Here is a 60948-nt window from a genome sequence, read left to right as displayed (position 1 = left end):
GAGTTTTTGTGGCAGCTGTGGTGTGCTTTGGCTTGTGATGGTGGCCATTCATGGACTATCCCAGGTACGATAAAGGAACATTCTAAAAGTTAGACAGGGATAACAATGAGAAAGAATTATAGGAAGAAGTGGTGGATAGGTTTCTTTGCTATTGTTTGAAATATCTGGTGGAAAAGAAATCAAAAGACCTTTCAGAATAAGGCGTTCGAAGTTGCTGATGTTGTTCAACATTCATTTAAAAGCTACAGAGAATAGAGTTGTGTTAATTCTTTTAAGGGTTAAGTACTGAAATCGTCCCTAAGGTTTGGGGTGAAAATCAAAATTGTCCCCAACCTTTTTTTGTTATTAAAATCATCATCAACGTTACAAAACGTTATAAAATCGTTCTTTTCCACTTCAATTTTATTTTTTTACCATATTACCCTTCCTTATTAATAAAAATAATTAAAAATAATATTAAAAAATTAAAACAAACTCACCCCCACCCCCCAAACCCCTCTCAACCCTCACCCCTCCCCCCTCTCGTAACTCCCTCACTCACCGTCCCGTAACCCCCTCACCCCACTCCGGTAACCCCCAATCCCCTTCCTGATGCCCCTCTCTTCAAAATCCCAACCCCAATTTCAACTTCAATTTTTCTTCTCGCTGCTGCCGCCACCCTACTTATTCATTTTTAGGGTTCGCCGCCGCCGCGCGTGGTCATCGGGAGGGGACCCCGTCGGCGCTGCTTCTTCTTCTGTGATTGCCTCTACTTCTTCTTCTGCTCTGCTTGAACTTCTGCTTCTTTTTGAACTTTTGCTTCTGCTTGAGTTTATGCTTCTTCTTCTGTGATTTTTTATTTTTTTTTTAATTTCTGGTATTTTGCTATTTTTGGATTTGAAAACTGAAATTGTAGTTGATGATTATTGAATTATTGTTTATTAAAATTGCTGTAATTATTGAAATTGTTATGCTTCTTTTACCTCTGATTTTATTGTTGATTTATTTTGCTTTGTGAATGTTGCTGTTAATTTGTTTTGTTATGAGTGATGAATGGTTATGGTGGCAGTGGTAATGGTGGTGAGAAAAGGGAGAGAGAGTGGGGTGAGGGGGTGAGGGAGTTATGGGAGTCGGGAGTGGGGTGAGGGATGAGGGATGAGGGGTGGGGGGGGGGGGTGAGGGAGTGGGTTGAGGGGGTTACGGGAGAGTGAGTGAGGGAGTTACGGGAGGACGAAAGGGGTGAGGGTTGAGAGGGGTTTTGGGAGGTGGGGGGAGAGTTTGTTTTAATTTTTTTAATATTATTTTTAATTAGTTTTATTAATAATAAAGGGTAATATGATAAAAAAATAAAATTAAAGTAAAAAAGAACGATTTTATAACGTTTTGTAATATTGAAGATGATTTTAATAACAAAAAAAGGTTGGAGACGATTTTAATTTTCACCTCAGACCTTAGGAACGATTTTAGTACTTAACCCTTCTTTTAAGGGTAAAGTATACTTTTTGTCCTTGAAGTTTGACAAAAGTTTCAAAATATCCCTAAGTTTTATTTTATTTCAATTTTGTCCCAAAAATTTTCGATTTGCATCAAATATACCCATGACAGCTAATTTTTCAAAAAATTTAAGACCAATTCAACAACAATTTTATAAGAACAACCCTCAATACAAGCAAATTAAGCCTAATTTTCATGCATTATTGTTAAATTTGTCTTAAATATTTTAAAAATTTAGCCATCGAAGATATATTTGATGTAAATCGAAAACTTATGGGACAAAATTGAAATAAAATAAAACTTAGGGATATTTTTAAAACTTTTACCAAACTTTAGGGACAAAAAATATTCTTTACTCCTTCTTTTAATTATTAATGACAATGTCAGAAATGACAAAAAAATAAAAATTATTAACAGATTTTTATTCTAATTTTTTTTACTCTATCTTATTATGTTGAGTTTTATGTTTCAAAAAAAAAACTATGATACAGACACTTCTCAAATGCTCGTTAAATTACGATTACTTTTACCGAGCCAAGTAGCAAATAGACTAAATTCTTCTATAGAAAATTTATATAGAAAATGTGTCTCTCATCCCTACTTTAATGTATTGTGAATTTGTGATGCCCAAATTAATCAGCTCATTGTTAGATAAGTAGTCAAATTTAAAACGTTCCAAATCTAAAAATTTTGAATCTCTGTCTTGTCTTAACGTGTCGTTGTTATGGACTTATGAGTCATCATCTATGGCCACCTACAAAGGCCAAAATAGAAGAAATATCTAATTTTGTAAAAGAAACAAGAATATTGGTAACCATTTATCTTTTCCAAAAATGTATTTGATTTTTTTTTTTCAAATTATTAGCAAAATTACAATGTAAAAATGCTTTTGGGTGAGTATAAATCTGCTATATTATTTTTAGTACGAAAGTAGTGGATGACGGATGGGGCCGACTATTTTTATCATACATATATATAAATTCAAAATTACTCTTTAGATTGTATGTAAGAAATTAGGGTTTTTTTTTTAACTTTTAAAACGTTTAGTTTTGTAAAAACATAATTAAAAATGCGTTTGCCGGGAGTCGAACCCGGGTCTATTGCTTGGAAGGCAATTATCCTAACCGTTGGACTACAAACGCTTCTTGTTGGTGGCTTTTCCACTAATATTTATTTTAATAATTAACCACTATTTGCTTTATTGAAACCCGCTGGTCCACACTGCAATTCCTGTGTGTGGGGTGAAGCCATCAGCCATGGTGGGTAATCCGTTATGTTTTGAGGCACCGAGGTTAAGATGCGATTTAGTATCATCATAGTTAGTTTTTGATATTAAAATTTCAGTTTTAATATACAAAATTTCAATTTTTTTAATATTTTTTAAAACATAAAACAAAATTAAAATTTTTTAAAATGGATATTGAAATTTAAATAACACTTTTTATCTAAAATACTTTCGTTCTAATTAATTAATTTTAATCTTTTTTTTTTACAAATCAAATTAGGTCTCAATTTTTATTTTCTGCTCATCTTCTCGTACCTTGTAGCAATATCAAAAAAAATCTAATTGCAGCCACTGCTCCATCACCATTGCTAGTACTACAACCTTATTGTTGTCGTCATAGCCGCCATGAGGTAGACGAGTCGTCGTCGCACAGCAATTGCGTTCTCATATTTTCAGACACAGGATCTTGAAGACACCAGCTGCATCTTCTGCGGCTAGAAACACAACATCATCTTCATTGTCGTAGCTACGGTGAGCTAGGTAAGTCGCCATTATGCGTGCATCTTCGTAGCCACTAGTGTTCTCATCTTTTCATCTTTTCACACACAAGACCAACATCGAAGACTTCAGCTACAGCCTCTTTCGTCTCGCCATTGCTAGGACAACCAACTCCTCGTCGTCGTTAGCTTTCCACCATGATATAGGTTAGTTGCCTTGTTCTAAATGTGTCTCTTGATGTGCCTATTTTTTATTGCACAATCTAATTTATGTTGTGATTGCATAATATATGACTTATTTGTTTTCAGTACTTATTATAACATATTTTTAGTCATTGAAAGTGGTTCGGGCTCTTAAAAAAATTAGGAGGGTTGGGAGTGCGAGATGTTATGATTCGCAATACAGTTCTTCTATTTAAGTGGTGGTGGCGATTCTCTAAAGAAAAATGTCTGTTGTGGAAGAATGTGGTCTGATCATGTAATAAATTCAATTCAAATGAGCTTTTATCCTCTCAAGAATTACTTAATCGAAGAGTCTGTAGAAGGATATTTGTCAGTTACAGTTCAAGAATCAAGAAGTTAAGCAGAAGATGATTACTGGATTGTCTATGGAAGTGGGTGATGGGAGGTAAACTCGTTTTTGAGAGAATGTTTGGATCCAGGGAGGTTCTTTGAAAGATCATTTTTCAAGACTCTTCTCAGTCTCAAACCAAAGAGGATCAGTGATAGGAGATTGTAGGTTTTGGAATGAGATAGTTTGGATATGGAACTTTCAATGGAGGCATGAACTATTCCAATGGAAGTTGGATCTGGTCAACCAACTTCACCATACCTTGAGGATAGTCAAACTTGCATATGGCAGAGAGGATAGGATTGTGTGGAAGTATGATAAACAAGGTGTTTTTTCTACTAACTTATTTGTGCAGGTGTTGCAAACGGAAATAGTTTCGAAGGATATATCAAACTACAGCTTTACTAGGACAATTTGAAAAGGGCTTGTTCCACCTAGGGTGGAGTTGTTTGTATGGTTTGTATTGTCTGACAGGGTCAATACGAAGGAGAGGCTGTGTCGGTTTGGAGTTATTTACCAAGAAGATTCTTTATGTGTGTTATGTAATAGAGGTAGCGTCGAATATGGTCACCATTAGTTTCTTGGGTGTAGCTTTTCTTAGCAGGTATGGTGTTCTTGGATCTCATATGTTGGAATGCAAAGGGTTTGTCCGGATACGGTGAAAGAGCATTTCCAAAGTTGGACTGATATATCAAATAGGAAGGAGAAATACAAGAGATGGATGGTGTGTTATTGTGCGATCATTTGGAACATATGGTTGGAATGAAATCGGATGATCTTTTAGAATAAAGGAAAAGGGTTTGAGGAGATTATCAACTTATCTTTTCTGAGCTATAAGGAATAGTTAGGTGCGAATCCCTTTTGTTGTTGATGGCATTGCCGGAGATGATAAGAGTTATTTACGTTTATTTCGCTTGTTGTTCATTTGGTTGTTTGGTTTTCTAAATTGTTGACATCTGTGCTTCACTTTTGTGTTGAACTTTTCTTAAAATAAAAAAAAAAACTTTGTATGATACTAATTTTTTATTGATTTGTGCTATATCAATACCAATTTTTGAATTTGATAACTTTGAGTATCATACTAACTTTGTCCTGATTTGTGCTCTTTTAATATTAATTTTTAAGTTTGAAAACTTTGAGTGAGAGTTATATTACAATTTCATACTCTTTTGAACATCCTTACTTGCCCTAATCTTCTCTAAGACTATTGATTTAATATTTCCAGATTTGGGTATCACCGTTTTATTTTACTCAAATCAATTATCTGTTCGATTCGCTAATTATCATTTAACCTTGCTATATTGAATGGAGGAATGATTGTCTACAACATGGTTTTGAAATGATCCAATAATGCTTTTGGTTTATTTTGTTACTTGAAAATTATTGTAGTATTTTTTATTGAAAGGATCCAATAATGATCATTTAGCATATGAGCATATCATCTTTGAATAATAGTGTATTTTGTAGACATGTAGATTTGAGGAAAAGGTTTTATTGTAGTATCACAATTTGAAAATTTAAAGATTATTTTTTGTTTAATGTGTGTCTTACATTCTAATTTTAATTTAATTTCATGAAAATTATTTGATAAAAAAACTGTTACGAAAGTTTAAATTCATTTTGATGTAGATTTAATTGAATTTCTCTCTTAGATAAATTTTTATTTGTTGACGAACAAATTAATGGATATAGTTAAAAATACGAATGAATAGACCCAATGGCGTGACAACATTACAATTGATATATACGAAGAGTGACGAGCTAGTCCTACAAAATAGGATTAGCTTATAAGTCTTGTTTGAATCTTATTGTTTTTTTTTGGCATGGCCAATTGTGATGTAATATTTATCTAATTTGTGTTTGTAAGACTCTCTGTTAAACTCATTATTATTAAGATTTATAAATAGTTATTGTAAGAGTTGTTTGTAAAACTTTTTAAAGTGTTGTAAAATTTGTTTGTAAGACTTTTTGAAATTGTCAATATGAATTACTATTGTATGTTTGATGTTTTTGGTTGTCTTCTATTGGGAGACTTTTTAAAGAAACAATTTGAGATTAACCATACGATGAGAACATTGATTTAGGTTCTATTAACTTGGTAATTAATGTTGTGCAAGCATGAAATTTTTAAAACAGCCAATTTATTACATTCAACTTAGACCAAATTTTGCATAAACATATGCTTGTTTATTTTTTTAGCAAATTAGTCAATATATCATTCACTAAACCCATAACAATATTTATTTACAAATAAAGATGTTTCAAGAATTCAACGTTAGCAAATTAGCCAATTTAATTTTATTTATATATTTGCTTTCACAATATATTCACAAATACAAAGAAATGCTCCTATTATAATTTAAAAAACAACTCTATAACTTAATTTATAGTTTCTTTAGCTTCCAAGGATTTCTGTGATATACATATATAAACGGTACTTGTAAATCTTTAGTTTTCTTGGCTTTTTAATTATCTCATTTCACAAGAACCGAAAACTTTCAATATATGAGTTTTCATGGCTTGAACAATGCCAAATTGTCCTAACTCAACAATCCTACATTGTCGGTTACAAAAAGATTATATTTTTCATTGCTGGAGTCTGCAATTTATTAAAAGAGTGAATATCTCATTCGATCTTTGATAATTATTTCGAAAGGATTACGAGGTGTTTGACAAAAAAAATATCTAATCCGACCCCTGATTTTTTTTTAGGACTGATTAGTCCCTATGTCAAAAAAAATAAATAATAATATTTACTTTTTTTGGCGGTTAATCATTCCCATAAAAATAAAGCTCAGAAGTCGAATTGAGTATTTTTTTATCAAGAATTTCGTTGTCTTTAGAGATAATTATTAAAGACTGTTTAAAATTTTTTATCTTATTAAAATAATAAACGGATAATTGAATTTTCATTGCAGAGCGATGAATTTGAACAGAATCATATGCAGCAATCTCCTAAAGTTGGAGAGATATTAAAATCCCATATAATATAAAATTTATCAAGCACGAGTTCATCTAAACTCAAATTCTGGGTAAATCAGACTCAAACTCGTTCTAGGGATCTAAACTCGTAAAAATGTATACCCAAGAGTTTGATAACCTTGCCAAATCATAAGTAAATTGCACTAGAAAATTACAAAAAAATGATCACTTGGTATATACATTATGCCAGATTGGTGACTTTATGCAAATTGTGAGCATATATACGGCTAACCACAATAATTCTAACTACTCATATTTATTAAGTCGATCATTGTTATGAACCTCAAAATCTCTCACAGTCGAAAACAACTATTCAAAAATAGTGACTATATGCAAATCTAACCATAATACTTTTAACTACTTAAGATAAGTGTCATCATCAAATCATCCAAAATTTTATGTCAAATATTTCATTATCATCAAGTTGCATATCTTATTTTTAGGATAGTTTCTGTTTCTAGCATCAATAGCAACTAATTTGTTTTTCTCTAGAGTAGTCCTTAAAACCAAGCACACAAACAAATTCAAGAAGCCATCATAGAACAACAAAGACTTAAAAAAAGAGACGAAAATAAAAAAGAGATAGGTAGTGATAGATCCAAAAATGTTAAGTTGTAGAGACAAACATATAGCACATAAAAATAACAAAAAAAAAATAGTATAAACATATCAAAATATATAAAAATAAATAACATAAAAATATTGAATATTAAATAATTTTTTATTTATTCATTATCAATATTGATATATTAATAAGTAATAACTAATAACGTAGTTATTAATTCAATTTTTTATAAATTACATATAGAATAATATTAACAAAAATAAAAATAAACTTGAGTAAAAGAAAACTTGAAGATATAAACTTTAACTAAATAAATTCATTAATTTATAATGCTACAGTGATGTTTTGTTTTTTATTAACTTAATTTAATATATTTGTTATCTTATACTTTTTAGATATAATTAGAGTTTAATTTTGACGTATTGATAGTGTAAAATATTTTATACAATTATTTAATTACATTTATTTTTTTAGATGATCATTCACACGATCAATATAAAAAATAGTTATTTTTTATGACATAATATTACGTAATTAGATGTACGTAAAAATTTATTTTATATTAATAATGTATCAAAATTTAATTCTAAAAATTAAAAAATATATATATAATAAAAAAATTAGTTAACTTATACTCTAAAAGAATATGTTAAGAATATAATAATAAAAAAAATTAAATTTTTAATATATTTAATAATTGAAAATATAAAAAAATAATTTTTTGTCAAAATTTTTTATAGTGTTTTTAAAATATACCCTTATGTTATATGTTAACAAATTTTTTGAAATATTTCAATACAAAATTTAATAAATAATTTTTTAAATATAAAAACAAATATAATTTTTTAATAAAAATAAATATATACTTATACATATATTTTTTAAAATATTAAAAAGATATTTATTTTCACAAATTAATAAATAAATCTGTCCTTAAAAATCATCATAGTGAGATAGATAAAAAGATAGAGGCAGAGATAGAGAGCATAAAAAAAAAGGAAAAAAGGGATGGGAGAGGAGGGTTAGGATTTTTTTTGTATTTATTTTAAATTAAATAAAATACTAAAATATAATTTAATTATGTATATTATATTAAATATAATATTGAGATTTAATTAAATCTCGATTTTTAGATTTAAATATTTCGATCTCTATCTTTTGGTTTCAAATTCTCTTTTAAACGCAAAATTATTTACATGTCATTCTCTTTTTTTTATATATTTTTTTAGAGTATATATCTATTTTAGTCCTAACAACTCTAATAGGGGACAAAATGGTCTCTGATTTTCTATTCGAAAATGACATTGTTCTCTTCTAATTTTTATCATATCTCGCATAACATTAACAATCTAATATTGTAACTTCAAGGTACACAATGCACACTCTATAAATTTAATGTTGACAAGAAAAAAATCTTCAACTTATTCTCAACAAATTCATACTCAGGAAACTAATAACTATGTTTCTCAACTACTTGTCGTCTTCGATGGATCCCATCAATATAGATAGCAAGTCTGATTTGTTAAGACCCGCCGTCGTCGTTGCCATCTCCCTTCTCCTCTGCCCTATCATCTCCATGACCACATTGTCCACCACTCCAATCACTTCCTTCAGCTTCTTCTCTGAATCAATGTTCAGTAATCACTTCGATTTCCATATGAGCTGCAACGATGACATTGCTCGTTATACTGATAGCTTGGATGCGAGGTCGAAGCTGTCTGCCAATTTGAATTCCGGAAAAGAAGGAATGAAGCACTTGGTGTCTATTTCAAATGAGAATTTGAATATGATGTCATAGGAGAATTTTTCTCACGATATCCTAATGTCCAACAATCTATATTGCTTGCGGGAGAGTGGAGAAAGGCGTGCCCTTAGAATAGTTGTGGAACTTGGTCTTGAGGATGTCGTGGACGTTATCGAGGTTGGAGGTGATGTTATCGAAGACGTGGAAGTTGATGCTTCTGGTGGGTGAAGTATAGAGGAGGTAGATGTATCAGTCACAAGGAAAGTATGAATATTAGAGTTATGTGAGATATGATAAAAATTGGGAAAGAATAGTGTCGTTTTTGAATAAAGGGATCAATGATCATTTTGTCTCTTGTTAGAGTTGTTAGAGATTATTTTGTCCTCTATTCGAGTTGTCAGAGACTATTTTATCTTCCGTTAGAATTAACAGAGCCAAGGACTAAGTTAATTTTAGTTGAAAACTAAAATGTCTGATATAAAATTTTTTAAAGACCAAAATAAGTATATATTCTATTTCTTAAATTTTGTTGACTATTCTATTTCTTAAATTTTGTTGACTTTTCTCTATACTGCTTCATGTTCATGCGGGCACGTGGTACGCGAGGTCCCTATTGAATATTGATTGATAATGACGGTAGGAAAATTGAATCTACGAAATTCCACCTACAAAAAGAATGAAAAGAAAGAAAAGAAAAAATTTCGTTCAAATCGGATCATGAGGTCCAAGCTGAACAATAACGAACACTTGAACAAAGCCACGGGGCGGGGTCAGATCCGATCCATAATCGAAGAAGAAAGACTATAATATCCCTGAGTCCGAACTACCGGAGTGTACACGTCATCACCCTGACGGAACACCTTTAAAAACGAAGAACCAAGGCAACACAAAGTGAACAAACTTCTTCTGGTACAGTACTACTTAGTACTTACTAATTACTATTACTATACCACTAAAGCTCTGACACTTATTTTAAAAGTGCGTTTGCCGGGAGTCGAACCCGGGTCTATTGCTTGGAAGGCAATTATCCTAACCGTTGGACTACAAACGCTTCTTGTTGATGATTTTTCCACACTCTATTAATTTTAACATTGAGCACTAGTTGCTTTATTGAACCCTGCGTGTCCACGCTGCCATTCCTGTGTGTTCATTTTGTGTGTGGGGTGAAGCCATCAACCATGGAGGGTATTCCTTTGAGGACTACGATGCCTTCAACGTCAACTCCTCACGCTCACAATCATGCTTTCGCAATCAAAACAAGATCAACATCAACCCTCCATCTTAGAAGAATTCGCCCTCTACGCTTTGCTATTAGGGCTAAAATATCTGAAACTGAATTCCAAGGTATGCTAACTTGACACATCCTCAGAAGAAAAAGAGTAAAAGTTTTAACTTTGATGGTTGTATTGTTTTCGATTCTATAAAGTCGTACACTTGATAAAGTTTAGGGTTTGGGGTTTTGGAAGTTTTTAATTGGTTGGTTCCAATCCAATAGCCCAGGATTGTATTTTGTTGGAATTTGGCTTCTAATTGTCAAGGTTGATACTTGATAACAAACTTCAATCACATAACAACCTATTTTCCTAGGTGCTGCAAGTAGCTAATTAAATAGGGTTATTGTGGTGTGTCCTAAAACATTATTCATTGGTGCAATTGATATAATTGGTTGCTTTTTAGTCCAAATGGGTGGTGTCGTCTGGTTTTTGTGTCCAAGTGCCCGAAAGCTAGTTCTAAATGTTTTGTTTGCAATGATTAGTTGCATAGGATTATTTAACTATCCAATTTTCTGATCGATCAAGGTCTATTTTTGGCTAAAGATTTAATTTATGTTTCGGTATCTAAATGGTTTGCACGGCAGATTTTCAGCGATATGCGAAACCATTAAATCTTTTACCAGCATCGGAAGTGAAAGTATGCACAGATACCTCAATACAAAAAGTTTCTTCATCTCTGAAGGATGATAAGTCCAAATCATTATTCAGGGTCAAGTTAGGTACCAGCAATGCATATGGTTCAAGTTTAAGCGATCCCAGTGCTGGAATTCTTCTGTGCTTGATAGACGAACATGGAAATTCCATATTGCAGAGAATACCTGCATGTTCGTCCATGGACCATTCTATGGAGTCAGGTGATACAAATAATACTGACATGCTTCACTTCCAAAGAGGTTCTGTTAATGAATACATCTTTGAGGGTCCAAAAATTGCAAAACTTGAAGCTCTTTGGGTTAGTGTTGAATCAGGTATGTCATCATTGTTGATTTTTATTCAAAAGAAAATTACCTATATTCCCTTAGTTGTCTCAATATTATACTTTTTTTTTTGTTTCCTACGGTATCCCCCAACCCGACAAGGCAAGGACTAATCCGTGGCGGTACTGAGCTCCAATTATACTTTAAAATATCGTAGTTGTCAAACTTTTCAAATGGTTTTTGGCAGCGACATGTTTGCTCCACCATCGATCCATTTAAACAAAGTGTTTCTAACAACACTTTTCTTCTCTATCTAAGGTCAGGTCAGTGGCGTTTAGGAAGTGTCTCCTTATCGGTTATTAGTTGTGAAGCGCAATCGTCACTGCCAGAAGATGGGACACAGCGGTACTTTGGATTCCAGTACGACTTTCAGATTGACAATGTGTTGCTCGGTGAGGGAAGTGATCTCCCCATGTTGGAGCTAAGGCCAAGCCTTGTGACTGAATTGGAAGGGACTGATCCCACCAGCTTCTTCAGCAATGGGCTTTATGACTTATCCTCGCCTTCAAGTTCTAACGTCACAAATGAAGAGAGCATGAGGGAGTATGCAGATTTGAAGTTCTCATTGCTGTTTTACGATGCGATGCTGACAGCTTTTGGCGCGTCGGTCGCTTCAGTCTTGGCTGGAGAAAATGCTGGAATTGCTTTCTTGATTGGCGGGGTTGGCGGCTTCTTGTATCTGCTACTATTGCAGAGATCAGTGGATGAGTTACCTGCTTCAGAGTTGATCTCAAGCAACAAGGCAGGAACAAATTCGCCATTCAAAGGAATAAGGGGTCCAATAGCAAGCGTGGCATTAGCATTTATATTTGCTGTGTTTGCAGCGAGGTATAGCTCAGGAGATGTTCAACTCATGCTGACACCAAAGGATCTCATAGTTGGAATGATGGGATTTCTTGCGTGTAAAATATCCGTGGTGTTATCTGCATTTAAGCCTATCAGACCAGGTCTGAAGTTGCCAAGTGATATGTAATATAATACTTACAAATTACCAATACCATAGTCATTACTGTGTAAATGCTCACACCTTTTTGCTTCTTTTAGGATACATACAATATAATGTTTTAACCCAAAAGCCTAATGTTTTAATTTTAAGAAGTGCACCTTAGCCAAACCCAAATTAAAATATTGTTTGGTTGCTCCCAGCCTCGTAAGTCCCAAGTTTTCAACTATGATCACCAATACAATTTGATGAACCCAATATATTTAATAACACTTCCATGTAAAACCAAATATACATGGAGCCACAAACATAAAATAGTGATTGCAAATTTTCAAGAAACAGCTTTAATTGATATAAAATTTGAAGAGAAAATTCGCATTCAGAGTTAATGGAAGACAAACTACCTAACTAGAACATATTCTCACAAGACAGGAAAACGATAAAAAAAATAAATGTATAAAAAAAATAAAGCACCCTTTAGACGATATGTTAAAGTATCATCCATCTACAGAAACCCATCGCTTTGACAATAGCCCTAAATCGAGGAGTGAAAGGTCAAGATAATGGTAAATAAATAGAAAAAGAAAAAATGGAGAAAACATTAAATTGATACATTGCATGCTGAAATCGTGTACACATGCCCACAAGTATCGCCTGCTCCTCAGCTTTCTCTTGGAAAGATTCAATTTAAAAATTCATTCAAGTAAAATAACACATCCAGCCAGGCCTAACTTTGAAAATGTACGAGTATCAAATTTGATGCAATGGCTCTGATTTCGACGCAGAGATGAGCTTTGCACACTAATGCAGGGCACTGGTTTCTGACTACAGCAGCAACTCAACCAAAGTTCTATCATAGGAAGTAATCAGGTGTTCTCCTGGTTACGTCCGGCTCTCCCCTCCTTGGAGCTGGCTCGAACTGCGATTGAGAAAAATATTGATTAAAGTAACAAACTTTAATACATGGATGCAAGAGTATTTGGTTTCGATCCATGTAACATAGACTCGTTTGGTTGGGAAGAGAGACAAAATACTAGTTCAAAATAGTGGGGGGGGGGGGGGGGTGGACAGTGATGAAGGAGCTTGAAATGGAAAAATATGCATCTCACTGTCCTGTCAGACCACTGCCACTGGTGACATTTCCAGCATGGTTCTCAGTGGTCTGGCAAGGGGGTAATAGTGTTCATTTATTATATTTTTCTTGTCCTAAACTACTCCCAACAGGATACACAATCCAAATACTAGCCTAAAGTGCTAAGAAATGCAGATCAACTTTATGATTATTTGGGTAATGAAAATAGGGAGCTCAACCTGAATGAATGTGTGTCCTTTGCAATCATCAACTTCAAGGATGGATGCCATGTTACCACAGCGATAGCAATAATTAGGTGCACTAAATATGGTAACCACTTTTTGCTCCTGAAAACAAGACACCATATATCAGCCATTACCACAACAAACGAAAAATGAAAAAAAAAAAACAACAAAAAAAAAAGCAAGATGAAGAACTTACATGTCCCCAGGTATACCCTTCCATAACCAGCTGGTGAGCTCTAGCAATCAGCTTCAAGTTATTGGTATGGTTAAATTGCTCAGATATGTCCTATAAAAGCAACATAAAAATATCAACAAAAATTAGTGACAGACGTATGAGAACAGGCAAGCTTGATGCAGTGTACCACATTACCTGGCCGAAGGTATATCCAGCACCTCTAGGAGAGATGCCCCAACCACAGCGATCATCTGGATCAGACCATAAAAGATCACACATGGGACCCTCATGAGGAACTTCTTGCACACGATCATATTTACGAATGTTATCAAGCGTTTCAATAGAAGGGGACAACCCTCCATGAAGGCAGAATATTTCAGATTCAACCTTCAAAGAGAAAAACTTATCAGTTAAGCAACAATACACTTCAAAAAGCTAGGAAATCTAATAAATATATGAACCGCAATTGGTTGGCCCACATTTTATCTGAAGCTAAGAGCAAATTGATAAGAGCTCAAATCAAAAGTTAAAAGCAAATTGCTAAGAGTGTGGTATGAAGATCTAAATCACAATATTGAGTTGAGCAGCATGAAAACCCAAGTATCGTGAAGTTTTCTAATAACAAGAATTTGAGACAAATAAAAATTATTTCCAGGTTTATATAATATTATACTAACCAATGCTGTCAACGGAAAGTAGTCAAACAAATCAGTGAAGGTCTTCCAGACATTAGCACTACCATACCTGCAAATCAAATGAGAATATTCACATGCACAGTTTTGCAAACTTAAGAAAATTATGTTTTTGCAAAGGAAACCCACAAAAATAAACTCCAGAACAGCTTCAATCAAAATATTAATTTAAAATATTTTATACGGGATGCAAACCAGATGCAGATTTCAGTTGTTTACTAAATAAATTAGAATTGTAAAGTTATCTGCAACCTGTGTCTTGGGCCAAGGTATTGTTAAAATATGCAGATAAAAATTCAGAAAACAAACAACCTGCTCGGACAACAGTATAATAATTAATAAACGACAACGTAAATTTGTGTAAGCCAGTCACGAAATCAAGAAGCTCTAGTATGTCCCATTTTTATTTTGGTGGGTTAAGATGCAGGTCTTGGTAATTTGTTGGCTAGTGCAACTTAATGAAAGAATGCCAGGTTGCTTGAAAAATCCATAAACCTTACTAATATGATGCGGCATCTCTTTTCCACTGATAGCGGATTAAGCTAAAATTTAGGGTGCGTTTGGTTTGCATTTTTATTTTCTGTTTTAATTTTCAATGTTTTTCGTTTTCTGGATTTTGTGAAGGAAAACGTGAAAACAATAAAATCCTATTTTCTCCTCTTGGTTTCACTTTTTCCTTCATAAAATCCAGAAAATAGAAAACATTGAAAATGAAAACAGAAAATAATAATGCAAACCAAACACGCACTTATATCTTCTTATCTTCTATTAATAAAAAATAACAAATATCTCCATATTGTATGAAAAATGATAATTAAGGACACTAGCAAGAGAACTGTACTCTTAAGCTCACATCAAGGAAAGAAACCAAGTATACACTTAAGTGATAGTGACAATAAAGAATACAGACTAAGCAATTAGATGGGAAAAAATTTGAATTCAAGAGAGAGATGATCATATAACAGAAGTTATATTGCACAAAGGCAAACCAGAATTAGTGAATTTAGCATGTACTTACTTCCGAAGGCACTCATCATAAAACCCATAAACTTGTGTAATCTGCAGCAGAAAGCTAAGAACAACAATTACCATTGGCCCAAAACATATAAAAACAACTATAGTAAAAGGTAACAAGTTCATTTACTTAATCAAATTCAATAGTATCTACTTAAAGACAAGGTATATCTTGGTCCTCCAATACATCAAGGACCAATGGTGTCCTAGGCAGTATATGGTTTGTTTCATCAGCACATCTGTGGAAGCAGTCAATTGAAGGCAGTCTATGGGAACCTTTGGGTAGTAGATTGATGGAAAAAAAAAAACCCCGAGAACCCAATTGATATAGACCATGTCATTAAGGACCAAAATATGAATTCGGTCTGATCTTCAGTTAACTACTGAGAAAAAGGCCAGATAACACAAAAAATAGAACAAACCTGACGACTTTCGTGATTTCCCCTGAGAATGGTGATGCGCTGACGATAACGAACTTTAAGGGCAACCAAAAGCTGCATTACATATTAATTATTATAAAAAACGTAACTAATAAAAGATATAAAATAAGAAATCAAAATCAGCTACCCTCAAGATATGCAGTTAAAAAAAGAACACAATTAATGGTTCTCTGAATGTAACAAAGCAACATTGAATGTCATGCATCACATTTTGGCATGTAAATGTAAATTTCCGTGCAGGTGTTTTGCTCAGAATAGACAAGAAACTGAGCACAATCATATTCTTGGTTTTCTTGCAAAAGAATTGCAATAACCACAAATGAAATAAACATTATAAATATTTCTTATGGCACAAACAGATTTGTCAGACTTGATACAAATATGATTGAAGCTCAGTTGCACTAGAGCTATCAGATGTCAGTAAAACAACATACACCAATAACCACAACATGAAGATGGAAAATTTAACAATGACCAAAATACTTCAATTCAAACTACCATAAAAGAAATGTATAGCATGAGAATGCACACTTACCGTTACCGTTTCAACAGAGTAGTAGCCACGGTCAACATAATCTCCCATAAACAAGTAATTTGTATCTGGACACTACCAACAAAAAGTTGTAACTGAAATTAGTAATAACCCATCATGTTTCAAATTTCAAATACACTCAAGAATGCATAATTAATGGCTCTACTAGGGAGCAATTCTAAGATGAAAAATAGCATATACACGCTCAAAGTTGAAATACAATAGTATGTTACTATCTTAGTTGCAATCAACTGACACCACTTACACTAACTATTTAGAAGAGATTGAAACAGCTAGCATTGGGAGGACTACACTGTCATGAAATTTCAAACATTGAAGGCCCTTCCAATGTGAAAATAAGATAATAAAACAAATGTAGTTATTTAATGTGTCAAGAACATGAGCGTGATTTACTGACTTTAAAAACATTATTCTGCATATACACAATAATATGCAATCTTCTCTTCACAACTTCAATAAAGAAATGATGAATACAAAATCTACTATCGGGAAAACAGAAAAATACCTTTCCTCCAATACGAAAAAGCTCTGCAAGGTCATGGAATTGCCCATGAATATCACCACAAATTGTAACAGGACTACTCACAGGCTGCAATTATTGGACAAGAAAGAATATTCTTAGCTTTTTCAGCAATACAAAATCAATATAATGCATAGTGAAGGCACACTAAATTCATCAAATATATAGAACATACAGACATATACATAAACATCAGAGAAAGATAATATACCTGAACATTACTCTCTTCCATCAAAATCTCCTTTGCCTTCTCACACAAGACCCTTACCTGCATATAAAAGTACAACTGTGGGAATCAGCGCTGGAGCACCGAAAGTATAGAAACACAAAGTTTGAATAGAGAATGGGTTGTCAATAATTATAACAAAATCTGTCATTACAGGGTAAGCAAAGATTAAGTGTGACATATCAAGCTTTATTATGCTTTAAGTTTTCTTTTCATGAGGCACGTCTATTTGGTTGGTTTCTGCTTTTCATTAACGAAAGCCAACCAAAACTTTAGACGCATCATGCATGTGACTATGTGCGCTAACACCATCGAGATTTTTAGCATATTGGATGCTAATTGGGAGGAAAGGGAAAAACTGAAGGTAGATCTCAACTTGTTTTTATCAATTAACGTGTTTGGCCAAAAGCGAATTGAACCAAACAAAATGAACAGATTGGGCCAAGTTTAGTTAGCTCTGGTTCAGTTGTCCAATCAGAAGCAACCCAAAAAGTTCCCAAACATAAGAAAACTGATCCGATTTACCATTTTCTCCTAAGAACAAATTAACAAAAAAGATTAACAAAGGAAGCAAAAACAGAAACATTTTGGTTGACTACTATTGATGCTTAGAGATAATCAGTTAAAGAATGAAGCTATGATCTTACACCAGCTGGTTTTGATATTTTATTTTAGCTTTGCTGGCAGCTTCCATGTTCAAAAGGCAAAAAAATAGATTCCACAACAAAATGCCAGTGATTCCGAAAGCATCACAAAGAAGGAAAGTAACAAAGATCATGCAATGGCGACAACGATGTGGCCATAGCCCCGGCGTAGGAAATATACACTGAACAAACTCAACTCTCCTTTCTACAATGAAGAGAATATCAATGACATATGCATCTTAATATCTTATACACTTATACTTCTTGGGGGCTCAACACCTAGCCATATCAAGACATGCAGAGTTAACATGATACATGAAACATTCATTCCCAGTGAGCCAGCTTGGAGCTTATACGTCATGAAATCTTCTAATTTTTATTTATTATTATTTCTTTTGTGTGTATCTTGGAAAAATCTCTCTCTCTTGGCAGCACGAAACACGCATGTACAGGAAAAATTCACCATTTCAATAATAACAATCAAAATAAACATACAAGTAGTCCTTAAATGCAAATATGACAAAAATAATCATGACAAATTTACAAGCCTCTGAAAGAGACAAGCCTCCACCTACCAAAATGACCTCGCACGCTGAAAAGTATAATTCAAATCCCGTAATAACTAGAACGAATCAAACAAATCCAACGGAGTATTCAATCAACACATAAATCCCTCCATTCCATTTCAATAAACAAGCCAGAATTCAGAGAAAACCAGAAAAGGATTCAATTTCGCTACAAGCAACAGATCGACGCAAAAGAACTCATTCCAGCTGAACCAAAAACGCAGATTAAAAATCATCGAAAGATTTTGCCGATCCGGAAGGAATGAAAAAGAAAAGGAAGAAAAGGTTCAGAAGGAAATGGAAAAGATTACCTCTTGTTCAGACAAGGGCTTGCACTGCATGAGCTGAGCAATCTGCTCATCGAGGTTTCCATGTGAATTCGAAGGCACCGAATCCATGCTCACGATTGCTGCTCCTCCTCCACCACTTCGGAATCTTGTTCTTCTTCGTTGTTGGATCAATGTCCTCTCTGCGGATTCGAGGAAACCCTAGATCTCACTGGGAGAACACTTTTTCTTCGCTGTTGTTTCGGTGGTGGTGTTTTGTTGTTGTTCTTCTTTTCTGCCTCCGAGAGAGAGAGAGAGAGAGAGAGAGAGAAATGGAAAGAAAGAGAAAGAAAGGGTTGGGGGTGGTGGAGAAACCAAAGCGTTGTAGTAGGCTTTGCTTCGCTGGGCTCGTTTTGTTCTATAATAACCACTCCTTTTTTTGGAGAACGAAAGATTATTATTATTATAATTATAATTATTACATTTATAATTAAAATATGAATAAAAAGTATTAACAATAAATAATAAGTTAATAACTAATGATTGATTTATTGTTTATAAAAAAATTTAATTATTTAATGTCGGAAAGAAAAATTTGAATCTTTCTAATGTGTGTCGTCGGACTTGGGAGGTTAGAATACTTATGACCAAAAGGTGGTAATATAATTTGTAAGTTGGAGTCATAGAGATATATAAATCAATACAAATGTACCCAAAAATAATCGATATTGCTGTCCAAATATTTGAGAACATCAAAAAAGAAAAAGGAAAAAAGTTTAGTAATTTAGTTCTGTTAACATGCATTTAAATTTGCTCCAAATTATTTATTATTATATTTATCAAAATTTAAAACATTATTTATATTATTCACTTAAGAAAAAAGTTTAAAAATTAGTAGAATTTATTATTTATTAGAGTAAAACAATTAGATTTTCAAAGATTTCGACCTTGAATTAATTAGTCTTTGAATTAAAAAAAACTAATGAGATTCTTTATGATAATAAATGGTGGACATATATATCATTCTATCAAAAAAAATGCGAGACAAAACAAAATTATCCATATATTTTGTTATCTACAGTATATATTCTATTGCTGTCACTTAAACACAAAAATAATATAATTTTAGACAAAAATATTTATTATCTTTCAAATTTTTATATAATATTTATCGACTGTTTTATATTTATCATATTAAAACCTAAACCCTAAACCCTAAACGCCTATAAATTAATAAAAGGACATCAAGTATATCATAGAGGACTAAATTGATTTTTTTTTCCTTCAAAAACTAATTAGTTCAAGTTTAAAATTTTTAAAAGACTAACTGACTCTAATTTTTGTCAGCATTTTTAGTTATAAGTCCGATTCTTTTAATTTAATAAACTAAAAATATATTTTTAATTTATAATTTTAAATATTGATGATTAATGGTTAAGTAACAATAATAAATTGTGCCGTGAACGTATTTCTCTTGGCTTAATTAATAATACTAGAGAGAAAAAAAAATATAATTAATACTAATTGACTAAATAAGACAATTAATAAAAACTAAATAAGACCAATTTTAACCGATTTTGATTAAATTTTTTTGATTATCAAATATTTCCTTACAATTATATGGACGCCTGTTGGCCAAATGATTTGTCAAACAGAAGTTTCATATCAACTATCAGCTATACAATGTATAGTTTGCAAAGAACATGTTACGTGGATTTGGCAAATAATGTTGATAGAGATCTATCACCTTTTCTCTTTCTAAAATTATTTTGACAAATCATTTATTTGAATTTAAAGAGAAAAAAATTCCTAAAACAATTAGTAGACGAAGCATGGAGAGTATAGTTCATGCAATTTCAAGAATTTACATGGTCTTCACTTTGCATGGCACTTTATGTGAATTTTAATTTTAGAAGGAAAAAAAAAGTTATGAAATGTAAAACAGACCAAATATTATTTTTTATTTTCTATTGGAAGTTTTAAGAAGGAAATCATTATAAGTCATTTCATTATTCGGGCGTTTATAAATTAGAGACAAATACTTGGATTTAAAAGTTATGAACAAGCGAATGAAATAAAAATGTGTATAAATTATCTATTTTAATTTATAGCGTGTTTTCTTCGTATAATTGAAGATTAAAATATGGTGAAAATTCAAATGTAATCAACTTTACGTGAAGTTGATAGTTAAGACCCGTTAAATGATTTGATTGATTTGACTAAATTTTTATTTAAATAGTCTCAATTATCAACTTTACGTAAAATTGACTGCACCTGAATTTCTACTTTAAAATATTAGCAATAAAATTACAGAATAATATAATGTCAAAATAATATAATGTCATACCCTTCATACGTGATGAATTATGGTCACATATTTGGCATTTGAAGTCAAGCTTGAAGCCCACCCCACATACATATGAGAGAGACATTGATGCTATAGTTGGCTAGCAAACGCACCATTAATTTATTTTCTACTTTCTAGAGATCATGGCTATTATTTCTTAGCTTTGTTAGAGTATATATACATGTCATTATCAGGATTTGATTTAGTTATTTTCCAAGTCCATGATCCTTATCAGAAATTAAGTGATACTCGTGATTAGGTCATTTTGACAAATATCATATGTTATTTAGAGACATTTTTTTGCTTCTTTTTCTTTTTCTAGTTTTTCTTTTTTTTTTTTTTGAGCGATAAAATCTTTAAATATTTGCTTTAGTAGTAAAGTAACCTATTGTAGAATAAGGATATAATTTTATCAGAATAACACGTAGTGATTTTAATTATTAGTTGCAAATTTTGGGAGCCTAACTTGAAAGCTTTTTTTTTTATGAAGGTGGGAATTTTATTTTAATATTAAACCTCCATAATTGCCTCTCATATTCACGATAACTTAGCAAGTTAAGAATTAATCCACTACAATACTGAATTCCATTGAAGAGTTTGTTGTTGATTAATGAGTTGTTGCATGCACAATACAGGATTCGATCGTTAACACTTGATTAAGCGAATTAGTGAACTAACCACTCGTAATGTGCCAAGATATTGTCATTGGTAGTTACTCCAAACAAACAAAAAAAATGTCACTTGTACAGGCTTACCTGCTTAGTTGCTTACAGTGAGTCAGTCAACTTAAGAAATTTTTGTTTGGTTACTAAGTTCTAGAGTACTGTAATACTCGAGCATTTGCCATGTGATATGTTTTGTATTTTATTTCAATTTCATTTTCGAAAACACCCATCTCAATGAAGTTCTTGCTTATCAATGATAAAAAGAACGAAAACTAAATAAAATTTAAAAAGTTAGTGTTTGTTTCAATGTCATTAAATTGTTAGAAACAAAAATTTTCAGTAAATTTTTGTTAGTATGTTTGTCAAAATTTTAATAGTAAAAATAAAATATTAAAAAAATAAAAACATCCTTTTTAGAATTTACAATTTGTATATTTAAAAAAAATTAACTTAAAAAAATATTTTTAATATGATAAATAAATAAATAAAACTTTTTTTATTATTATATCAAAAAATAATTATTAAATAAAAAAATATTTTTATTTGAGATATCTAAATGTAAAATTACTTTTTCTTTTCTAAACATCTTTTAAAAAAAAATCATTTGAAAAAAAAAAGGATCTTTTTAGTTAACAAAATGCTGAAACTTTCGGCACCAGTGTCCAAAAAGTTACTATATTAAATTATACAGTTGTACGTCAAACCTATCAATCGATTACATTTAAGTTCTCCATGACAAGAAAGGAGTGCAATTTTCTAATATATAGAAACTACTAAAGAAAATCACAAGGATAATAATGTCTTCTGCTACCTGAATCCTCATCCATTCCTAATAGTGCTGAAGAGCTTGGTTAGACAAAATTCCAATTTCTTCGTGGATATGATTATGGTATTTTTGGTGAGATATATGAATAAGTTCTCTATAGAAAGCTTGAAGTGTTATTGTTATCATCACCAATGCTATTCAATCCAGCTGAAACTCATGATACACCTGCATAACAAGATAGTTGTGTGGCTCATCCAATATTCGATGCATAACATGGTGAACAAAAAATATTAAACATAAAAAATGGCAAAAAAGAAACGGGTGAAGCAATCAACACTCAACATCATCTTGCAAAGAGAAAACAATGTGCTTAAACATACAACTGATGGTGCACCTTTGGTTATGAAGCTTCTGTTTAGTGTTCTGTTGTTTTGTCATATTTATTATGCAGTTTGGTTCAGTTTTTAAGGTTGATTATTGTTCAGATTTCTTGCTTTGATTGAAGTACCTACTCATGGTGAAGAGTTGATGAGCATAACCATCCAAGCTCAGTTGAATTGAATATAATAATCTCAAGATATAGTGACAATACTGCTCTATGACTATGAGTCTATGACAGCTAGTCTTTGAGGAAGGCAAAAAGACATTGTGTTTGCTATTCTGATGTATGCTGGCTGCAAAGACAACATATCATGCTCGTTTTTTATTTATGTTTCTGCTCCTCCCTTACTTTGTGAGTCAAGCTTTTATATAAATTATTAAAAAATTGTCTAAAAAAAGAGTGCTCAAAGCTAAAAAGTATTGTAAAAAGTTTTTTCAATGTTCTCAAATAATGTTCTCAAAGCTCAAATAATGCTTTGCAACAGAAAACAGATTGTCCATTGAACAATCTCCTTGGCAAGTACTGAACAGGATGCAATTATTTATAGGAAAAGTATAAGGAACCAAAAGCTTATCAGCCAAAAACTAAACAAAACTATATTAATTTATATCAATAATTAATTAATTCTAAATTTTTTAAATTCAAAATTTAAAAAATTTTAAATTGATTAAGTAAACCTAATTAAAACCTATAAAAACCTTCTTCTTTTTTCTCACATTAATCTATCCACTTCTAACAATCACAAATTCGAAAAATATATAAAAGAATATCCATTTAATATGAAAAAGAAACATTCTAATACTTAGTAGAAGAAACATCCATATATATTAACTCGTAAAAATTTTGAATTCATCCAAAGGTATTTGGCTGGGTTTTGGCTGATATGCTTTTGGTTCCCTAGCTTTACTCTTATTTATATGAGTAAAGTATCGATTTTGTCTCCAACATTTGGAATAAGTTCCAAAGTTGTCCCTAACATTTAAATCATTCTATTTACGTCCCTAACGTTTTAAAATCATCTCATTGTCCTTCCATAAGTGACCACCTGTTAACAGAATTGACGGTGAGACAAAATTGAGACGATTTGGAAACCTTAAAGTTTAAGGACTTAAATAAGACAAAAACGTTGGAACAAAATCAATACATTATTTTTATAAGAATTACCAAATCAAATAAAATGAAAGTAAATTTTAACGGAATGAATAGTATTACGAATTCAATATTTTTACTCATCATAAAATACTTGTGGAATGACTAATAAATAAACTTTTAGAAAAAGAAAAAAAATGAGTATGATCTATATATAATAAAGTATAAATTATACTTTTTTATCTTCAATGTACTTATCTTCTTTGATGTTTAATTTAAATAAACTTTATTTTTAACTTTAAAATAAATTTTTATTTTTATCTTTCGATATTATCAATTTGTTACGGTACCTAGTTATTCAATTATTTTTTAATCACATATAAATAAATTACACTTAATTACATTACTTTCATTTTAAGTAAATTTTTTTTTTTTTAAATTTTACTTTTAAAAATTTTTTACTCATCATAAAATATTTGTAGAATGACTAGTACATAAACTTGTGAAAAAGAAAAAACAAAAGAGCTAGTTGATATACAATAAAGTATAATATACCAAATTTTTTTAATGTTCAATTTAAACTTAATTTTTTATTTTGAAATAAATTTTAATTTTATCCTTCAATAATATTAATTTTTTATGATAGATAATTATTTCATTATTTTTTTTGTTGCATCTAAATAAATTATTCTTAATCACATTATTTTTATTTTAAATAAATTTATTTTTTTAAAATTTTACTTTAGTCTCATTACTTTCATTATAAGAAAATTTATTATTGATTAAGAGCAAAATTAAAAAATATAGAATAATTATCTTTTGTAAAAAATTTGAAATTATTGAAAAAAAATATTTAAAAGTTAAAAATAAAATTTAATTTAATTAAATATTAAAGATTTTTGGTATATTAAAGACAAAAAAATATATTTTATACTTTATTATTTATATACCATACTCTTTTTTTTTCTTCGAAAATTTATATACTAGCCATTCTACAAGTACGAGTAAAAATCTTGAATTCATAATACAATTTATTACGTTAAAATTCACTATCATTTTATTTGATTTGATAATTCTTCTAAAAGTAGCGTATTGTTTTTGCCCCAAATGTTTTCGTCCTATTTAAGTCCCTAACGTTTCAAAGTCGTCTCAATTTTGTCCCACCGTTAAATTCTGTTAACAGTTCGCTAACAGCAAGATAATATTGAGACAATTTTGAAATGTTGGAGTCTTAAATATGACGATTCAAACGTTAGGAATAATTTGGGACTTACCCCAAATATTGGGAACAAAAACAATACTTTATTCTATTTATATTCTTTCATTTTTCGTTAACCAATACAGCCATATTATGAGATAGTCATAAACTGTAAAGAGCTATCATCAGAAACAAGAGCCCCTTTTTCTGTCACAATAGGATACTATCCAATTCTTCAGGGAAAAAAAAGATCTAAATTTGGAAGGCAATAAACATTTGTTGCAATGACTTTACTTAGGCCTTTGCTCATTCGCAGCTCATAGAAGTGAAAACCAACAAGCTAACTCAAAAAAAATAAAAACTATAATAGAATACTGATATATTAGCAATTCATCAGCATGAGTTAGATATGATAAAGTGAGCTAATGGGAGAGATTATGAGAGTAGTAGTACAGTTTAAGGGATAGTGTGCCAGCTAGGATAGGACAGCTGTAACTACCTTACAGGTGTCATAACTAGGATAGTTTAAGCTAGCTTGCACAACAAGCTACAACTCTGTTGTATATATAAAGCACAACATAATAATCTCAAATTCATAATGTCAATAACAGCTTCAGCTACACTCCTCTCACTCACTCACTCACTCGCACTCTCATTCTCTCTTCTCAAATCATGACAAGACAAATATCTGCCAGACATTCCTTTGATTTCAACCACAACCGGGCCTAAGTTTTTTGTAATGTGAACTTGTGAAGAAACACAGTTAAATCTTTCAGTAGCTACTACTTCTGTATTATTATGTCCATCTCCCACCGGACAACTGAACAACCGGGATTTTAAAGCCAACGCCTATCACTTTTAAAGTTTAAGCACTATAAAAAACAAACCATACAATATTGCAAATCACACGGGAACTGGAAGCAGCAACTGTATGATTTATTGCATGTAAATTGAGCTTAGTCAGCAATATAAAACTTGCTTGCACAAATTGCAGCCACTATAGTTTTAATATATTAACCTAACGAATGAATAATAAAGAGGGATTATCAATAACAAAAAAGGGTTGAAGTACCTAAGTTCATGTTGTTCACCAATAATCACGGCAAGAGCATAGCCCGTCTTTAAAATGATGGAACCTTTTAGCATCTCTAATGATGAGTTCTCTTCCAACAATCTTAGAAATAATCTTCAGTGCAGTATGACAATCCCCACAAACTCGAAGGTTCTTAATTACCCTGATAGGAGAGCGAGCAGAGCTGCTAAGGAGACCATAAGCAACAGCAAGTCTCTCACTATGGGCAAGAAGAGCTTCTTCTTTGCCTTCTTGGTCTATGTCATGCAACACAAACTTTGTCTCTGGAATATAGCCAGCTTCTTTCATCTGTGACTTCATACCTCTAAGCAAGGCATATATTTTATCATTTTCAGGATGAGAAGTATCTCCGGCTCTATATTCATGGACTCGGCTCCTTACTTCCAGTACATTTTTGCTTGCTACTTTCTTGTCTTTCTCTTTTGTCAAGTCTGAGGCTTTGACAGGTACAAGGCCAGCCGTGGATTGCTCACTTAAGCACGAAGGATCCAGTTGCTCAACTAACTCAGCACAACGATACCCCAGCTCAGTGTTTCCGTGAGCTCTACAGAGATTCATCATAGTCTCCCATACATCAACACTTGGCTCCATTGGCATCTTTTCAATGAATTCAAAGGCTTCATCCAGATGCCCATTACTACCAATCATGTCTACTACACTGACAAAATGAGCCATAGACGGCACAATACCAAAATCCTTGCTCATGGATTCAAAGTGAAGCATTCCTTCATCAATATCTCCCAGCATACTGCATGTCAAAAACACCCCGATGAACATCTGACCATCAGGTTTCAGTCCCTTTTCTTTAAATTGAGTGAATAGATCAATGGAATCTTCTGCAAACCCATTCTTAGCAAGTTGTGTTATCATAGTATCCCATGTAGTCAAATTGCGCTCTGGCATATTATTGAACACATTGAGTGCGTCATCCACAGAACCACATTCAAAATACATCTCCAGTATCTTATTATAAGTGCTGACTTGGAGAGGTGACAGATATTGCAAAGCATTTCTGTGTACAATTTTTGCCTCTTCAAGAGACTTAGCCTCTCCACAATGGTGCATTAATTGTAAATATCGCGGAAAATCCACAGGAATATGCAATTTTGCCAACAATTCCAACACTTCAACTGCTTCCTTCACTTTACCGTCCATGCAGAAACCATCCAGTTCCTCAAGTGTGCCTCTATATGGACTATCATGAGATGCTTCAGCTGATACGCCATCAGGTTTTGCGGAAGCAAATGTTGATCCCTGTACAGTATTCCAGTTTGGAGAATACTGACCATTTTTCGGAGTTTGCTGAAATTGTTCAGTACCCAAGTATCGCTGACTAAACTCATTACTCCCCGAGTAATGATCATTTGGTGGCGGATTACGAATATTTGTAGGAAGATTCCCTAGAAGATTTCCTGGAGACTCCGAAAGCCTAGGCGAGCTATGAGCATTTGGATACTGCATCCTTCCTCTGGGTTCTTGTGTCCAATTCTTGTTCCCAGTAACTGCATTTTGATGCATCCCAATTCCCTTTGAATCACCGACCCCAACTTGCTTCTCTTGCATCCTTGTATTGCTTTGACCATAGTACCCATTGACCCCTCCATTATGTCCAAAGGAATTGTTCTGAACTGAATTCCTAGAGATGCTTATATGATTTTCATTTGCAACCTGACCAGCTCCATAAGAAATTCTACCGGAACCGCCATGATTATTTCCATACGAACCACTAAAATTTCCACCACGAGCAGCTAAATTATTCCCATATTCATTTCGAATTACCTCTGTATGACCCCAGTTCTGGTTTATGTTCTGCCGATTTCCCACCGAAGTTCCTCCGGTAGAACCATTTGCATTTGCTTTAGCAGAATAATCTGGACTGCGCCTACTCACTAGCTGGTTCTGATGTGAAACTGGGTTACTTTGGGTTTCTCCGTAAAACCCAGCATTGTTTTGCATCCGATAACCTAAAGAATCATCTGTTTGGTTACTGCCAGAAACCTGAAACTCTGATCTTTCTGCAGCAGTACTAATAGTCCTCAACAAGTTAAGAGTTTTAATAAAATCTGCAGAGTCACCCATACAAGAACCATTCCGGAACTTCAGAAGAGAACTAAATTTAAGTAGTGAGGTTCTATTAGAAGACATTGATGGCATGAGGCTGAAAAGAAAATCCAGCTAGTTTGCCAAAAGTGGTGTGTGCTATTAGTAATTTGAAAACCTGAGGAAAGAATAAGTAAAATAAAATGAAAATATATCTTATATATATAATCAGTTCATAGAAGATATAACTAAAAAAAAGCAATAATTGTTTATTGATGCAGTAAAGAAATAAAATGATGCAAACTCAATCTTCATCCTTTGCATAACGGAAACTTACAGTAGAGAGCATAGTTATCAAAACCGAACCGATAATTGACCCGGTCATACGACCACTGGGTCATTGGTTCAATCAGTGGGGTCACTAATTCACCCGGTTGACCCGGTCATAATTAAGTAAAAATAAATTAACATCAAAAGTTAAAACTTAAAATACATGTCATCACAAATAAATTAACAGCAATCAAGTATTAATTCTTAGACATAACTAATGATGCAAAAAGAGATAATAAACTAGTCACGGGTACAAAATACTTTCTCAATTTAAATGAACAAGAGAGAACAAAAAATAACAAATCAAATCCGAGGAATGATCTGAAAATGGGTATCTATATCTACAACACAATCAGCATTTCCTTCATTTTGATTTGGATCTATATCTACATTTGTGTAGGTTTCACAAATCAATACCAAGAATAATTCATAATAATACAAACAGAACAATTTAACTAAACAATTTTATTCTGATTTGCAAAAAAACAAAAAACATGAACTTCATTTTCAACTACAATAATTTTCAGCAGCAAAAGATTTAGCTCAAAAGATTATTTACAGGTTAACAGCAACAAAAAATTTAGCTAAGTGATTATTTCAGCAAGACAACAATAGCTTCAATCTTCAGTGATGATGATCAATAACAAATATAAATTATTTTTAGCAATAAAAGAATTTAACTAAGTGATTATTCAGCAAGACATCAACAAACTCAACATTCAATCAGTAACAAATTCATTCAGCAATGAACAAATTTAAGTTAAGTGACATGACATTCAGCAACACATTCAATTTTCAGCAACAAATTCAACTTTCAGCCAAAAAAAAAAAATCAGAAATGCAGTGATGAATTACAGCAACAAAATTGAAACCGAAAGAAAGGGGAAATTTGCTGGAGAACTCACCAAATCCGTTGCGTAAAGGAAGATGACGGCGAGGCTCGAAGCAAGAAGACAAACGAAGACCAGCCCAGCAGGACCTGATGCCTCTGCTGCCGGCGACAAGGAGCGCACGGAAGGCGTGCGTCTGAGTGTGAGACGGTGACGAGACAGAGAGCCACGACGACCGACCCCGGGACCTGCTGCTTCTGCCGCGGCGACGACAATCGCGTGGAAGGCTCGCTAGTTGGGTGCGAGACGGTGACGGTGAGGAAGCTGGTTCCGTTTGGTTCTGCCGCGGCGAAGCGAGCTCAGAAAGGCGGCGACTGCGCTTGAGACTGTGAGGACACAGAGCGCGACGAGTGGCTGAGTCCGAAACGGTGAGTGCGTGACCGAGACAGAAAACTTGGGCAAAAGTTGCAGAGAGGAGTGTCGCATTTTGAGAGAGTTCCTGATATTGTGATTCCTAGTATTCAAGATGATGAGGAGCTGTTATTTTTTTTTTGTTTTTTTTTTTGTTTAGTAGATTGTACAATTCTTAATCTTAAATAGATCTTTTAAAATAAAAAAAAGAGAGATATACATGTGAACTAAAATTTATTGACAATGACGAAGGGCTTTAGACCCCATTGTTGATTTAAAAAGATAAATAAATATACTGACATTTTTAAATATTTTTAAGATTCAATCTACTAAAAATTTATTTAAAATTATTATTAATTTAAATATTGGAATCCTTTCCAAGTATTAACCTACGTCCAATTTTAGGTAAGATAACCCTGGTAACAGTAATATTATTATTGTAATTGGATATATGATTTGGATAGAAGAAAAGAGAAATTTACTAAAATAGAAATGTCACATATGATATAGCATCATCACAACTCATTTTGAATTTTGAGAAAAATACATTTTATATCCTGGATCCTTATGACTTATGTACCGTGATTGACTGACCCCTGGATTAAACAACAGGTAAATTAACCCAACATAACCACCAATCGACCATTAAGTCATTTTCACAAGCACAAGATACTCATTCACTGATCCAACACCAGTTCTGTTATTTGCAATGCCCTGGGGGAGCACTTGGGCACATCCTGGAACTGATCGGCGGGGAGCTCCTCCGACAACGCTCCCACGAAGAATTCAAGCGTGCCGGAATCGCGGTGGACCTTTATTCCGGTTACGGGGAGCCAAAAGAAAAGCTTCTTGGCCTGGATTCCAGAAACACCGGAGACGGAACCTTCGGTGAGCTTGCCGGTGACGTCAACGTCGTAAAATACGAGGTGCCCGGCGATGTTGACGTAGCAGGGAGCGCGGAGCTTGAGGCGGAAGAGGCCATCGGGGGAGAGTGAGTAGGATGCGACGTCGTCGGGGAGGATTCCCTTTGGGAGGCCGTACTTAGGGAGGAGATCGTGGATGTCGGTGTTGGGCGACGGTGATGATTGCGATGTTGAGAAGAAGACGGAGAAGAAGAAGATGATGAAAATCGTTGAAATTTGGGGAGACATGGCGGCGGATGATGATGATTATGGTTTTGAAGGTTTAGGGATCGGATCGGATCGATTTGAGATTTGGCGAGTGAGGGTGCTACTGTTACATACATGTATACGTGACCTGGCAACCTCCCATTATATATGTTTCATTATTGGATAAGTAAAGCGAAAAAAAAATCGATAAAAATTAAAAAAAAATTAACAAGTAGCAAATGATTTCTTTTTATTTAACAAATTTTTTGTATATGTAATCTGAAATTTTGTGGGGTATTTTTATTAAGTATATACCAAGACTGAGCCACTAAATTAATCACTCTATAAAACTCAGCCACTAAAACTTTTTTATGAATATATATTTAAGGATGATATATTATTATCATATTTTAAAAATACCTTTTTTGTTAATAAATTTTGAAGAAATTTTTGTAAGCTATTTAATATTTTGAAATAAATTTTGGTCATTTACTTTTATTGGAATTTTAATTTTGATAATTGAATTATGCAATTATTTTTATCGTATTTATTTTATTGTACATCGGTAATGATATCTATACTACTATTTCATTCTGTATTATGTATTATTAGATTATTTAAAAAATTCTAGTTGAAACATAAACATCAAAATAAATTAATCAATCATTACTTATATTATTTTAAAAGATTTCCTTAATTCGATTAGTTTTACAAATATACACCTAAATTGGGATTTGTTGTGGTAGGGCTTTTTTGGAAAAAAAAATATAACTAAAAAAATATATTCTTGTGTTATGAAATTTAGATGTTTGGGTGATTTAATTTGTTTCTCTAAATCACTAAATCTGATGCATTATATAATTTGAAGTATTAGATTAGATTGTTAAATATAAATTATTAAAAATTACAATAAAAAATAACAAGTTTTTAATATTTTAAAATTAGCCCTATATAAAATTTAAGAAACAAGCTTTTGTTTTAGATGCTTGTTGCCGCTTCTTCTCCTTCGTGAGGACCTCTTCCTCACCAAATGCGATAGTAAAAATTGGAAATTAAAGACTAATAAAACATCAATAATCTTTTTAAAAGTGAATTTATAATCTTTGCAGTAGAGATATTGCTTTATATTTATAAAGTACTAAAGAAAATCAGACTTTATCTTGTTCTTTTGTTATTAGATTCTTTAGTTATCAATATCTCAACTTATCTCCGTGTCTTCTTTGCCTTTACGGATCTTCATTGGATATATTCAGTTTCTTCTTGTGCTTGCATTGTTAGAAAATTTACTGATGAGTAGTACTAATACGCAGAGCTGAAGTTATGGATTACAAAAGAACACAATATGTGTTGTAAGATCAAAGCATATTGTGCTTTTACTAAAGTTTTGTTATTGAAATTCTTTTTGCAGAAAATGTTTATGCCTACTATCAAAGGATTAGGCACTGAACAACAGCAGAAATGATTGCCTTTGGTTTATAAGATGCAAATAATTGGTTGCTATGCACAAACAGAACTTGGTTGTCGTGAATCCAATGTTCAAGGGCTTGAGACAACTGCAATTTTTTATCCCAAGACTGACGAATATTATTTTTCATAAATATTTTGGATGAAAAAAATATCTTGTGATGGCTCTTGGCATGCTTCATAGACTTTGAAAGTTATACATAGGGATAAGTACTTTTTTCGTCCCCAAGGTCTGGGGTGAAAATCAAAATCGTCCCCGACCTTTTTTTCTTATTAAAATCATCCTCAACGTTACAAAACGTTATAAAATCGTCATTTTCTACTTCAATTTTATTTTTTTTACTAAATTACCCTTCATTATTAAAAATTTATAAAATAAATAAAAAAAGAAGAAAAGGGGGTGGGGACTGGGGACTGGGGACTGGGGAGAGAAAGAAAAGGGGGAGGCCGAGAGAAAAAGAAAGGGGGGAGGAGGGGGAGAGAAGGAAATCGGAGGGGAAGGGGCCGCGCTCCATGCCGTTCGGTCGCACCCCGTCGTGCCATGCTCAGCCCTATGCGTGCCCCGCCGCACCTCGCCGCCAGATCTGCGCGAAGGACAAAGGTCTGAGAGAGCAGAGAGGTAGAGGGAGAGAAGTTTGGCGCCGCCGTACATCTTGCCGCGCCTCCTGTCACTACCGCCCCCACTGATCCACCGAACCCGTCACGCCTTGCCGCCAGCTGCACCTCACACCGTTACCCATGGAGCCACGAGCTGCGCCAGTCGCCGCCACTTTGCAGCCGCTTTGCCGTCCTGCCGCACCGCACCACCGCACCACTGCCCTGCCGTCCTGCAGCACCGCACTGCATCACTCCACCACCGCTTCTTCTTCTTCTGTTTCTTCTTCTTCTGTGAACTAGATTTTCTGTGAAATTTCAGAATTTTTTATGAAATTTGTTGTGGAATATTATTGTTGCTGAAATTTGAATTTGGAATATTGTTGTTGCTGAATTTATTGATTATTGTTCAAAGTGCATCTTGCTTGAATTTTCTGTTGATGATGATGATGATGACCATGAAGAGAGGGCATGAGAAAGGGGGTGGGGGTTACGGTGAGGGGTGAGGGGGTGAGGGGGTGAGGGGGTTGGGGGTTACGGTGAGGGGGGTGAGGGAGTGGGGGGTTATCGGAGTGGGGTGAGGGAGTGGTGTTTGTGTTGGTGTTGGTGGTGATGGTGGTGGTGGTGTTGGTGTTGGTGTTGATGGTGGTTGTGGTGGTAATGTTGGTGGCAGTGGAGGTGGTGGGGTGAGGAAAATGAAGAGGAGAATTATGATGATTAGGGTATTTTGGTCCAAAAATTTAGGAAAGAATGATTTTAAAGCGTTTTTGGACGTTGAGGATGATTTTAATAAGAAAAAAAGGCCGGGGACGATTTTGATTTTGACCCCAGACCTTGGGGACGAAAAAAGTACTTATCCCTAGAAAGCAAATTTTGATTAACACAACAAGTGCATTATTTTAGAAAGCAAATTTTGATTTAAATTTTTCAGAAGTACACAATTTTATTGTGCAAAATTACACTGCACAATTAAAATTCAACTGTACTTAAGTGCAAAAAATTCACAATATAATTAAAATTCACCTGATGGATAACTTAGTTGCATAATAGCAGAAAATCAACAGAGAAAAGAGTTGCAATGTAGTAAGTGCACTTTACTTGTATAGTATAACAAAATAAAAAAAAACATAACACTGAGAAGTCTAATAAATTTATCAAAAGACCTAATAAGTTTACTAACATACCTTAATAAGTTAACAACTAAGACCAACTACACCAACAATAGCTAAAAGTTCTCCATAATATCTCTTGCAAATGCGCCTTTTCCTCGTCTAAACTCCAAAAGGTTTCCTTCAATTCTGGATTCTGCACAAATTTTTTTGCAATTTGCACGATCTCCATTGTGTCGAAATCAAGACTCTTCAACGTTCGGCCAAGACTTACTTGCTCATTAACCACAAACATTGCATTGGCTAGTACTTGCACATGCTTTCCTTAATCCTGAACAGCAGCCTTAAAAGTTTCAACTAAGTTTGATAGGATTGTAGCATCGTTGTTTTTTCTTTGTTGCAGTTTGACGTCCTTGATTTCTCTCACTTAATGAAGCAAAAGAGGTCAAAAAGGTATTGGATAATTCGCTCTCAGCAGCTGCTAAATTCTCCATGTCAACATCCTCTCTGTCAAAACCCAAGCCACCAGCTGTGGCTGCAGCAAATGTATAGCCCGGAGTGACATATTCTACAGCATCTTTTTCACTGCATGCTTCAAGACCGGTAGCTCTATCCTTGTCGAAAATATTTCCCAGATGTTCAAACCATAGTTGAAAAAACCGGACCGGACCGATCGAAAAATCGGTGAACTGGATTCCTGGCCGGTCCGATTGATCAATATGACCGGATAAGGAATAGAACTGGAGAGATTAGAGAACTGGATTGAACCATTCAGTTCTGTTGAAAACCGGAGAACCGACAGTTTTTGTTCACCTGGCTGGTTCAAAAGCTTTTTTTTAAATTTACTTGCCAAAACAACGTCGTTTTGGTCTTACAAAAAAAAAAAAAGAAACACTCAAACCAAAGCAATACCCCCAACCTTAATCCCCTAAAGGCCTAAACAACGGCTAACCCTCCCCCCCACCTCACTCTGTCACTCACTGCGCCACCACCGCCTGCTGGTCTGTGTCGTCTTTTTCATCTCACCTCACCTCACCTCACCGCGACACCTATTCTCAACTCTCAAGTCTCCAACGATGTCACCTCACCTCATCGCGGCTCCGTCATCCTCTTCATCGCTTCTTTTTGCTCCGCTTTATCGTCACCGTCATCACGCTATCCTCGTCGTCTGCTCTCTCGGATAGGTTGGCGGTCTCCGTCGTCTTCGTTCTCTGTTCTGTCAAATCGGTTGGTGCTCTTCTTCTAATGCTCTTGTTCTGTTTTGTTTGGTTGTGAACAATGAAGCTGTTCTGTTCTTCTAATCCTCTGTCGGACAGATTTTTCTTCTAATGCTCTTGTTCTGTTCTAATGCTATTGTGTTGTTCTGTTCTATTTGGTAGGGGTGAACGCGGATCGGATCGGATCAGATATGGCCAAAATCTCGATATGATCCGCACTAAAATTATCGAATCGGATCGGATCTAATATCCGCAATTTTTGAGCTTAGATCCGATCTGATCCGATCCGCACATTTGCGGATCAGATCGAATCTCGGATATATCCACAAAATATATAAATAATTTAAAAAGCTTATTTTTATTTAAAAAATATCAATAAAATACTATTTTTATACTCTTTTAAACATGTTTACTCTTAAAATATTATTAAACATACTTTTCTTAAATAATAAAATAAAATAATACAACATATATGATAATTATTAGTTGAAATAAAATATAAAATGAATATTTAGTTATTTATTTATTTATTTTTGTGGATACCTACATGAAATCCGCAATCCGATCTGATAACATTGCGAATCGGATCCGATCTGATCCGATTTTACGGATTGGATCGGTATCCGCATATTTTGGATCGGATTCAAATAAATACTACGAATATACGGATCGGATCCGATCCATGAATACCCCTACTATTTGGTGCTTGAATCTGCTTGTTGAAAATTGAAATGATGAATATGTTCTGTTCTGTTTGGTTTTTGTTCTGCTTAAATATGCTTGTTGAAATTATGATTTTTTTAGTATGAATCTACTCGTTGAAATAGGTTATGTTGAATAGGGAATTTAAAGTTGTTGAATCTGCTTGAAGCTGTTTGTTGAAATTTTAGTATGAATCTACTTGTTAAAATATGTGATGTTGAAGTAATTTGTTTAGTATGAATTTGCTTGTTCTGTGAATTTAAGGTTGCTGAATAAGAAATAGGGAATAGAAAATTTAAGGTTGCTGTTGTTTTATACTTTCGCTACTTCATATTGTTTTAGAATGGCTTCCTCGAATACACCCTCAGAAACACCATCTTCGCAAAAACACGGATCAACTCCTGATGCATCAATTGGAACCCAAAAAAACAATAATGTTGGTGAAGAACTGAAAATATGTATTTTGAATTTTTTAAGTTTATGACTATTTTATATTTTTATTTACGTGGAACCGGTTTTACCGGTTCAACCAGTAATTTATCTACATAAAAATAGTAAATTGATTGAGGAGACCAGGCTCAAAGATCCTTTCTTACTTTTTTGGGACATCCTTGAATTGTTGGGCCTAACACCAAGCCTACAAATAACCTTCTTTTTCTTATTCCTTTTGTCCCTCCTTACTATCCCATTAAAGTTACCTTCATAAACCCATGTAACTATATTTTCAGAATTAGCTTCATAATTAATATAATCACATCCCACACAATCCGTTCTCCCTTCATTTTATTCATAAATTGGTTGATATGTTATCGTTTTTACCTGATTTTATTTTGAATGATCATTAATCCACTCATTCAAAATAATTTTAGGAATTACCAACCTGCCCTTATCTTCTCCATCTTCCCTCAGCTCTCCATCACCACATCGGCTGCCTAGTCGTTGAAAACCGTCGATTTTGTAGCCCATGCACTCCTTAAGCTCGTATCCGCAACTTTTTTTCGTTGTTCACAGATATAGTCACATTCTCCATTAATTTCTTCATAACAATTCAAACCAAAAGCCTCCCGTTCCACTTCTTTCACTAGCACATCGAATCCACTGATACCTATTGTGATATGGACCCATTCATTAATCATATCCATGACACAAGTATCAATTTGCACTCGTCCAACACTAAAAGACATGCACGATTCTATCATTTTGTCACAACCGATTACTTCCCCCCATTGAGCTCCTAACATATTAAAGGTATCTGCTGACCACGCGTGTAACGGAACTCCATAATATTCTAACCACACTCTTCGAGTTTCACATTGCTCCGTCTCATCCCATCTCCATATACTATGGAAGAATTGTAAGAGACTATGCATTTTAAACGTATATGCTTCTTCTGCATTCAATACAAAATCAAAAGTCAAAAGAATTTTATATGCTCCTAGTTTCCGTATTTGGATAACTTGAGACAGTTTTTTTCTAATCATTTTCTTCAAGGAACTAAAATTAATTGCCTTCATCGTACCGCCGATCAAACTTTTCTGTAAACAATCCAGATTCTTTTTTACCGCCGATACTTTCACTTTCTTCGTCCACCCATTTTCATGCAAGTCTGATTTTTTTTGGTATCTTATTAATTTCTCTACTTATTTTTGGTTATCTTCTCCCCGAAATTAAGAATTTGTCTTATTTCGTCTATCATCTCCTATATCCAAACTTAATTGGAAATTAAACCCAACAGCAACATTTAAAAGACATCATCATGCGCCATTTGAGCTAGCCTCAAGGCTCAAGCTGATGCTTTTTTATTTATATATTGGGACTGAAATAGTGTTTTTACTGTTATTGGGATTCGATTCTGTGTGTAATCTTCGGATATTTTTGTTAAATTTTTTTAATATAAATAAAAAAATAATTATATTGTAGATTTAATGTAATTTATAGTAAATAGATTGTAGTTATTAACATATATTGTGGTATTAACATATATTGTCCGTTGATAATTATTAGTTTAGTCACGTGTATATATATATAACGTTAGTTAGTTTATTTGTTTACGTTAATAATAATCTGTAGGTGAAGAAGAAAAATTAGTAGAATATTTGTTATTATATGATTAGATTTGTTTTATAAGTTTATTAATTGTATTTGTTAGAGTAAAATAGTAATTAGAATTTAGTTTAATGGGTAATTTTATTGATGACAATTGTTGCTGAAATTTTGGTAGTTTTTATTTAGTGTTAATGACATAATAATTTAATTAAGCACTATTAATAATCAAAATTAATAGAGTTTAATTTCTGCATAATTATATTAATTACTTTAGATTGTAGGAGAATATAAATTAGAATTCTTAAATTTATTTTACAATTTAGTAATTATATTTGTTAGTAGAACGGTAATTAAAATTTAGTGGAATGATTAAAATTATTGATATCATCTTATTAGATTTATTTTATAGATTTATTAATTGTATTTGTTAGTAGAATGGTAATTAAAATTTAGTAGAATGATTAAGATTATTGATATCACCTGAATTTGGAATTTTTGATAGTTTTTATATAGTGTATGTTATCTCCATAATGAATTAATTAAGAAATGTTAATAATTATATTAATGGAGTGTAGTTTGTGAATAATTTGATAAATTTATTTGAATTGTATGAGAATATAAATTAGTATTTTTAATTTAATATATAAACTATACTTGTAACAAAATAGATAGCAATTTGAACTAATTATTGTCATAATTTAAATAATTAAGTTATTGAAGATAATTATTAATTAGGTTTTGTGTTAAAATAGAAATAATGATGGTCATTTTGTTGATAAGAAGCTTAGTGATAACGATAACTAAGTAGAGAGGTTAATTTATTTTTTGTTCAGGTATATATTTAATGTTAATTATAAGTTTTTGTACTCATGTATGATTAATTACCATAAGATAACTTGAGTTAATTATTGTCTATATTTTGTAGGGCACAAAAATTTTGAGGTGTATCTACGTAAATCTACCGAAATTATACAATTCGATTGTTGAGTTTTTTGTGCAGGCCATTGAATTTTAATTACGTATTTTAAGTTTGAGTGATTCAAGGTCAGTCAACTTTGATAACAGTTCTAATAGAGAGATGACATCTAGATACTCATACTTTCCATCTTTCGACTGGTGAGTGCACTGTTATATTGGAGGATATGACTCTAATATTAGGTATTCCGATAAATGGTCTTTCCGTGATAGAACAATCATGACTAATCAGGAGGCCATAAAAACTGAATACTTACATTAATTTGGAGTTGCACCGAGAACCAGTAATTACAGAGGAAATTGCATCATGATGACTTGGATTATAAATGTGAAAGAAGGATTAATTTTGAATGATCAAGTTGTCATGAAAAAGTACGTAAAATGCCATACATTGTTATTATTTGGGTCAATCTTGTTTGCTCATAAGTCTGGGTCAGCGGTTTACTGAAAATTTATCCTATTATTTCGTGACTTCTCACGGATATACGAAATTAGTTGGGGATCGACATCCCTAACACACTTATATAGAATATTGTGTAGAGCATCTCGCTTTGACTGTAAAGAGATTGATAGCCCACTGACATTATTACATATCTGGACTTAGATTCGTATGCCTTTTTTGCCCCAATTTGTGGAACCCCGCAGTTCTTTCCATTAATTGTTATATGATATTGAATAATATGTACATTAGCAAAAAATGTTTGGAATTCTGATTCATACACACAGTAATCTATGTCTTTTCGGATAGCATAATCTTTAACTGCCGCAATCATAGACTCGCGAAAAATAAATTCCACTTCCACGATAAATTTATCATCTGTCACAACCGAAGACTCTGCTACAACAATATTATGACATAAGTTCACAACAATACATATACAAGTATATATAAATACATAAAATTTCATTAAACAAATTATAAGTATATAAATTATAATAAAATATTAATATAAAATATATTAATATATCCATCCACGTAAATATATAATTTTTATGTTGACAAAAGAATATAAATTATATTATTCAATAACAGTATAATATAATATAAGAATGTTATATACGGTTATATAATAATATCAACATATTATCTAAATTTAAATAAATATATACATAGATTTTAAATTTTGAATACTTGGTCAAAATATATAATAGATATGCATAAATAAATATATAAATATTTATAATATAAATATATAATTCTTAAATACAATTTAACTTTAGTATATATATATATACTATAAATAATTTAAATATATACAATTTATACATCAGGTTAATAATAATCATACTAATTGTCTTCAATAATAATATATAATAGTGCAATTTATATTTTAACTCTACAAATATAGTTACACATCACTAATTGCATACAAAATCTAATAATAATAATCATACTGTTTAACGTTAAATTTAATTATTTATATTATAAAACTTCTATATAGTTATCTAAACTACATACCTGCATTAAAATATTTAGGATATTTTAGTGTATGCACAACGTCCAGATCTGATGCGCGCATAAAAGATGACTCTTTAAACGGATGCTAGTAAATTTGTCATTTCTGCCACATCTGTCCCCATGATGTCATCAGCTTCATCATTGTCTTCATTTAGCTCAATAACTTCATAGTTGTTTTCGAACTCATCCTCGCTGTCACTATTGTAATCTCTCCATTTGATATTTCGATCGGTTTTAGATTATTGGAACTCAATGTACAACTCGATAAATGACACTCGTGATCGACTTTTGTATTAGACTGAAAACATCTCTTGTATGCTCTCTTCATCCGTGATATACTTTGTTTGAAAATGAACGAACCCACAAAACACTGATACAGGATACCGGTATAAAATACTCGATATCATCTTCGGTATATGCGGATCTATTCTTTCATAAATAACACCCTTTAGTTTTTCAAATGGTATTGTAAAAGGAACAATAACATCACATGGATTCTCGCATATAAATCTTACTCTCTCAGGTGTTTGTAATAATATCTGACCATGATAATATAATTTTAACATAACTCTATCCTCTATTTTTTTTAAAGGGTTAAGTACTGAAATCGTCCCTAAGGTTTGGGGTGAAAATCAAAATCGTCCCTGACCTTTTTTTATTATTAAAATCATCCCCAACATTACAAAACGTTATAAAATCGTCCTTTTTTATCTTAATTTTATATTTTGACCAAATTACCCTTAACTATAAATAAAAAATAAAAAATAAAAACAAAAACAAAAAAAAACTCCTCCCCCCACCCCCACCCCACCCACATCCCCACCTCCGATGTCTCTTCCCAGTGAAAAAACCCAGCTTCTTCCTATTCTTGTTCAACTTCAACACCACCATCCTCCTCCGCCCTCCTCTCGCGCTCTCTCTCCTCTACTCCTTCGTCACCAGCAACTCCATTCTTGACCCCTTAACGCCTCTCACTTCTTCCACTCCTTCCTCCGCCACACTCACTGGCCTTAGATCTTGATACCTCTTCCTTCTGCTCCTTGCAAACTTTCCCTTCCTTTCCCTCTCCCACCCAAAAAGTTCCAAGTCTTCTTCTCTCCTTCAGCAACAGCAACAAGTAAATCTAGCAACAACAATTTTTTTCTCTTCTTCACCAGCAACAACAATAAATTCAGCAAATTGAACAATAACAAATTCAGCAAAATAAATCACTAACAAATTTAAATTTGACAACAGTTCAACAATCATCAATTGCACTTCAAATCCAAAATCAACAACCACAGAAATTAAAAAGAATTAAAAAAAGATGTTCATGTTCTTAAATCTTAGCATGTCGAACACCGAAGCCGAGCACCGCGAAGAAGAGGAGGCTCCTACTAGCGAGGACGAGGACACCAGAGCTCAGGTAGCTCCGATCTTCAGACTCGAAGAGGTCGTTGTCTCCGGTGGAGAATAGCATCTTCGTTTTCTTTGCCAATGAAAAAAGTTCAAGCAGAAGGAGAAGGAGAAACAGAGGCAGTCAATCACAGAAGAAGAAACAGCGCCGGCAGAGTCCCCCTCCCGATGACGACACGACGGCGTGGTCTCCCGATGACGACGCGACGGCGACGGCGACGGCGAACCCTAGAAACGAATAAATAGGGCGGCAGCGACGAGAAGAAAAATTGAAGTTGACATTGGGGTTGGGAATTTGAAGAGAGGGGCATGAGGAAGGGGATGGAGGGTTACGGGAGTGGGGTGACAGGAGTGGAGTGAGGCGGTTACGGGAGGGTGAGGGGGTGAAGGGGGTAAGGGGTGAGGGATGAGGGATGAGGGGTTTGGGAGTCAGGAGTGGGGTGAGGGATGAGGGGTGGAGGGTGAGGGAGTGGGTTGAGGGGGTTATGGGAGGGTGAGTGAGGGAGTCAGGGAGGGTGAGTGAGGGAGTGGGGTGAGAGAGTCAGGAGGGAGTTACGGGAGGGGGGAGAGGTTTTGGGGGGTGGGTTTGTTTAAATTTTTTTAATATTATTTTTAATTATTTTTATTAATAATGAAGGGTAATATAATAAAAAAATAAAATTGAAGTGGAAAAGGACGATTTTATAACGTTTTGTAACATTAAGGATGATTTTAATAACAAAAAAAGGTTGGAACGATTTTGATTTTCACCCAGACCTTAGGGACGATTTTAGTACTTAACCCTTTTTAAAACAATGTCTCTCCTCTCAGCATTAGTTTAAAGTTGAAAAAATGAAAAAGAAACAAAGTGAACACGGTCTAAGAACTAAAAAGAAGATAAATTGAAGAAGACGAAGTTTTGTGTAACACCCCACCATACTTAATTTTATGCTTAAGTCATAAGACTGAGATAGTAAGATATTACGACCTCTAAAAATAAAAATGTATATGTATATATATATTCTCCGGCCAGCCTTGGTTTCGCGGGCTGTGTCGGGAGCTTGTTATTGTGTATTATTGACCCTCTACTCGTGTTATTATTCCACCCACTAGCACGATATTGTCTGCTTTGATACACAAGGCCTCACGGTTTTACCTTTGACGATAGAGACGATAGTCAAAATCCCTCCCACTCACTCGTCAAAACGCGTCATGATAAGGAGAGGTATCCACACCCTTATAAGGCATGTTTCGTTCTCCTCCCCAACCGATATGACCTTATATTTTGCACAAGTGAAATGCAAAATATATATATTACAAATCTGACTGTCAGTTTTCAATTTTAATGAATTAATTTTTTTTAAATTTAAAAAATTGATCCACAGATTTCAATTTTGCATTTTATAAAAAAATTTTTAATCCAAAACTTATCCTCTGATTTACTCCTTCTAAAAAAATCTGATTCCACATAAATCAGAGACACCGATATATCTACTTCCTAATTTAAATTTTATATTACTGAAATCTGACCTTAAATTTTCTAATTCCCGATAAAACTGAGGCTCCAATTTATAATTTTCAATTTTAAAAAAAATTAACTCCATACTCTTTAAAAATACACCAATTTTTTATATCCAAACATAACATATACACCTATTCCAAATTGATAACTAAATAAATGAGCCTTAAGCTGACTATTCTTCAATGTATTGATTTACCAAAGAGGATCTTTTTTTTTTTTCCTTATTCAACAGGCCAGGGCCATAGACCGAAAACAAGTATTTAATTTAAAATAAGAGCCTGAATGCCTGATTAAATATAAAATTAGATTCTCCATAATCTTATCTGTTGTTGAATATTGAATATTGATCCTCTAAAATCTAAACTATGTAGTCTAAAGTGAATGGAACACCGTCCAACAAAAAGAAAATGAACAGAACACCGTCCCTGCACGTTAATTAGGCAAAAGAAACAATTTTATCGGTCAATTTGGACAAACAACTCTACAGTTAAAATAAAGACAGCAGAAGATAAACTTGTAAGTTGATTTTTATATCCTATATTTTACATTATTAAAAAATAACATAAAAACAAGTATTAAATTTAGAGTTCATATAGAATAAAACATTTTTATAAAATTTAGTGTTAATTAAGTTTTGAAATTTCAGACAAACCATAGCACTTATCGAAATGCTTATAAATTAGTTAAAAATATATAGATATTAGAGGATTTAAATTAAAATTGATCCAAATTAAATTATTCATCTAATTAATTAAAATAAAAAATTAATCAAAACAGTATGAATTTGAATTTGGCTGGATTTTATTTTTAACAATCGGTATGGGTTGGATTCAGTTTCGAATATATTTCTTAAATTTTTTTGATAGAATGTAAGTAATGCTATAAACTTTACAAATTAGTTTTACCCCGGTATGTTCTTTTTTTGTCTGCAAAGGTAGTCTTATCCCGACACTTGAAACCTAACATTTTTTAATATTTATATGAGTCCCCTTTTCAAGATCATATAATATTATATATATTATTTTAAAATATTATTTACATATTAAAATTAATTATTAAAACTAATTAATATATATATAAAGAAATATAATTTAATTTATTTTTAATATATATTTTATATTTTTATATATATTTTATAATTTTAGAATAAATACTTGATTTTAGTTATTGAATGTAATGACGTAATGTATAACCAACCAATGAGTCTGTGATTGATGTTATTTTCAATTTTTTAATGGAGAGCGAGAGAAGTGCGTTGATAATCGGTAACAGAAAATCCTAATTAAGCAGTCTGGGTCCGGGGTTGGTATATAAAATTTTAAAAAAATGGTAAATAGATTTTTTATTTTTTTTATTTGTAAATATTTATATTTTTAAAAATTTTAAAATATATTTAAATTTTCAATTTTTTTAAAAATTTGTACATATTAATTTTTAGGTTTAATTTGTTCTATTTAAAAAAAAATTATATGTATATCTATATATTAGTCAAGTTAATACAATAAAAATTATATTTGATTTTTTTGTTAAATCTGTTAATCTCAAATAAATAAAAAAATCAAATATTTACAAATTTTAAAAAGTTAAAATCGTATTTTTTATTGAAAAAGTCTAGAGGTCAGCAGATTTATTAAAATTTGGCCAGTATTTAGTTAGTAAAAAAAATGAATAATTTTTTACTATTAAATAAAATCTCACACTATTAAATACACTATTAATGACTCATTAATGACTACAAACTCACAAAATCTACTTACTCCTATTATTCATCTTTTTTAATTATTAAAAATTTAAATGTCCAGAGACTAAAAGTATATAAAATTTCAAAGTCATTCATCTGTCTTCTCTCAGCTCAGACCCTCACCAAATTCAGACAAACGAACCCCATAACAAGCGTCACAACCACTCTCCCTCCTTTTAACATTTTCCATTCCCACACTCTCCTAACACCACACCACTATGGCTACAGCCACAAACTTCCACGTTTTTCTTGCCTTTACCGCCATCTTCGCTTTTCTTTCCCTCGCAGCCACCGCAACAACGATAGCCACCAAAGAGAGCGTCTACGACCTTCTCCCCAAGTACGGTCTCCCCAGTGGTCTCTTACCGGACTCCGTCACCGACTACAGCCTCTCCGACGACGGCAGATTCATCGTCGTTTTGGATCAGCCCTGCTACATACAGTTCGATTACCTGGTCTACTACGAGACCAAGATCACCGGGAAGCTCAGCTACGGTTCCATCACGGAGCTCAACGGTATTCAGGTTCAGCGGTTCTTCATTTGGTTCAATGTTGACGAGATCAGAGTCGATTTGCCTCCCTCCGACAACATCTATTTCCAAGTTGGATTAATCAACAAGAAGCTCGACGTTGACCAGTTCAAGACCGTTCGTTCTTGCCGCGATTCCCTCACCGCTTCCCCTTGCCACGGAACTAAAACCCCTTCCTCTTCCTTCAAGGTATGCGGTTTTTCTTTTTGCTTTTTTCCTTTACCTTCCTCCGTTATGTTCTAGAATGTTCCGATTTGTTATTTTGAACTGCCTAATCTAAAATTGGGGATACTGAAGCAATAGAGGTCTTGCAAGATAACTTAGCCGACACGAGACTTAAACTTACACTTGAAATTCCAAGAGAAAGATCTGAGTAATCGTTTCTTGTGTTGTTGGTTAGTGCAGTGCACAGCTGAACATAACGGTGTGTGATCTGGCTTATGAAACGGTTATTTTTGTGTGGGTGGTAGTTGAGTGGGTAGGTTTCTTTTACTACTTATAGTGAATGAGATGAGATTGTTCTGCTATTTTTGGTAAATGTGACAAGAAGGTTTTTGACCATGAGAAGCTCATGGTTCTTTGTAGTCAGCTCAGCGTTGTAACTTGGATTGATTACTGTTAATCCAAAGATATTTGTAGCTCAAATTAGATTAGATTTGATCTGGTTCAATGAAGTTTGTAGGTGAAGGTGTTGGACCACACCTTCTACAAGTGTGGAAGAGTAAGAGTGTGTCAAGAAAAACAAGAACCCAACTTAACTACTTTTTAAGAGTGACCAATAGACTATTATAGTTTTCCAAAACTAAATTTATTTTGAGCAGTTTCAACTCTCAGCTTGAGTTGGATGTTCCTTAAAGTTGGCATGTAAGTGGAACCCCGGCTGGTCTTACTACCAAGATCAAGTGTTACATAACACACTATGTAAATCTTAATTTAGGGAGTTAAACTTGTAAATTCAAGAGTTTGATAACATTGTTTCCAATATAATCTGTTGCCCGTGTATGTTGGAAATGTGTACAATTAGGAAATGTGTATACACCATCACATAAACTTGTTAATTTTCTGCATTCTGCAACCTGTTTCCCCTGTTAATTTTGCTTGTATGCTCTTTTGGAATCAGAGAATAGTTACTGATATGTTCATATCTTTTGTGACTTGCAGCTTCCTGCAGCGGTGGATGAAATTCCTATGCTGCTCACAGAGTAGATGCTGCTTTATACTTGATACTAAGTGCTATCTGCTATAATGAAATGACGTTTTTATATGTCATTGTAATAATAGCTAGCTTATCTTTCAAGATACAAGACTCACAATCTCGAGTCTTGTGATCTTCATACGAAACCTTTATGAACATGTGTATGTATATAATATATGACTGTATGAGTATGAGTGTATGACTACTTAAGTTCTGAGACTAAATGCATGCAAGTTGCAGAACTTTATGGTAAAGATATAAGTGCCTTCTGGATGGTAGAATCGCATCTCGCTAGAAGTTAACTATTCTGGACATAATTTTTCCTTTTCCTACCCAATCTTTTTGACCATCTATTATGACTGCTTTTCTTCCAGGGCATTGAATATGGTTGATGCCGCTTTAGCCTGATTTAACACCTACCAGGCGCTCCCTTACATTAGTCATTTTAAGAAACATAGAATAGTCGTGGTTGTGTTTATCCAGATGAACCCATTTTTTATTTTCACTTTTTGGGTGACCAAATTAACTTCACATTAATTTTGTTTGTTTGGAAAAAAAAAAAATCCTAAAAGTACTTTTATAGATATCCAAAATCTAAATTATACAACATGAATGAAGTCTTGCCCCCTAGTTTAGGTCAGTTACTTGGATCAAACAATATTATTGAGTTCTATCATGTATCATGTCTATGACTATTTACATGTAGGTCTTGTTTTACCATTTCATGAATGGTCTTTTTAGGTTTTTCTCTACCTTTCACCTTTTGTCTCATCTACCTTCCTGATTAGATGTTCTGTTGCTTTTTTTTTTTCACATGTCCAAACTAGGGGAAGCATAACGGGTCGAACCCGTCTGTCAGATCCGCTAAACCCGCTAAAAAGTCGGGTCGGACTAGGATTTGCAGCCCGCCAAATTTTAAAAAAAACCACCAAACCCGCACCGCCAAATTGGCGGGCTTTAACGGGACGGGCGGGTCGGTCCGCCGAGCCGAATATTTTTTTTATTAAATAAAAGAGTGATTACTATTATAAAATTAATAATTATAGAATTTTTAAATACATTTTTTTCAGTTTTTGTGTATATTCTTCTTTTAGTTATTAACTTTATTTATTTTATTTTACAATTTCGTATATATGTTCAAATTATGTGATTTATATTTTAAAATAAAGATAATTCTATTGATAAATATTATTTTAAACAATTTTATTGAAGTTAAAAATTAAAATAAATAGTGAAAAAATTATATTATAATTTAATTATTTTTTATTTGTATTTAATTTTTTAATTATTATTTTTTGGTTAATTTTAATGAATTTTATTTAAAAAAAAACACAGAGTCAAATTTTATATTTTTTGTTAATTTTAATGAATTATATTTAATTTTATTTTAATGTGTTTGACAAATTTCTATTAGTAAAAATAAAAAATACTAGAAAAATTAAAAAAATATCTTTTTAGAAAAGTTGTAATTTACATCTTTTTTTAAAAGATCTTCTTTCTTTAAAAGAAAGATACTTTTTTATGTAATAAATAAATAAAAAATACTTTTATATTATTATACCCAAATATAATTAGTCACAAAAAAAATACCCAAACATAATTAATAAATAAAAAAAATTTTATATCCAAATATAAAATTACTTTTACTTTATAAAATCTTTAAAAAAAAATAACTAAAAAAAATATCTTTTTAAAAACTCACCTAAACAAACCCTTTATAAACTACTTAAAAAAATTAAAAGCTTTACCAAACCAAACTAACTCTTTCATTCCTTCCTTCCTTCTTTTATTGCTTCTTTTCCAGATCCACCTAAAATTGAATTTTGAAAAACAACGAAGAAAGAAGCCCTAAGCCCCAAACCTCTTTCTCCTTAGTCCCTCACCTCGCAACCACTGCTGCTCGAAACCGTCTCGTTCTTTCAAGTCACTTCGCCGCCGCCATCTCCCCCTCTGCTTCGATTGGTTCGTCCCTCGCCGTCGTTGATATTGTTTCCATTAATTCTGTTGATCTAAATTCAACTTCTTGTTAATGCGTTCTCGAATCTAACCATCCGAAAACATTTGAATTGAATCCAAAATAACTCACATATGGCAGTATCGGTGTTCCTCAATAGTCATTCACTCGATAATTGTGTATACTGTGAACGAGTATTACAATATTTATTTCTGTTCCTCACTTTCTATTGTTGCCTATTTGCTGTCCCAATATTCAGATTGGTTTTTATATATTGGGTTTATGATAATTGCAAGTAGAGAAAATGCACATCGTTAGGTTTGGCCGTTTGAGAACTTCTTGGTACTAATTTTGTCAACAATTGTTTGTGAGCTTTCCTTCTTTTTAAGGTTTCATTCTGATCATTATTTCCATTCAAAATTACTTTGGAACAATAGGGTTTTCAAATACTGAAGTTGAATCGATAATTGAGAAAGAAAAAGATTGATGTCGAAAGAAGTTTGGATTGAATATTTTCAATAAATGTTTCAGGTTGTAGACAAAAACGAATGGATTCATCACAAAGTGCAGCTGTTGGGGGCAATGGTGGGACTAGTGGCAATGGGACATTGATCTCTCAATCTAATGACACTGCAGCTTCTGCAGTAGGAGCTGATGATTCTATGCAAAAGTTGAGCCAAGTCAGTGACTCCATTCAGAAAACCTTGGGCCTCATCCATCAGCTTTATCTTACGGTATCTACTTACAATGCTGCTTTTCAAATGCCTCTCCTCCAACGCATGTATGTACCTTTAATCTTTTCGTATAGTGATTTTTTTTTCTCTGTTTTACCTTTTTCGCCTTGTTAGATATTGTATTTGCTGATCATATTTTTGCGTCAAATGTCCAGCAATGGTCTTGTTGCAGAGCTTGACAACATGGTTAAATTGGCTGAGAAGTGCAACATTCAAATTCCTATGGAGGTGGTGAAGTGAGTCTTCTACTGTTGCATGTGTTTCTATTCACAACCTAATAATTCACTTTCAATTCCCTTTTTACATGTGAATTTAACTGATGATTTACGGCTGGATTTAGTTTAATTGATGATGGGAAGAATCCAGACGAATTTACCAAAGACGTTTTAAACAATTGCATTGCAAAGAATCAGATCACCAAAGGAAAGACTGATGCTTTGAAGGTTGGTTATAGTTTTTTTCTGTTGGGGGGTTAGGATTGCGACTAAATCCCCATAGTGGTCTCTAAGATTCATGGCTTTCACTATTTTAGTCCTTCAAATTCAAAATTCACTGTACCGGTCCCTGAGATCTAGTTCTAGGCACTATATTGGTCCTTGGACCCTTTCCGGCGTTGACTCAGTGAACATAATGCCTAGCTATCTCTGACTTGCCATGCTAGACACAAGGCTAAATGATGTTTGTTTGTTTTGAATCTTAAACTAAGCAAAAACGAGGTTGTTTTGGAGAATGAATGAAGATAAAACGGTTTGGACATCATATAAACTCTTCTTTGTCTTCTCGTCTTCTCGTTCGCTGACTCAATGCTAGAAAAGGTTCAGGACTAGTATTGTGTCCAAAGTTGAATCTCGAAGACCAGTATAGTGAATTTTGGATTTGAGGGACTAAAATAGTAAAAGTCATAAATCTGAAAGACTACTTTGGGGATTTAGTCTTAGGATTGCTGCTTTTTTTCCCTCTTTATGTTTGTTGAACTTCTTTCACTCATCTTATCACTTTTGTATGGGGTAGAGTTTTCGCAAGAATCTTTTGGAGGAATTGGAGCAGAACTTCCCTGCCGAGGTTGAAACTTTTAGGGAGAGTCGTGCTGCTTCTGCTGCGGTAAATATTACCTATTTGGTCTTTTATTTCATTGCCGAATCGAACTCTAAAAAAGAATTCCTCGTAATTGATTAGTTTCTAGCTTATCACTTATAACATGTAGAGATGAATATGTATGCTATGGGAAGGGGGAAGAATGGGGTTTGCTTTTAGGTTGAGGTAACTTACTCCATCTTGAAATGTCATCCTTCTCTCTTCCTTTCTGTTCACCATAAGCTCTTGCTAACTTCAGCCATCTCAACTTTCATGTTGTTGAATAGGAAGCCCCATTCCCTGCCCATTATTAAGAGGAGTATTTTCTAATATAGTATGTAGTGTTACATGTCTCCTTGTCAGCGCTCAGCACCCAATTTTGAGTCAACAAGACCAGTTGATTAAATATTTCACAAAGATACAAAGGAAGAAACAGTGATTGAACACTGTTTTCAAGATAAATTTATTCTGGTGGTTATTCCACTATTTTCTTTCTCATCCCCCTATTTTTCGCCATTTGGTTGCAACCCTCTATTGATAGCACTTTTTCATAGTTGATCCTATCCCTCTTGCTTTGTCTCAAACCTCATATGTACCAGCTTGGAAAAAGAAGGAACCTGGCTTGGAGTAAAATTGATTCCATAGTGAATTTCATGAATAATTACAACTAACGTCAGTTCTTTAATACTTGGGGAATATCAATCTTGACCTTATTTTGCATCAATGCAGGAATTGAAACGTCCAGCTCAAGCACAGAGTGCACTAGCCAATGGAGATGTGAGAGTTAAAACAGAGCATTGACATTATAATGCATTGTATATAGTGTAAAATTGGCGCAGGTTTTTGGCTCTAGCTGAACTTGAACTTGCAACCATTATTTGGTCAAAGGATATATGTTTTACCAACTGAGCCTTACCTCCAGAATGTATGAAAGTAGTAAATAAAGAAAATGATTTGATCTAAATTAGACAAAAAGGTTACCCAGTGAAGTGATATTGATCTCATACTGATTTACAATTTTTAGTGCAGTTTAATCATGCCTTAATTTAGACTTTGATGTTACAACGCTACAGTGAATAGAATTATAATTTTCATTTCGCTTGCTGACCATCAAATTGTGTAGGTGGCAATCCACAGTTTGTGTTTTCAATTTTAAGTTTAAGTCGATGTATGATTCAGTGATATGGATTTAATAAAATTAATGATGCAAATTTTGCCTATATATTATGAAAAGTCGTCTTAAATGCTTGAGCTCTGTCCTTTTAAACATCAATTTGGTCATTTCAAAGTCATACTCTTTCATTAAACTGGTAATATAAATAGAAAAAAGTATATATTGCGTCTAACTTCAAAATGGCTTGATCTCCTCAATGCTCAAGATTTACCTCTTTTTTTAGGCAAAAGGATCTTAGTCCTTTCTTCTTTCCTTGATTTTAATGATGGCTATTGGCTAACGCATTTTGTAGCCTTATAACCTTCTTTTGTTTTTTTGTGTTGCTACTTGTCCCTACGAAGAAGATTATCCCACTATCTACACAGAACTGGTTATTCGAAAACGAAAAGAGTGTATACATTCCACACATTAAGAACAGGACTAGTCTTGATCTATCTTGAAACCAACCAATCAACATGCACCAGTTTCAATCTTGAAGTAGTTCCGTTTGATTAAGGGAAAGAAAACACATTAAGAATATGTCAACATCATCATAAGTTCATAACTACTAAGTTAATAATTGGATACCAATTGTAAAGAGAATTCAAAGCTTTCAAGCATGTGAGGCCTAAATAGCGGGTCCCTTAAATTGTTCCATTAGTTGGAAAATTAATAACACATTAGAGACACAAGATGGACACACACTGCAAAGAAGTAAGTTAAGAATAAAAATGGGACAACAGAGGGTAAGTAACACCAACTACAACTAGAACAATTAATTTAGCAGTACGAGATACACACTTCAATATTTCTTGATCATTTTTCTTTTTGGGGTAAATTTAAAAATAATAACAATAATAAAATAATATAAGAATTGCAAAACTTGAGAACGTAGTAGACATAATAATAGCCAATAATATATCCTACTCTTCAATAATTCTTGAAACTCTTGATCAAAATACTATGAAGAAGAATTGGTATATGAGAACCAAAGGTAAAATCCCACATATCACATCATTAACAATCCAATTCTTTCCCCAGTCAGCACCACTCTTGCTCTCAGTGCCTGTTTCCTTGGCTGCACTACCAGTTGCAGTACTAGCTGCAGTTAATTTTCATGGTCACAAATCACACAACATTACAAGAAAAATTGTTAGAATAATAACCAAAATAACAAGCAGCACAAAATATCATTGAATATGCTAAATCCCAAATCAAGTGATCCCAAACCATTGAATATGCTAAATGGTTGGTTAGTTAGTTAGTTAGTTACCACTGGGAACTGGTGCAGTACTGTTTTTGCCGGTGCCCTTTTCTACCCCTGAAAACACCTTGGCTTCTGGAGAGTTAGGTTTCAAATGCAGAAGGTCTGAAAAACAAAAGAGGAACAAAACATGATAATAATTCACATCAATAAAGACCACTACGAATGGTTCAAGAAGTAAAATAAACAATAAACACATCTAATGATATGATACAATATTAAAAATGAAATTACCTAACTTAACTCTAAAATTAGTATGAAATATGTTACTAACCAACACATTCAGAAATATTAGCAGGTGTGTGACAAGCAGTAGGCAAATTGAGAGCAAGAGTGAGATTGATGGTGAGGCCAAGATTGGGGTCATCATGGTATTTGATGAGGAGGCAGAGGCATCTCTTGCTCTTTGCAATAACATCTTTGAGGCCACTGCAGCAATCTACTGTTGGGGTTTTTGCTTGAGCACTCACATATGGAAGACAAGTTGCTAATCCAACTAGTTTGTCAGCACATTCTTGCTTGTCTTGGTTCAAATCTGAGCTTCCATAACCAACAAAAAGGAGCAGTGAAGTCAACAAGAGTGCTAGATTTCTTGTACTTTTGGAACTGATCATTTTTGTAGATGCAGGAAAAGAAATAGGGGAGAATTGAACAAAGAAAGTGTTGTTTTCTTTTGGAATGTGAATGTGATGGAATGAATAGTAGCATAGGAGTAGCCTTCTCTATATATAGATAATAGATTCATCACTTTATTGTTTATGTTTTCTGCATTTATTAGCATATCCTGTGGTTTTCTAAATTTTATTTATTTAAGTTGGAAACGCAGGTGCAGTCGACTTCACGTGAAGTTGATATTTGAGAGCCGTTAAATGATTTGACTGATTTAACTAATTTTTTATCTAACGGCTCTCAGATATCAACTTCACGTAAAGTCGACTTCACTTGAGTTTTCACCTTTATTTAGAGTAGAATGAGAAATAAATTCTCGAGTATTTATATTTTTAATAGATCAGTCTCTAAACAAAAAATATCAATAAAATTTTTTAAGATGATAAACGTGGATAAATTAATTTAAATTAAAATTTTGTATTCTAATTATAGAATTAAATTAAAAATAGTATGTTTATATCCGTTATTTTAAAAAATTTTATTAATATTTTTTTAAAAAAATTAATCTGTTTGTAAATCCTCAATAATTTATTTGTCACCTTACTTGTTTACTTATTTAAAATTTATCTCTAGAATTAATTTTTTTAACTAACATCAATTAATTTTTTAATTATTTTTCTATTTTAAATTCTAAATCTTAAATGTCAATTTTTAAATCATACGTGGTTGAAAAAATTAAAATTAAAAAAATTACAATAAAAGAAAATAAACTAATATTAATTAATTTAAAAGTACTTCTCTATCCTTCTTCAATTATTAGTTGATAAGTGATAATTGATGGAATGCACTTGACTTGTATGCATATGGTTATTGGTTTTGTTGAATAAGATAAAAATAGAAAAGATATCCAAATGTGAGGCAAGTAATTAACACCATAGGCTTCATCTAAGCTTTGGGATAATGCCATTGCTTGGAATACACACTCCACCTTCCAAAATAAATTTTCCATCTGTTCTCCAACCTGACAGGTGTATGGTAGTTGCCACCTATCATTTTTGCACACACTTACAAGCATTTTATTGCGATAAATAATATGCACTTTAAAATATTAATATTAAATTAATTATTTTAATTTTTTATTATTATAAATATTTCAATTTCCACTTAATGTCTTTAAAATTATACTTTTATTGTTGTACAACATTTTTTCTCTTTTCAAGTTTCAACACAACAAAATTTATCCCACGCTACTAAGCCACCCCACTCTACGGTTGTTTGCTACTATCGTTGGTCGTATTATATATTCAACCTTCAATTTTAAACAATAATTTTTTTTTAAAATATTAACTAATTAAAAAATAATTCTCTATATTCATTTTTTAATAAATCTTGATATAAATTTATCAGTAATTTCCTAACACTAAGTTTTTGCTCAATAATATCATATTCAGGGACGGAATTAGAGGAGGGCCAATAATGATCTCGACCCCCCTCCAAAATTTTAAAAAACTATATTTATATATAAGATATGTGTTTAAAATATAAAAAAAAATTATATAATTTAATAATTTTATATGTTTTATTTTTTATTATGTAATAGATTTATGTCTTAATTGTTTAATTTATTAATATTTTTTACTTAACTAATTTAATTCACTAATATCTTTGTACTTTTCAAATTAATTTTTATATAATAATCTCTATATTTATTTTTAAATTTTTTTTATATTAATATATTTAACATTCATATTATTATATTAATAATAATTTACGTAGTTATATTTTGGTAATCACATTATGTACTTTAGATATTATTTTCTTGTAAAAAATACTCATTTTTTTTTTAAATTTACATTGTTAAAAGAAAAATTTATAAAAATATTTTATATCTTGTATTCTATAAAAATACTTTGTCTTTTAAATAATTAATAATTTATAATTTATTTTTAAATTTTTTAAAATTTTTGAAAGAATTAATTTTAATTAATAAGATATGTGATAATTTTACCTAAATACGCTATAAATTATTGGTATTTTATAATTTTATAATATACTATTGATATTGTTATATTTTATGATGTAATTATCATATTAAAAATAAAATTGTAAAAAAAGTATAATTATATATATATATATTTATAAATCTTTTAAAAAATTAACTCTAATAATTATTTATTAATTATTTTTATAAAATAAAAAAATTATTTAAAATTTGGCACCTCCATATTAAAATTTTTGGATTCGTCCTAATCATATTTACTGTAGTGATTATTAATTTTGTTTTATTAACTTCACGTTTACCTTAATGTCAAAATTAAGTTCACAAAAGTGCTTATCGTTTAAATTATTTTTCACATCAAAGAGCATTGCCCTTCAAATTCGGTTGATGACGTAGCGAAGCAGAAGGTGGAGTGGTGGCAATTATGGCGTGGTTGCGGTGGCAATTTGTGATTGGGTGTTGCTGATAGCGATGTATTATAACAGATGATAGTCTTGGCAGTAATTATATATAAGAGCTGATAGTGTTGGACTTTCTATTGCTAACTGTACGATAATGTTACCATAAATGTATCGAAGATATTATTTTTTAAGATTAAGTATAATTTTAGTTTTTAAAATATGAGTTAATTTTTTTTATTTTTAACTTTTTTATATATAAATTCGTTTTTTAAATTTAAAAAAAAATTTAAAATTATTTTTTATTTAAATATTAAAATTTTAGACTAAATTACTTATAACAAAAAAAAAATAAAAAAATAAAAAAAGTATTTTTATTTTTACAAAAGAAAGAGAAAAAAAAATAAAAAAAGAAGAAGTTGTTTATGATTCATTTCTGTTTCTGTTTATACTATTACTTTCGCACGATTTTGATCTATAAGAAAAGAACGATTTTAAAACTAAGTTAAACTTTAGGATAATTTTGTATATAAAAAAAGGTTAAAAAAATTTTTGACCTATACTTTAACTTTAAGAATCTAAATGATACTTAAACCCCTATTTTTTATTTATATATTAACACCTAGCATGGATTTCGTGCATATATCGATCTACAGTTTTTTATACATTTCACAAAAGAGAAGTAACTAATATGAATAATCTTTTGAATAGTTATTGAATTTTATTAAGACAATGCCTTTAAACAGGTAGTATTATCAAAGAAAAATTTTATTTGACACATGAAAGTAACTAAGCTGAATGCCCTGTTTGGTAAGATAAGATATTTTCATGTCTTTGGGAAATTTCTGTTTTCCATATTTTTTCCACATGCAAATTAACTAAAAATAATGCTTTAATTATGACCAATGCAAATTACTAATAACTTGGTTACTCCTTAAAGAAAAAAAAAAAGAACAGAAAATCATAATAGAGAAAAAGCCTCATCTTTCGGTGTAGATAAAATAATACACAATTACACACCACATACACACATAATGATTGAAGAAAGTTAGGTGGGGAAATCTATTAAATTAAATAAATGAGTCGGGTACTCTAGTGTTTTCTAGTAATTTAGTATTAAAAATAAATTAAAACTACACATGTATTTATATACAAATATACCGTAACCGATTGATTTTAATATACAAATAATTTTTTTAACAATAATGCTAGGGAACCAACTCTATATAAATCAGAGGCACCAGTAACTTTAACCGGATGTTGCTACTGATAGAACGGATGTTTCTTTTTCTTATAAATTTGATGGTTTTAGATATGATTTCTATGTTTCATGTGTTACGCATTAATAAAACATAATTAATTACTAATAAATTATTAAAGCATCTGTTCCGTGATTCTCTCCCATCACTAGCGTATCTTCCTTCATGTTTTGAATGTGGTCAACAATAATTTAAAAAACAAATTAAATTATAAATTAATAAAACTAATTATAATTAATTATGTTATTCCATTCTTCGCTGATTATTAGTTGGTTCCATATATATTTTTTTTAATAAATTAAATACACTCCACGTTATGGATCTTAATTGCATGCATCTTTTGCTTGCTAAGTATGGGCTTCCTTGCAATCTAGCTGACGCCATGAATTAAAGATAAAGCATGTGGGTCTTTCTTTTTTTTTTTTAAGTATATGTGAGTTTTTTACATTTTTTATATTTTGTGGTTTGAGTTTAACATAATCTTGGATTTTTTTTTTCCAAGAGCATGATAACCGTAATTATTTGATTTAAATCTATATATGGCGTTCATGAACTGAAAAGCAGGAAAAGAAGAACTCCAATTTCCATGAGTAGAACACAAAACTTGGGTTTTTCTTTTTCCTAAGATGCTGTGTTCATATATAAGATGATATTAACCTGACAAAGCCCATAAAACACGGCTTCAAGTGCTTGGACCAATAACAGAGTCACCATGTCCCTCACTGAAACCAAACTAGTCGTGTGAGAAAAACTTTTGTGTTGTTTTATCTACTTATCTTAAATGAAGTCTTTCGAAAACGTTTGGCACCTTCGAAAATTGGTGATGATATTTTTTTATTCTTGTTTTTTTGAAATTTTTTTATTGCATATTGTATGAATAAATATAAAGAGTTTATAGTATTAAAGTAAGACCCATAATATTTATTTTCTAGAATTATTTTAATATATTAATAATTTAATGTATGTATTTCAAATATAATTTATTCACAATATATTAAATCACGATATATAGAATTTTAGAAGATGACATATATTTCAAAACAAAAAATCGCATATATTAAATTTCAAACTCACTAGACAGATAACAAAAACTAGTCAAGTTCAACCAATAATTAATTATTGACTATAACTAAATAAATTTACTCACTCACTGTTAGTAAAAATGAAGAGTTAGTTAGCAAAAATAGTTAATTTGTTACATAGAATTGTGTTTTTTTTTTTATTCAAAGTTAGGAATGAGATTCGAAGTCACGATCTTTAAATAAGTATAAAAAAACTATGTCATTTGAGTTATAGTTTGTTGGTGCATAAAATTATTGTTGAGCTTCCTGTTTTTAGAAACAAAATCTGTTTTTTGTTCTAATAGATTTGATCCTTATAGCCAGCACTACTATACTTGTATTATATATACATAATTTTAGTAAGTGGATGGGTAAATTCTAATATTCTGTTAATTTTATAGATTAGATATTTTTGTTTTTGGTACACACTAGCTGTCTCAAATATAAGTTTTTTTCGTTTTTCTTTTACTGTCAAGAAAACCTTACTTTCTCTAATCTCTTCTTGGTATCAAGAGCCTCATTCTTGAATACAAGCCATGATTTTTGGTGTTACAAATTTGAATTTCTCTGTATCTTCTTCCTCATCTTTCACTTCTAATTTTGGCTTTAATCCTTGATCTTTTGATCATTTCATGAGTGACAAACTTAACAAGAACAGTCATAGGATCTAACGACAGCAGGCTTTGCCTGTTATCTTTTGTCAAAATTTGGAAGATTATTTACATCCTGAAAGAATTTTTATTCAATATGCTACTGATGATGATCATGCTATTGGTATCCTCTCTACTGTATACAAGAGATGGAGATAAGAAGACTACAATATTATATCATGACTTCTTGTTCCATAGATGAAACCTTCGAGATCAAAATGGTTTGTTGTATTTTTGTTTATGATATCTGGAATAGAATTGAAGATTATTTTTCAAAATCTATTAGATACAAAATTAAGCAACTGAAAACTCAATCGAAGAATATAAAAAAACAGGTCTCAGAGCTGTTGAGTATGTTTTGAAGTTCAAGAAAATTGTTAATTCTTTAGCATCTTTAAATTTTTTTTTTAACTATTGACAAGCATATTGATACTCTTTTAGAGGGTCTTAATGAAGATTTTCAAAATCTTATCACTACTGTCTCGACTAAGCCAGGATTGTATTTTCTACAAAAAGTTGAGACATCAATTTTGTCGCATAATGACATGACTTAGAAATTTCGTAAACATGATTCTCTTCTTGCTGAAGCACACCTTACTCAATCTTCTTTTTCATCTTCATTATTTTTTGGAAGAGGTTTTGGTGGTTGAAAGAACCTGTGGTGGAAGATTTACACGCGGTGGTCGTTCCTTCACTACAAAAAAAAAAAGATTTTAAAATGACATTTATATTATGGCAGTTTTAAAGAGCTGCCATAATATTCAGGTATTATGGCATTTTATGCTGTTGCCATAATTATGTTTTCTGCACTTTTATACTACTCCTACAACAGACGAAATGAACCTTTATGATGGGAGTTTTGGATAGTAACGCAACAGAGGATTGCAGCACCGAGATTAACAAAAGAATCAATTAATACCAATGAAGAATTAGAGAAAGAATTATAAAGGAACAGTTTTTAATCATTTCAATTGTTTTCTCCTTTTTTTTTTCCTTAATTTGGGGGCTTTCTTTGTGTGAAGGGATGTGGTAAAAAAAATGAAAAAGAGCTCACCATACTAAATTTATCTGCCAAGAACCGATCGAAGTCCTCTACCACCACCACTGATTTTGGCCTGGTCTATTATAGAAGTAATTTTGGACTCCATGGCAAAGGTTTTAAAGGTTCTAGGTTAGGTTATGGAAGGTTGGAAAAGTGAGTTGAGGTTGAAAGTGGGGGTAGTTTGAAAATTTTATTAAAAAATCAACAAAAAATTAGAGTTTAGATACTTTTATCATACAAAACCCATCTTCCATGGGTACATCGTTAATTTCTTTAGTTTATGTGTACTTTTGTGAGCGTTCGTAAACTTCATGGTACTTTTGATAGTTTTTTCAATTTGTAAAATAAAGACGATGCTGCATAATTTTCAAGTACTCCATCTATTGCACCTGCTACCGACACTACCACTTCTCATTCCCACCTTGTGTTCATTTATTCTCCATCAAAGAATACTCATAAAATAGTAATTAGACCCAAGGCAGGTATTCATAAACCCAAAACTCATTTCACTTGATTTGTTACATAAATCACTTATGCAAAATCACCAAAAAATATAAAAGCTGCACTAAATATTTCTCATTGGCTTAAAGCAATGAAAGATGAGTATCAAGCTTTGCTTAAGACAAACACGTAGAGACTGGTTACACCACCAAAAGATACGAAAATTATAGATTGTCGTTGGGTGTTTGCTATTAAGAGATTATCAAATGGAAAGATTCAAAAACATAAAGCTCGTTTGGTAGCTCAAAGTTTTTATCAAAGTGAACGTTCTGATTTTGATCAAGTTTTTAGTCTTGTAATTCGGCCAGCTACAATGAGGTTAATCCTTAGTATTGCTCTATCTAAAAATTGGGTGGTGGGATAATTCGATTTTAACAATGCTTTTCTCAATAGAAATT

At 32.2% G+C, this 60948-nt stretch overlaps 6 protein-coding genes and 2 non-coding genes across 9 annotated transcripts; 3 read left to right on the top strand and 5 right to left on the bottom strand.

The window, feature by feature from the left end:
• Nucleotides 1-2543: 2543 nt before the first annotated feature.
• Nucleotides 2544-2615, bottom strand: TRNAG-UCC (transfer RNA glycine (anticodon UCC)). The gene has a single exon. It is a non-coding gene; the product is annotated as a tRNA-Gly (tRNA).
• A 7335-nt stretch (nucleotides 2616-9950) lies between these two features.
• LOC112792677 (uncharacterized) lies at nucleotides 9951-12383 on the top strand. The gene is made up of 3 exons (XM_025835999.3): nucleotides 9951-10401; nucleotides 10916-11299; nucleotides 11572-12383. Exons 1-3 carry the CDS (start codon nucleotides 10236-10238, stop codon nucleotides 12279-12281), a joined length of 1260 nt encoding a protein of 419 aa, XP_025691784.1. The 5' UTR covers nucleotides 9951-10235; the 3' UTR covers nucleotides 12282-12383.
• On the bottom strand, nucleotides 10037-10108 carry TRNAG-UCC (transfer RNA glycine (anticodon UCC)). The gene has a single exon. It is a non-coding gene; the product is annotated as a tRNA-Gly (tRNA).
• A 196-nt stretch (nucleotides 12384-12579) lies between the features above and the next one.
• Nucleotides 12580-19120, bottom strand: LOC112792678 (serine/threonine-protein phosphatase PP2A catalytic subunit). The gene is made up of 11 exons (XM_025836000.3): nucleotides 18710-19120; nucleotides 17174-17230; nucleotides 16948-17031; nucleotides 16425-16496; nucleotides 15872-15943; nucleotides 15454-15494; nucleotides 14421-14487; nucleotides 13939-14130; nucleotides 13765-13854; nucleotides 13563-13670; nucleotides 12580-13170 (listed from the first exon to the last, which is right to left on the bottom strand). The coding sequence occupies exons 1-11, from the start codon at nucleotides 18794-18796 to the stop codon at nucleotides 13105-13107; spliced, it is 936 nt and encodes a 311-aa protein (XP_025691785.1). The 5' UTR covers nucleotides 18797-19120; the 3' UTR covers nucleotides 12580-13104.
• A 3215-nt stretch (nucleotides 19121-22335) lies between these two features.
• On the bottom strand, nucleotides 22336-31057 carry LOC112792676 (pentatricopeptide repeat-containing protein At2g34370, mitochondrial). 2 transcript variants are annotated; one of them, XM_025835998.3, is made up of 3 exons: nucleotides 29480-29998; nucleotides 26184-28422; nucleotides 22336-22667 (listed from the first exon to the last, which is right to left on the bottom strand). In XM_025835998.3, the coding sequence occupies exon 2, from the start codon at nucleotides 28356-28358 to the stop codon at nucleotides 26199-26201; it is 2160 nt and encodes a 719-aa protein (XP_025691783.2). In that variant the 5' UTR covers nucleotides 28359-28422; nucleotides 29480-29998; the 3' UTR covers nucleotides 22336-22667; nucleotides 26184-26198. The 2 variants fall into 2 exon arrangements, with proteins under 2 accessions (XP_025691783.2, XP_029153178.1); XM_029297345.2 differs by lacking the exon at nucleotides 22336-22667 and having other exon boundaries at nucleotides 26027-28422; nucleotides 29480-31057.
• A 14115-nt stretch (nucleotides 31058-45172) lies between these two features.
• Nucleotides 45173-47106, top strand: LOC112792674 (uncharacterized). Its single transcript, XM_025835996.3, has 2 exons — nucleotides 45173-45846; nucleotides 46819-47106. The coding sequence occupies exons 1-2, from the start codon at nucleotides 45346-45348 to the stop codon at nucleotides 46861-46863; spliced, it is 546 nt and encodes a 181-aa protein (XP_025691781.1). The 5' UTR covers nucleotides 45173-45345; the 3' UTR covers nucleotides 46864-47106.
• A 1488-nt stretch (nucleotides 47107-48594) lies between these two features.
• On the top strand, nucleotides 48595-51603 carry LOC112792673 (mediator of RNA polymerase II transcription subunit 10b). Its single transcript, XM_025835995.3, has 6 exons — nucleotides 48595-48814; nucleotides 49338-49587; nucleotides 49696-49776; nucleotides 49881-49983; nucleotides 50552-50641; nucleotides 51344-51603. The coding sequence occupies exons 2-6, from the start codon at nucleotides 49355-49357 to the stop codon at nucleotides 51413-51415; spliced, it is 579 nt and encodes a 192-aa protein (XP_025691780.1). The 5' UTR covers nucleotides 48595-48814; nucleotides 49338-49354; the 3' UTR covers nucleotides 51416-51603.
• A 911-nt stretch (nucleotides 51604-52514) lies between these two features.
• LOC112792672 (non-specific lipid transfer protein GPI-anchored 14) lies at nucleotides 52515-53810 on the bottom strand. Its single transcript, XM_025835994.2, has 3 exons — nucleotides 53306-53810; nucleotides 53041-53136; nucleotides 52515-52869 (listed from the first exon to the last, which is right to left on the bottom strand). The coding sequence occupies exons 1-3, from the start codon at nucleotides 53643-53645 to the stop codon at nucleotides 52721-52723; spliced, it is 585 nt and encodes a 194-aa protein (XP_025691779.1). The 5' UTR covers nucleotides 53646-53810; the 3' UTR covers nucleotides 52515-52720.
• Nucleotides 53811-60948: the final 7138 nt, after the last annotated feature.

Source organism: Arachis hypogaea, chromosome 13, assembly GCF_003086295.3.
Source record: "Arachis hypogaea cultivar Tifrunner chromosome 13, arahy.Tifrunner.gnm2.J5K5, whole genome shotgun sequence".
Taxonomy (NCBI): Eukaryota; Viridiplantae; Streptophyta; class Magnoliopsida; order Fabales; family Fabaceae; genus Arachis; species Arachis hypogaea.
Note: the sequence above shows the minus strand (reverse complement) of the source record. Positions and strands in the feature narration are given on the sequence as shown.

Excerpts from the sequence above, each read along its gene's own strand:
- LOC112792677 (XM_025835999.3), top strand. The coding sequence starts at position 10,236 with ATGGAGGGTATTCCTTTGAGGACTACGATGCCTTCAACGTCAACTCCT. Across the intron at positions 10,402-10,915 it reads ATCTGAAACTGAATTCCAAG|ATTTTCAGCGATATGCGAAA; the intron begins GTATGCTAACTT and ends TTTGCACGGCAG. Across the intron at positions 11,300-11,571 it reads TTGGGTTAGTGTTGAATCAG|GTCAGTGGCGTTTAGGAAGT; the intron begins GTATGTCATCAT and ends ATCTAAGGTCAG.
- LOC112792678 (XM_025836000.3), bottom strand. The coding sequence starts at position 18,796 with ATGGATTCGGTGCCTTCGAATTCACATGGAAACCTCGATGAGCAGATT. Across the intron at positions 14,488-15,453 it reads TATGATGAGTGCCTTCGGAA|GTATGGTAGTGCTAATGTCT; the intron begins GTAAGTACATGC and ends TTTGATTTGCAG. Across the intron at positions 14,131-14,420 it reads ACTTTCCGTTGACAGCATTG|GTTGAATCTGAAATATTCTG; the intron begins GTTAGTATAATA and ends TTCTCTTTGAAG.
- LOC112792676 (XM_029297345.2), bottom strand. The coding sequence starts at position 28,358 with ATGCCATCAATGTCTTCTAATAGAACCTCACTACTTAAATTTAGTTCT.
- LOC112792674 (XM_025835996.3), top strand. The coding sequence starts at position 45,346 with ATGGCTACAGCCACAAACTTCCACGTTTTTCTTGCCTTTACCGCCATC. Across the intron at positions 45,847-46,818 it reads CCCCTTCCTCTTCCTTCAAG|CTTCCTGCAGCGGTGGATGA; the intron begins GTATGCGGTTTT and ends TGTGACTTGCAG.
- LOC112792673 (XM_025835995.3), top strand. The coding sequence starts at position 49,355 with ATGGATTCATCACAAAGTGCAGCTGTTGGGGGCAATGGTGGGACTAGT. Across the intron at positions 49,777-49,880 it reads ATTCCTATGGAGGTGGTGAA|TTTAATTGATGATGGGAAGA; the intron begins GTGAGTCTTCTA and ends GGCTGGATTTAG. Across the intron at positions 49,984-50,551 it reads GAAAGACTGATGCTTTGAAG|AGTTTTCGCAAGAATCTTTT; the intron begins GTTGGTTATAGT and ends TGTATGGGGTAG.
- LOC112792672 (XM_025835994.2), bottom strand. The coding sequence starts at position 53,645 with ATGATCAGTTCCAAAAGTACAAGAAATCTAGCACTCTTGTTGACTTCA. Across the intron at positions 53,137-53,305 it reads TAATATTTCTGAATGTGTTG|ACCTTCTGCATTTGAAACCT; the intron begins GTTAGTAACATA and ends TTTGTTTTTCAG. Across the intron at positions 52,870-53,040 it reads TACTGCACCAGTTCCCAGTG|CTAGTACTGCAACTGGTAGT; the intron begins GTAACTAACTAA and ends AATTAACTGCAG.